Source organism: Lolium perenne, chromosome 4 (assembly GCF_019359855.2).
Source record: "Lolium perenne isolate Kyuss_39 chromosome 4, Kyuss_2.0, whole genome shotgun sequence".
In the NCBI taxonomy this organism is placed as follows: Eukaryota; Viridiplantae; Streptophyta; class Magnoliopsida; order Poales; family Poaceae; genus Lolium; species Lolium perenne.
Genome location: NC_067247.2, coordinates 23127125 through 23199213, shown reverse-complemented (window position 1 = coordinate 23199213; position 72089 = coordinate 23127125). Strand labels below are relative to the sequence as shown.

Below are 72089 nucleotides of genomic sequence, written 5' to 3'. Positions count from 1 at the left end.
TTGATTGAATAACTGAAACTGTTCTTCTAACTCAAGGTTTATCTCGTCTTTCCCCCGGAAGTAATGCTCATCTCTAAGATACACCGTGAGGTAGGCATCACCTCTTCGACAGGCTTTCAGGTACCATTCATGCAACCTTCGCATCTGAGTCCCTAGACGCGCGAGCTCGCCAGGTTTGACGAGATCAGATCCGTATCTATACTTGTTTACCACTTGAGCCATTGGATAGTAATCTTCGTACTCAACTGATGCTCCCTGAGCTCTAGCCGCCCGTTCGATCATCGATGCCGTCTCTGGATCATGATAGGGCTCCACGATGAAGTGGGGTACGGCCTGAATGTCCTGCTGTCCAAGCTGGGCGACTTTTTTTGCTTCTTTGCTCGCTCTAGAGGACTGTCCAAGAGAGCGGTCATAATCAGCTCTCAGCTCAGGTCTCTTCATTCTCGTCTCGGCAAAGTGCTTCACTGTCTGCTGACGAGGAGGAGGAGGCGGCGGAGTATTTTCACGCGGAGGAGACTGGTCATGGATAGGGGAATCATCATCGCGCAGAGGAGAATCATCACGCGGAGGAGACTGCACAGGTGGCGGAGGAGGCGGAGGTGGCCTGCTTGTTGGCTTCTCACCTGGAAACACAATGTTCTCCTTCCGCCATTGCACGGTGGTTCTACGGGCTTCTCCCAGTTCTTTGATTTCCCCATCTTCACCTGCAGGGTGCTCAAGCACCAACCCCTCATAATCTCTCAACACTTCATCCACCATCACAACAGCAAAGTCGTCTTGGACCGGACGGCAATGGTAAGACCTTGTAGGTAAGAGGATGCCGACCGCCGCCTTGAAGGATAGGTTGAAAACTTTAACATGCAGCTCACAAGGACGGCTCTCAGTGAGATCATCCACGGGGGGGTAGCGAGGAGGCTCGACCACCTGGTCATCATCATCATCATTATCCACCTGCTGAGAGGAAGCCACGCTGCTTTTCCGGTGTGGTTGAGATTGCAGCGGGGCGAGGGCATTGAGCAATGCAGGATCTACAGCCTGCCCCTGAGCCATCTGAGATGTAAGTACTTGGGTTACCATGGTTAATTGGGCTTTCATGGTGCTCATACCCTCCTCTAAGTTAGCCAGGCGGTCTGTTTCCCTTGCCTTCCTCCTCTCATGGCTTTTATCAGGAAATCTCTTCCTTTCCGCAGGAAAGCCATACTTCCACGGAACGGAGTCTTCTGTGCCTCGTGTTCGTCCGGCGTGTTCTTTGTTCCCAAGGGCGCGTGTCAGCTCATCGTTCTCTCTTTCGAGCTGGAACAACCCCGCCTCCACGTCCCTATGTGCTCTTTCCAGGGCATCAATGGGAACCTTCAGATGAGCTTTCTTATAGATGCACTTCCCTGTTTCTGGATCCAACGTTCCCCCAATCCCGTAGAACCACTCCTTGCACCGTTCGATCCAACCGTGTGTCCCTAATCTGATCCCTTTACTGGTCAGTTCCGCCTCAGCTGCCTGCCACTTAGGACGGTTAGCCCTGTATCCACCTGGACCCAGAATTTGGTGATATAGCTTCAACGCAGCATTTGCCTTATTTATTTCCGACCTTCTCTTAAATTCTTCTGACTCCGTGCTGTACTTCACGAATTCGTCCCAGTGATTTTTTACCTTCTCACTGTCCGGAGTCTTCTTTACCTTGATAAGGCGGCGCAATCTTTTCTTGTGGTGCTTGAATAGTTCGGCCATCTTCTTCTTGCCAAACTCGCGGAGGGCCTGCTCCATCTTGGCCTTTTCAGCGTCACCCCCCTCTTCGGGTACTATGTTGAAATGTGACATGAGCTTGTTCATAATGCTGTTTTTGGCTACATCATCGATATAAAGACCTTGAGCTTCTTCCTCTGCAGACAGCACTAGTCCCTTCGGCTTGTGCCATTCTCGAACAGTGATCGGGACGTGGTCCCTAACAAGCACTCCGCATTGAGCTATAAATGCCTTTGCACCTTTCTCTGGAGCAATCGGTTTACCAACCTTTTCGATGTGGGTGATGTCGTGCCTAACACCGTCATCCAACTTTTTGGCCGGGCCTCGCTTCCTCGACTTTACAGAAGAAGTGCTCGATCTGGAGGGCTAAAAAAGAAGTAATTCATAGTCAGTACAATTTAATTAGTTAATGCATCTAGTCGATCAATAGCGGCTTAATTAATTTATATACCTCGGTGATAACTACAGTTCGGGAGCCATTATGATGATCTTGTTCCTCACCGGCGCCACTAGGATCTTCTTCCTCAATATTCTCCGCTCCCTCACCGGAGTCATTCAAATAAGTTGCGGTGACATCGTCACCGCCATCATCTGGAATTACGTCGTCGTCGCGATCATCCAGAGTACCGTTTGCTATGAGTTCCTCCATGAAATTTTCTTGAATTTCATCTCTGTCCATGCTTTCTACAATGACCTGCAAGCTATACATAGGAACCATCATATGATCAAATTAAGGATAATGCAGAAAACTGAAAATGGAGTTACATATGTAGTTCTTAACTAAGGATCGATAATATAGTGCTGAAAGCAGATACTGCAGTTACATGCATACATAGATCGGGTTCATGTTTATTTAACCCTAATACATATCAATCACTACTACAACCACTCAACCGCGCAGACCGGGTCCTAGAGGGCGCCGACCGGGTCCTGAGCCGCGCTGGGTGTACCCCCAAAGCCACGGAACAACAACGGGAGCATAGCTAACATGAGATCCCTGCATAACGCTCCATCCGGTCCTATACATGTTGTCTAACGCGTACATGTAACGGCGAACGTGCTGGTCCTCCGCTTCAATGCGCTGAGCTACCTCCTCCGGCGGGGCCGGCTCCCTCTGAAACGACCGTGGCCCATAAGACCTCCACCAAAGAATATCCGGGTCGACAACGGGACCCGGATTCCGCACCAAGGTGCGCGACCCGGAAGCTAAGACCTCCCAGTGCCACCCCGGCGGAGCCCAGTCCCGGACCTCCCCCATCTGCTCCATCTCCTCTAGAAGAGTCAGACCACGGCGCGGCGGCTGTCGCGGCATCGTAGCTACGAAAACAAATCATATATATATGTACCAACATTAACATAAATTAAAAAATAACTTCACTATATGTTAGTCGGCGCCGGCACTACCATTTGGGGGGCGCCGGCACTACATACTCTATTTTGGGGGCGCCGGCAGGGGCGCCGGCACTACCGCGTAAGGTGGCACCGGCACAACATCTTCTATTTGGGGGCGCCGGCAAGAGCGTCGGCACACCACGTAAGGGGGCGCCGGCACAACATCCTCTATTTGGGGGGCGCTGGCAAGAGCGCCGGCACTACCGCGTAAGGGGGCACCGGCGTACATACTCTATTTGGGGGGCGCCGGCAAGAGCGCCGGCACTACCGCGTAAGGGGGCGCCGGCGTACATCCTCTATTTGGGGGGCGCCGGCAAGAGCGCCGGCACTACCGCGTAAGGGGGCACCGGCGTACATCTCTATTTGGGGGGCGCCGGCGTACATCTCTATTTGGGGGGGCGCCGGCGTTTTTGCGCGCTAACTATTTTACACTAACACACTAACTAATTTTCTAACTATTGTTTTAACTAAAGTTCTAACTATTTTTCACTAACACACTAACTAATTTTACTAATTAATTTTCTAACTATTGTTTTAACTAATTTTTCTAACTTAACAAACTAATCTAATTTTTCTAACTTAATAAAATAATCTAAAAAAAAGACTAAAAAAGAAAAAAAAAGGAGAAGGGGCCGTGGGGCGGCGGCTCTTACCGGAGGAGGAGGCGCGCGGCGGCGAGGAGGCGGCGACGGCGGCGAGGAGGCGGCGGTAGCCGGCGGAGAGGAGGTGGCGGAGACGGCGGCGGTTGCGCGCGGCGTGGAGACACGGCGGCGGTTGCCGGCGGAGAGGATCGAGGCGGCGGAGTCGGCGCGCTGGCGGCGGTTGCGCGCGGCGCGCGCGGCTGAGGAGGAGGCGGCGTTGTGCGGCGGCGGTGGCGGCGTCGTGTGGCGGCGGCAGCGACGGCGCGCGAATTCGGCAGCCTGGCGGCGTCGGTTCGTCGTCTCCGCGAGATTGATCTCCGCGCGGAGACGAAGGACCAGTTATATACCCCCCCCCTTTGGTCCCGGTTGGTGGCACCAACCGGGACCAAAGGCCCCCCTTTGGTCCCGGTTTGTAATACTGTTATCACCAGATTTTGGTCAAATCAGGAGGTGGGCCGTTAGAGAGATGGGCTTGGAAGATTACACGTGGAAGATCTCTGAAGCGGCCTTGCACGGAGAATTTGGGCTAGTTTGCCCGTGTATCTTTAATTATAGTAGATTGTATCGTAGATTAAAAGTTAGAGTTTGTCTCGTACACGGTGGGGATATTCCCACGTTAGAAAGTCCCCTGGACTATAAATATGTATCTAGGGTTTATGGAATAAACAACAACTCACGTTCAACCCAAACAAACCAATCTCGGCGCATCGCCAACTCCTTCGTCTCGAGGGTTTCTATCAGGTAAGCGACATGCTGCCTAGATCGCATCTTGCGATCTAGGCAGCACAAGCTCCACGTTGTTCATGCGTTGCTCGTACTGAAGCGTCTTTGATGGTGAGCAATGTAGTTATCATAGATGTGTTAGGGTTAGCATAGTTCTTCGTATAACATGCTTACGTAGTGCAACCCTTGCATATCTAGCCGCCCTCACACCTATCTTAGGTGTGGGGGCGGCACCCCGCTTGATCATTATTTGGTAGATCTGATCCGTTACAATTGCTCCTTGTTCTACAAGGATTAGTTTAATATCTGCAATAGTTAGGCCTTACAAAGGGGGGGAGGATCCAGCGGCGCGTAGGGTGTCGTTCGCAAGTCCTAAACAGGATGTTCCGAGGATCAACTTCATGTTGGTTTTTAGGCCTTGTTTAGGATCGGCTTACGATCACCGTGCGTGGCCGCGAGGCCCAACCTGGAGTAGGATGATCCGATTATGCGGTGAAAACCCTAAATCGTCGTAGATCTCATTAGCTTTATCTTGATCAAGCAGGATCACCATGTATTCGTGCACCCCGTACGAATCATGGGTGGATCGGCTCTTTGAGCCGATTCACAGGATAACCTGAGAGCCGATCGAGGCTCGTATTTAATGTTTACGTGTATGCCATGCAGGAAATTAAGCGAGGCATCCCCATCACCTTCCTGACCAGGTATAGGTCAGGTGGCACGCCCTTGCACTTCGCATCGGACGTGTGACCAGAAGAGCATTGCGGGCCGTCGCTCGGAGGGGTCTCAGCCAGCCGCAGCTCTAGGCTCTTCCCGGCTCTACCGTGTTGACCGTCGCTACCCGCCGGTGGGTTTTGGCAGTCAACACATTCTGGCACGCCCGGTGGGACAATCGTCTACATCAACCACATTGCCATCTACATCTGAGATGGCGGACGGCACGCCAGTCACCTACAAGGAGCTGCCTGACGAGCTCAAGAAGAGATATGACGAGATCAAGGTCGCCCTCGAAGCCGACCTCATCGGCTCTTTTCAGAGAACCCGTTCCCATGGCATCAGATGGAAGGGATTCTCACCGCAAGGTGCACTCGATGGGATAGACCTCTCTGCCCCGTCGGAGGAACGCACCAGGGGTCTGCGGCAGGAGATCAACTACTTGGTGGCTCACTCGCTACACCGCCACTCTGAAAACCTGGTCAACGTGTTGGAGCGTGTCGCTCTGCGCGTGATCCAGGAGATCATGAGCCACCAGTACTCGCCGTCAGGACCAGCTCTCGGGACGCATCAAGGGGAGTTGCCACTCCAGTCCCGTCCACCGCTGCCATATGCGTTGGCAGCACCAGCTGAAGTGCCGGCTACACCGGCATTCGTCGTCTACAAGATCGGTGGTGACCCTAGTGACTACCAGTTCTTGGCTGAGGCGCCTAAGGAGATCCCTCAAGGATACGCGTGCACGTATGTGCCAGATTGTGGCAACTGGGCACTCTCAAACCAGGCCACAACATCAGGGACTCCGGCGAAAACAGGAGGAACGTCAGCGACAGAGCTTGAGAAGCAGACGTGGCTAACTAAGTACGCCACCCCGACGAAACTCCAGAGCCCAGCTCCTGCAGTTGGCTCAGAGCTGGAAAAGCAAACATGGCTGGTTAAGTACGCCACCCCGGCGAATCTTCAGAGTGCAACTCCTGCAGCCAGCACAGCGGATCAGATCAGTACCATACTGAGAGACCAGTTCGGCATGGTGCCGAAAAGAAGGGCAATCGGCTATTCCAAGCCGTACCCCGACGAGTACGAGATGATCCCGCTGCCACCTAAATATCGGCTCCCTGACTTCTCCAAATTCAGTGGATCAGATGGCTCCAGCTCCATCGAGCACGTCGGCCGATATTTGGCGCAACTAGGACCGGCTTCAGTGTCGGATCAGCTACGCGTGAGGCTCTTTTCACAGTCCCTCACGGGATCGGCTTTCGGATGGTACACCTCTTTGCCAGCAAACTCCATCCGGTCTTGGAAGCAATTGGAAGAACAGTTCCATATGCAATACCATTCAGAAGCTTCCGAGTCTAGCATTGCCGATCTAGCACAACTACGTCAGAAGCGCGGAGAAACGGTGACAGAGTATATCCAGCGCTTCAGGAATCTTAGGAACCGATGTTATTCGGTTCGTATAACTGAAAAGGAAACAGTCGAGTTGGCAGTAGCTGGCCTTGCAACACAGCTCAAGGACATGGCCTCCCAAGCAGATTATCCCTCGCTGGCGTACATGGTTCAGAAACTATCAGCATATGAACAGCGCCACCCGGACCTGTACCAAGACAAGTTCAAGCGTGCAGTAGTCCTGGTCGATGCAGAGGAAGACGAAGTTCCTGCGGGAGACCAAGAAGTGGCAGTGGCTGAGTGGACTCGGGGAGGAACCCCCGTGTCCTGCAAATGGGTAAAGCCACCAGGGGCCGCCTGTGGGATTTGATTTTGACGTGACCAAGACTGAACAAATCTTCGACCTCCTGCTCAAGGAGAAACAGTTGACGATTCCCGAAGGTCTCAAGTTCCCCACGGCGCAAGAGCTGAACGGAAAGCCGTGCGCAAATGGCACAACTCGCTCTCCCATGCCACCAACGACTGCAGGGTGTGGCGTCAGCACATCCAAGCGGCGATAGAGAAGGGGCGTCTAATTTTTAACCAGTACGCCATGAAGGTCGACACCCAGCCCTTCCCCGCCGTTAACATGGTAGAAGTCACCTACCCTGAGGGTTGCCAGCCAGGTCCCACGTTCAGCATCAACATGGTAGGACCTGGGAACCACTCTGGCAAAGATGGAGATGAGGGCAGCTGCTCTCATAGCAAGGACACAAAGGAGGCCGCTCCACGCGATCGGCTCCATCATGATGGCAAGCGCTACGTCACAGAGGGAGAAGTGAAGAACATGAGATATCAACGACCTCTCTCTGATCACCTCCTCAACAAATATGTGAGTCAGTATGACCAACGCCGACGGTCCAGCTATGATGATGAAGGAGATCGTCTGGCTAGAGAAGCCAGAAGACATCGTCGGCATGATCGCGATGAGGAGGAGCACGAGCGCCGTGCCACGGACAGGTCAAGGGAGCCAGATGACAACGCCAGACACTGGGACTGCCCTTTCTTCAGACACTGCTGGGATTCAGGAATGAGCCGATTGCCCACAATCGGCAATTGCCCAGAATGCAACAAGAAGAAGAAGGAGGCAGCCAACGTGTCTGTGTTCGAGCGCTTAGGGCCTCTCCCGTCACAGAGCAAACGTGCTGAGTCCCCTCGGTGGGCAGATCTTGAGGATTCCGAAGACGAGGGACCAGAAGAAGAAGACAGGTACTACCGTCCAAGGTGGTGCCCTGACGGACTCAGCCGTTCACAAAAACGCAGGGTTCAGCGGTTGCGCGGCCTGGAGGAAGCCGAAAGGTTATACCTGCATACGCTAAGGAAGGCACGGCCTGATCTGGCTGCAAAGGTTCAGCGAACCCTGGATGAAGAGGGTCGTCCACGGAGAATGGAGTGGCGTCCCAAGCAAAAGAAAGCCGATGATGAAACATCGGCTGGTACAAACATGGTGCTCGTCCTTCCGACGGAGCTTAGTGCTCCACGATTCTACGATGCACTCAAGGTGGACGACAGCAGGCGCATCAAGTCAGAGGTTGGGCTGGTTTTATCCACCAGCCTGGCCGAGTAGCAAGAACAAACCGATGAGCAAACGGGGCGAGGCTGGTCCTTGTGATCGGCCCCAAAAATTATGAAGGAGCATTACAGAACCTTCAGTCAGCGCTCCAATCATTATGGAGGCCGGTCCCAGCAATCGGCCAAAATTATCCTCACCACATGTTCTGCTTGTGTTCAGCATCGATCTACTGGGCAACGGCCACGTCGGCGAATGAAAGTCAGCACGAATCCTTGCGGAGCCGACGTGCAAGTACAGTGCCCTGGCTAACCATAAAAGCCGATATCTGCAGTCATCTGGCAGATTCGGCTCGGGGGGCATATAGTCAGATAAACATGTGCAGATAAACACGTGCAGACATGCGTGCAGTGGAACATTGGGGGCCGATTAAGAAAAATCGGCCAAATAAAAAAAAAATTTAGCCGATGCTCAGCCATCGACTCTAGTACAGTCACACAAGACCAAGACCGGCTGGTTATATGCTCAAAGTTCACATCGGCATCGACGGTCAGTGCAGGAAAGGAGCCGATCTGACCTGCAAGGCGCGAAAAGTAGACTGAAGAAGCTCGGGGGGCAGCTCACCCTGAAGGTTCTCTGCTTTGGGGAGCCGATTTTGTTGAAATCGGCTAACTCTGCATAGGCGGCACATTCGGCTGATCTATTACCGATTCTCGCCTCGACTGAGACTCGGGGGGCAGCTGGCCTGGTGGCTGCTCTGTTTTGGAAAGCCGAGTGGAATCGCATCGACTGGCCCTGCATTGTGACCTCCTCTGAATCGGGATAGGAGGCCATCGGTTTTTTTTTTGTTTTTTACAAGTTTGGACCGTCCTGTCGCTGCAAGAGGAGGAAAGGGACTAGATTCTCAAAATAGCCGATGAGTAGTCATCGGCTAAGGGATTGCGAAAAATTGTGGTCAGATACCAAATCGCAGCCTGAAATTGAGAAGTTCTTGGCCTACGAGCTAATCGACATGAGAATCCGGCTTCATGGGCGTCCAAAAGAAAAGAAATCCGATGCGTTGCTATCGGTCTTGGCATGACAGGCGGAAGGAATGAAATTGGAGTAATTGAAGGATGAATCAAAAGAACAATTTCATTAATTCAGAGGAGCGGCTTTACAAGAAAGAGCCGATGGCTCTCAAAAGAGGGATCTAGTGCCTAGTGCACTGCTACTACTAGTCTTATTCTACTAGTCGTCGCTGTCCTCGTCGTCACCGCCGTCGATGTCGTCGGCACTGCTCCCAGGGAGCTCCTCGTCGCTGCTACCCCAGCCCGTGGCCGGAGCCTCTTCCTCCTCGTCATCATCATCATCCTCGCTGTCCGCCCAGGAGCGGAAGCGCTTGGTTGGCGGGTACCCGGCGGAAGAGGAAGATTCATCTTCCTCCTCCTCTTCTCCTTCTTCATCGTCGTCTTCATCCTCGCTATCCGCCCACATGCGGGAGCGCTTCTTCGGCGGGAGCTTGGCGGAGGGGAAGGCCTTGGCCTTCGCTACTTCTCCTTCTTTCTTCTCATTGTCGGGGGAGAGGGGGTTCACCTTGGAGTGAAGGTTGTCCTCGTTCTTCTTCTTCGGCGAGGATTGGGGGAAGAGGTTTGAGAAGGAGGAGGAAGAGGAAGACATGGCTGAAGGAGAAGGGGGTTTTTTGGGTGCCGATGGCTGGAACAGAGGAAGGGGATGAAGAAAGCTAATCGATCGGCACAGTTAAATAATGAGGAGCCTGGTGGAAATTTAATGTCATTATAGTTTCCAAGGAGATGACGCCAGAGCTATCGAATTTTGCAGAGAAGCTGAGAAGACGGGGCATAATGATAACGGATACTGCAACAGCTCTGCTCATACACGACATGACCCGACGAAGGAAAGCATAATGATTTTGGAAAAGTTATTTCCAAAACCAGGGGGGCATGTGTTATCACCAGATTTCGGTCAAATCAGGAGGTGGGCCGTTAGAGAGATGGGCTTGGAAGATTACACGTGGAAGATCTCTGAAGCGGCCTTGCACGGAGAATTTGGGCTAGTTTGCCCGTGTATCTTTAATTATAGTAGATTGTATCGTAGATTAAAAGTTAGAGTTTGTCTCGTACACGGTGGGGATATTCCCACGTTAGAAAGTCCCCTGGACTATAAATATGTATCTAGGGTTTATGGAATAAACAACAACTCACGTTCAACCCAAACAAACCAATCTCGGCGCATCGCCAACTCCTTCGTCTCGAGGGTTTCTATCAGGTAAGCGACATGCTGCCTAGATCGCATCTTGCGATCTAGGCAGCACAAGCTCCACGTTGTTCATGCGTTGCTCGTACTGAAGCGTCTTTGATGGCGAGCAACGTAGTTATCATAGATGTGTTAGGGTTAGCATAGTTCTTCGTATAACATGCTTACGTAGTGCAACCCTTGCATATCTAGCCGCCCTCACACCTATCTTAGGTGTGGGGGCGGCACCCCGCTTGATCATTATTTGGTAGATCTGATCCGTTACGATTGCTCCTTGTTCTACAAGGATTAGTTTAATATCTGCAATAGTTAGGCCTTACAAAGGGGGGGAGGATCCAGCGGCGCGTAGGGTGTCGTTCGCAAGTCCTAAACAGGATGTTCCGAGGATCAACTTCATGTTGGTTTTTAGGCCTTGTTTAGGATCGGCTTACGATCACCGTGCGTGGCCGCGAGGCCCAACCTGGAGTAGGATGATCCGATTATGCGGTGAAAACCCTAAATCGTCGTAGATCTCATTAGCTTTATCTTGATCAAGCAGGATCACCATGTATTCGTGCACCCCGTACGAATCATGGGTGGATCGGCTCTTTGAGCCGATTCACAGGATAACCTGAGAGCCGATCGAGGCTCGTATTTAATGTTTACGTGTATGCCATGCAGGAAATTAAGCGAGGCATCCCCATCACCTTCCTGACCAGGTATAGGTCAGGTGGCACGCCCTTGCACTTCGCATCGGACGTGTGACCAGAAGAGCATTGCGGGCCGTCGCTCGGAGGGGTCTCAGCCAGCCGCAGCTCTAGGCTCTTCCCGGCTCTACCGTGTTGACCGTCGCTGCCCGCCGGTGGGTTTTGGCAGTCAACAAATACAAACCGGGACTAAAGGCCATTTTTGCTGCGTTTTCGCTACGCGCGCAAAAAAGGCCTTTAGTCCCGGTTTGTAATACAAACCGGGTCCAAAGGCCACTTTTTTAAAAAAGTTTCATTCCCGCCTTATTTCAAATGAAAAAAAAGCCACCGCACTGCCACACGTGTCCACAGCCGCCACCGCCATGCATGTACAGGCCACCGTCGCCACCGCCGTGTACTGGCCACCGTCGCCACCGCCGTGTACTGGCCACCGTCGCCACCGCCACCGCCTGGCCACCACCGTCACCGCCATGTTCGGGCCACCGCCGTGTACTGCCCACCACCGCCACCGCCATGTACAGGCCACCGTCGCCACCGCCACCACCGTCACCGCCATGTACGGGCCACCGCCGTGTACTGCCCACCACCACCACCGCCATGTACAGGCCACCGTCGCCACCGCCACCGCCTGGCCACCACCGTCACCGCCATGTACGGGCCACCGCCGTGTACTGCCCACCACCGCCACCGCCATGTACTGGCCACCACCGCCACCGCCACACGTGTCCCTTCCCCATGCCACGTGTCACCGCCGCTTCCACGTGCCTCGCCCCGCCGCCACCGCCGTGCGACGTGTAGATCCCGCTTCCACGTGCCACACCCCGCCGCTTCCCCGCGCCACCTGTTGCCGCTGCTTCCACGTGCCACGCCCCGCCGCTTCCCCGCGCCACCTGTCGCCAAACTTGTCGCGTCGCTGTGCTATAAAGCGTCGCGTGCGCGTGGAACCACACGTCGCCGTCGCCTCCGTTCATTCGTCGCCGGGATGCCGCCGCGCCGTCGCGGCTCGTCCGGCTTCCGTGGCGTCCGAGCGCGTCCGAACGGTAGGTTCTACGCCGAGATGCGCGCCGGTGGCTTCCGGCTCACCCTCGGCACGTACAACACCCCGGAGCTGGCGGCGCGCGCTTACGACGCGGCCGCATGGCGATTTTGGCGGCCACGGTGCGACATGAACTTCCCAGACGTCGAATCGCTAGAGGAGGCGGAGTTCCTCGCGCCGACGCCGTGCCTCGTCGACGACGAGGACCGTCGCCGCCACCGCCAGGTGCAGCGCCGGATCGCAATCGCCGAGCACGACGAGGAGTTGATGCGCCAGTGGAGGGCGCAGTTCCCCAACGACGTCGACAACACCGCCGCGTTCTTCGCTGACCTCCGGGCACAACGCAGGTCCAACAGGCGCCACCGTCGGGCCGTCGCCGTGTTCGAGCTCGATAACCCGAATACAACTTGGGCCGACAACGACCCTCGGTGGGACGACATTTGGACCGAGACAACCTCCGACGACGAGTAGATCGACTAGACTAGTTGTTTATCTATTTTAACTGTATTTTCAATAAAGTCGTTGTGGCAGACGCTGATGATGAGAAAAGTTTCCCGACAGATTACATGTGGAATTAAAGTACAGAACTCAACTGAAAATTAATTAAGATACATGGCCAGATAGTACTCGTGCCTAGCCCTATAGTACTCGTGCCTAGCTCAACTGAAAATTAATTAAGATACATGGCCAGATTCGACTGTTCGAGTCATTCAGTCATACTCGTGCCTAGCCCTATAGTACTCGCCACTGTAGTCGTCGTAGTCGCCGTCATCATCGTCGGCGCATCGGGGTCGCGGTAGTCAAACCTCGGCGGGAGAGCACGCGTGGGCTGGGACTGAGGGTAGCGCGGGCGGGGGCCACGGTGGGCCATGACGCCCTGGAGAGTCCGGTCGCGCCACCACAGCCGACGGCCGGCCTCGTCGAAGTTCGAAGGAGGCGGGCCGCCCTCCTCGTGCCTGGCGAGCGCCCTCTCACGCTGATTGATGAAGAAGCTTTCCCAAGTCGGGCTGTAGTCGGGATGCCACTGGGGATTCCTCCGCTGCTCTGGCGTGAGCTCGAAGTAGTAGTGGTTCGTGATGGCCATCTCGCGCGCCACACCTAGAGTGACAGGAGGGACCGGTACCCCTCCGACGCTTAGCAACCAGCCGGTAGGGACGCGGTAGCCCGGCGGGCAGGGGTAGTTCGACGCGCAAAGCGCCTCCGCCTCCCGGAGGGTTAGAGATACGATGGAAGCCATGTGACCTGGTGATGAGGTTTGCAGATATGAGTCTAGATGTGATATGTAAATGGAGGCCAAGCCAACATATATATATAGTGAAAAAATGGCGGGAGGACGGAGGCGGGAAGCAGTGGAAAGCGCGGGAAGAAAAATAGGCGGGAACGCAGTGGCGCCAAAAACTGTCGGTGGGATAAGGACGTGTGGGTAACCTTTAGTCCCGGCTGGTGGGTACAACCGGGACTAAAGATCCTTTTTGTGTCATCTAACAAAACTGTCGGTGGGATAAGGATGTGTGGGTAACCTTTAGTCCCGGCTGGTGGGTACAACCGGGACTAAAGATGTCGGCAGGATAAGAACGCATGGGTGGACGCACTGCTCGATGAGATAAAGCATGTAGCGCATGACGCCCTGTCGAAGGAACAAGACAAAGTAGAAGAGGTGCCGTGCCTATAAAAGGAGCATCGATACGCCTTGCCAAGCAGATCAACAAGCCAAGCAGAGTTTCATTCCCATGGATGAAGGGAAGGGTTGGGAAATCTCCCGTGGCGCAGCTTCTCGAAGATGTCGTTGGTGCACACGCCCTACGACATCTTCGGAAGCTGCTCCTCGGAATTTTTCCCTGCAAGCCCCTAAACGACTACATCTCATCTAACAGTGTTGGGGAAAGGGTTGGGAAATCTCCCGTGGCGCATCTCCACTTTTAATATCTTACATACATCTCATCTAAGTCGACATGTGTTCACGTCTAATCCAATCGTTCGACTGCCCCGGGTTCTGGGAGCGTAGAAAGTTCTTGTGCTCACCGATATACGGAGCCACCAAGGTGGAACTTTGTAGAACTGTGTAGTGTGCTTGAGTCAAAGAAATCCCGTCCCTACATATCATTGATTTCCTTCCTAGCGTGCCTTTTCCACTTAGTCTCCCTTCATGCCGCGATTCAGGAACACCAATCAGCTTAAGGTCAGGAATAAAGTCAACACAGAATTCAATGACCTCCTCTGTTCCATAGCCCTTGGAGATGCTTCCTTCTGGCCTAGCACGGTTATGAACATATTTCTTTAAGACTCCCATGAACCTCTCGAAGGGGAACATATTGTGTAGAAACACAGGACCGAGAATGCAAATCTCATCGACCAGGTGAACGAGGAGATGTGTCATAATATTGAAGAAGGATGGTGGGAACACCAGCTCAAAACTAACGAGACATTGGACCACATCATTCTGCAACCTCGGTAGAATTTCTGGATTTATTACCTTCTGAGAAATTGCATTGAGGAATGCACATAGCTTCACAATGGGCAGTCGAACATTTTCCGGTAGAAGCCCTCTCAATGCAATCGGAAGCAACTGTGTCATTATCACGTGACAGTCATGAGACTTCAGGTTCTGGAATGTTTTCTTCTCCATATTTATTATTCCCTTTATATTGGAGGAGAAGCCAGACGGGACCTTGATACTGCTCAGACATTCAAAAAATATTTCCTTCTCTGCTTTTGTAAGAGCGTAGCTGGAGTAATGACGTCCTTTAACTCTCTCATGCAGTTTTTTGGGGTCTTTCCTACGTTGCTGGTCCTCCTGTGCTTCTGGTATATCTTTTGTCTTCCCGTACACGCCCAGAAAGCCTAGCAGGTTCACGCAAAGATTCTTCGTCACGTGCATCACATCGATTGAAGAGCGGACCTCTAAGACTTCCCAATAGGGTAGATCCCAAAATATAGAATTCTTCTTCCACATGGGCGCGTGTCCGGCATCATCATTCGGAACAGACCGTCCGCTAGGACCCTTTCCAAATATTACATCTAGATCCTTGACCATACCAAATATATCAACACCATCACGATGAAGAGGCTTCCTCCGGTGATCAGCCTCACCGTTGTAATGCTTGCCTTTCTTTCTTACGGGATGGGTAAGCCTAAGAAATCGACGATGCCCCAGGTACACGACCTTCTTACATTTTTCCAAATAATCACCTTCGAGCTCATGTAAACAGTGCGTGCATGCATTGTATCCCTTGTTTGACTGTCCTGAAATGTTACCAAGAGCAGGCCAGTCATTGATGGTTACGAAAAGCAGCGCTCTTAGGTCAAATTCCTCCTGCTTGTGCTCGTCCCACACACGTACACCTGCTAGAGACCACAGCTGTAGAAGTTCTTCAACTAATGGCTTCAGGTACACATCAATGTCGTTCCCGGGTTGCTTCGGGCCTTGTATGAGCACTGGCATCATAATGAACTTCCGCTTCATGCACAACCAAGGAGGAAGGTTATATATACAAAGAGTCACAGGCCAGGTGCTATGGCTGCAGCTCTGCTCTCCAAAAGGATTCATGCCATCTGTACTTAGACCAAACCGTAAGTTCCTTGCATCCTGTGCAAAGTTTGAGAACTCTCTATCGATTTTTCTCCATTGGGAGCCATCAGCAGGGTGCCTCAACATCACGTCTTTCTTACGGTCTTCTTTGTGCCATCGCAACAACCTAGCATGCTCTTTATTTCTGAACAAGCGTTTCAGCCGTGGTATTATAGGAGCATACCACATAACCTTGGCAGGAACCCTCTTCCTGGGGCGCTCGCCCTCAACATCACCAGGGTCATCTCGTCTGATCTTATACCGCAATGCAGTGCACACCGGACATGCATCCAAATTCTCGTACTCATCGCGGTAGAGGATGCAGTCATTAATGCATGCATGTATCTTTTGCACATCTAATCCTAGAGGGCAGACAATCTTCTTCGCTTCGTACGCATGCGGCGGGCAATTCGTTACCCCTTGGAAGCTTCCTCTTAATTATTGTCGGCAACTTTCCAAATCCTGAGTCGGTGACACCGTTCTGCGCCTTCCATTGCAACAATTCCGGTGTCTTTGCCTAGCTTTTTATGGCCATCTTCGCAAGTTGGGTATAACAATTTGTTGTGATCTTCTATCATCTTGTCGAAGGCCAACCTTTCCTTTTCAGTTTCACATTCTCTCCTTGCATCAGCAATGGCCCGGCCAAGATCATCATCAGCAGGCTCATCTGGTGCCTCTTGATCTTCTACTTCATTGTCTTCATTGCCTTCTGCGGTATCATCGTATTCGGGAAATTGGGATAACCGTCATCATCCTCTTCCTCTTCGTCATTGTCTTCCATCATAACCCCTCTTTCTCCGTGCTTGGTCCAACAATAGTAACTGGGCATGAAACCGGATCGCAGAAGGTGGCTGTGAATGAGACTCGAGTGAGCGTAATTTACGGTATTCTTGCAGTCCACACATGGACAATACATGAAGCCACCATGTTTGTTTGCCTCCGCCACGGCCATAAAATTATCCAGGCCCGCAGTGAACTCGTCAAACCGTCGGTCAATGTACATCCATTGCCGATTCATCTGCATGATATAATTAAGCTGATCAAAACCATTACAGAACATCACGATGTATATATACACATGCATTTTATCAATTGCAGATGAAAAGGATAAAGTTGTTAACCTCGATGAAGAAGAAAAAAGCAAGTTAAGTGTGGCTTGATTTGTGTAAACTCAAGTGGCAAATCCTCTTAAGCATTTCATCGAACACCTCTTGTGCATGTGAAGAAGAGAGGAGAGCAATACACCCCTCTTGTGAAGATAGTGAAAAAATGGCCAAGTGTGGCTCACACTTGGGCAGGGGCAAGGTTATATAGCCAGAGGCGGGGCCTTTTGACCCGGTTTGTATTACAAACCGGGACTAAAGGGTTCCCCACGACTGACACGGCCTGCGGCGCCCTGCGGTGGACCCTTTAGTCCCGGTTTGTAATACAAACCGGGTCCAAAGGCCACTACAGGACAGGCGCCAGCGGGTGGGGTCGTCCTGGGCAGAAACGAACCGGGACCAATGCCCCCATTGGACCCGGTTTGGTTCAGCACTGGGACATTTGCTTGGGACCAAAGGCCTCTTCTCCACTAGTGCTTCCAGAAAAGATAGTTGTCCGGGGTAAGCCGGGTGGTGATCATCGGAGCAAAATTGAAGGGCCCCGACGATGTAGGCGATGACGAAGACGAACCCGCGCTGAAGTTCAGCGAGGGGTTTGAGAGCCTTGAGGAGCTTGACTTGGACCCAACTGATTCAGCGGAGAGTGCCGGAGAGGACTCCATGGCTGCAGCGGAGAAGGGTAGCGCCGATCGTGGAAGTCGACGGCGTTGTGATCGTGGAGGAGCGACGAAGATCCGATCTAGGTTTGCAAAACCGTCGGCTCTGATACCATAATAAAATACGTGTAGAGTAGATGATTGTAGGGTAGTGCACGGTACCAAACTTGGTCCGGCCTGGCATGTATATATAGGGGTAAGCTTTACATGGTACAAGTACATGAGTCGGTTTATCAAACAGTGTCAAACTACAACTAGTCTATGATTAGTATCTACCATAATATATAGTTTATCATAGAACGGTCTAAGATTAGTCGTATCCCGCAAACCAATTGTGTCTCGTCTAAGGGCATGTACAATGATGATATCTTAGCAGTGCCACCTAGGGTAAAATTTGGGGTGGAGAAAGAGAAAGTTGAAAAAAAAATCTATCTTCTCTTAATTTGAGTTATGATTTCTTAGCAACAATATCTCTAAACACATATTTAGAGATGTCTGGTTTGCGGAGATAATACAAAAAAACTATTATATATTATATTTTAATGTTATATCTAAACCGGATTGCTAACTCTCGGTTAGCCAGGAACTAAGTTAGAGCCCGATCGACTCGGCGACCGTTAGATTTGCATTGTGATTCGTGCATATGAAAATTATACATAGATGTGTAATTGCATATCCTTTAGCCCCAATTTCACGTCAATTACACATGAAAAAGCAGGTCGACACTGGTAGAAAAACAGGCTTCCGTCCAGCCCCATAAGTCGCGAAGCTATAGGAACCGCGACTAATGGGACCTTTAGTCGCGGTTCGGGAGGCGAACCGCGACCAAAGGCCTGGGCCCAGGGCGCTCGGTGGCCAGCTGGTGCACGTGGGGGGCTTTAGTCGCGGTTGGCCTGGCCAACCGCGACTAAAGGTGCCCGAAGGCCTTTAGTCGCGGTTGGCCAGGCCAACCGGGACTAAAGGCCCATCCCTATAAAAGGGCCTCAGCTCACAGCACTTAGCCATTTGGTGCCACTTCTCTTCACAAGCTTCACAAGGGGGTGTAGGTTTGCTTTTGGTTCCTCTTATGCACACAAGGTGTTTGATAAAATGCCCCAAGAGCATGAAACAAACATGATATGAAGTGTTGGAGCCACACTTGAGCTTCCTTATTTATTTTTTCCTCCTCGATCGCGGTTAGCAACTTGAACCTTTCATGTGTCATTGATAAAATATGCATGTGTGTAGTTCATTGTTTAATTTATATTGTTTGTAGCTAGTTAGTTTAACAAATGCATGATGGTTAATTATATATTTTATATTATAATAATGCAGATGAATCGGCAATGGATGTACGGTAACCGACTCTCCGGCGAGTTCACTACGGGTTTGAAAGATTTCCTCGTAGTGGCTAATGCGAACATGCAGGGGGGTTTTGTTATCTGTCCATGTGTTAACTGTAAGAATCAGAAGGGTTACTCTTCCTCAAGAGATGTTCACATGCACCTGCTTCGGCACGGTTTCATGCCAAGCTATAATTGTTGGACCAAGCATGGAGAAAGAGGGGTTATAATGGAAGAAGATGAAGAAGGGGATGATTTCATCGATGAAAGCTATCTTGCTCATTTCGGTGATACTTTCATGGAGGATGCTGAAGGTGAAGGGGAAGGTGAAGGGGAAGGTGAAGAAGAGGCACGTGATGATCCCGTTGATGATCTTGGTCGGACCATTGCTGATGCACGGAGATGCTGCGAAACTGAAAAGGAAAGGGAGAATTTGGATCGCATGTTAGAGGATCACAGAAAGGCACTGTACCCCGGATGCGATGATGGTCTGAAAAAGCTGGGCTGCACACTGGATTTGCTGAAATGGAAGGCACAGGCAGGTGTAGCTGACTCGGCATTTGAAAACTTGCTGAAAATGTTGAAGAATATGTTTCCAAAGAATAACGAGTTGCCCGCCAAGATGCGTACGAAGCAAAGAAGGTTGTCTGCCCTCTAGGTTTAGAGGTTCTGAAGATACATGCATGCATCAACGACTGCATCCTCTACCGCGGTGAATACGAGAATTTGAATGAATGCCCGGTATGCACTGCATTGCGTTATAAGATTAGAGGCGATGACCCTGGTGACGATGTTGAGGGCCGAAACCTGTGAAGAGGGTTCCCGCCAAGGTGATATGGTATGCTCCTATAATACCACGGTTGAAACGTCTGTTCAGGAACAAAGAGCATGCCAAGTTGTTGCGATGGCACAAAGAGGACCGTAAGTCGGACGGGGAGTTGAGACACCCCGCAGATGGAACGCAATGGAGAAAGATCGACAGAGAGTTCAAAGATTTTGCAGCTGACGCAAGGAACATAAGATTTGGTCTAAGTACAGATGGCATGAATCCTTTTGGCGAGCAGAGCTCCAGCCATAGCACCTGGCCTGTGACTCTATGCATCTACAACCTTCCTCCTTGGTTGTGCATGAAGCGGAAGTTTATTATGATGCCAGTGCTCATCCAAGGTCCGAAGCAACCCGGCAACAACATCGATGTGTACCTAAGGCCATTAGTTGATGAACTTTTACAGCTGTGGGGCAGACCTGGTGTCCGTGTGTGGGATGAGCACAAAGAAGAGGAATTTGACCTACGAGCGTTGCTTTTCGTAACCATCAACGATTGGCCTGCTCTTAGTAACCTTTCCGGACTGTCAAATAAGGGATACAATGCATGCACGCACTGCTTACATGAGACTGAAAGTGTACATTTGCCAAATTGTAAGAAGAACGTGTACCTTGGGCATCGTCGATTTCTTCCGAAAATTCATCCAGTAAGAAAGAAAGGCAAGCATTACAACGGCAAGGCAGATCACCGGCCGAAGCCTGCGGAACACACTGGTGCTGAGGTATTTGATATGGTCAAGGATTTGAAAGTCATCTTTGGAAAGGGTCCTAGCGGACAATCAGTTCCGAAGGGAGCTGACGGGCACGCAGCCATGTGGAATAAGAAATCTATATTCTGGGAGCTAGAATATTGGAAAGTCCTAGAAGTCCGCTCTGCAATCGACGTGATGCACGTTACGAAGAATATTTGCATGAACCTCCTAAGCTTCTTGGGCGTGTATGGGAAGTCAAATGATACAAAGGAAGCACGGCAGGACCAGCAACGTTTGAAAGACCCTGATGACCAGCATCCGGAACAGTTTCAAGGTCGTGCCAGCTACGCTCTGACCAAAGAAGAGAAGGTCATCTTTTTTGAATGCCTGAGCAGTATGAAGGTCCCGTCTGGATTCTCGTCCAATATAAAGGGAATAATAAACATGGCGGAGAAAAAGTTCCAAAACCTGAAGTCTCACGACTGCCAAGTGATTATGACGCAATTGCTTCCGATTGCTTTGAGGGGGCTCCTGCCGGAAAATGTTCGAGTAGCCATTGTGAAGCTATGTGCATTCCTCAATGCAATCTCTCAGAAGGTAATCAATCCAGAAGTTCTACCACGGTTACAGAACGATGTGATCCAATGTCTTGTCAGTTTTGAGTTGGTGTTCCCGCCATCCTTCTTCAATATTATGACGCACCTCCTGGTTCACCTAGTCGATGAGATTTCCATTCTCGGTCCTGTATTTCTACACAATATGTTCCCCTTCGAGAGGTTCATGGGAATATTAAAGAAATATGTTTGTAACCGTGCTAGGCCAGAAGGAAGCATCGCCAAGGGCTATGGAAATGAGGAGGTAATTGAGTTTTGTGTTGACTTTGTTCCTGACCTTAAGCCGATTGGTCTTCCTCGATCGCGGCACGAGGGGAGACTAAGTGGAAAAGGCACGATCGGAAGGAAATCAACGATATGTATGGACGGCCATTCTCTGACTGAAGCACACCACACAGTTCTGACCAATTCCAGCTTGGTGGCTCCGTACTTTGAGAAACACAAGAATATTTTACGCTCGGACAACCCTGGGAAGCCTGAATCCTGGATTAGGAAGGCCCACATGGAGACTTTCGGCAGTTGGTTGAGAAAACATTTAATGAATGACGATCATGTTGTAGATCAGCTGTACATGTTGGCCAAGACACCATCTTCGACTATAACGACTTTCCAAGGATACGAGATAAATGGGAATAGATTTTACACGATCGCCCAAGATAAAAAGAGCACCAACCAAAACAGTGGTGTCCGCTTTGATGCAGCAACCGAGAATGGGCAAAAGGTCACATATTATGGTTACATAGAGGAGATATGGGAACTTGACTATGGACCCTCCTTTAGGGTCCCTTTGTTCCGGTGCAAATGGTTCAAGCTAACAGGAGGTGGGGTAAAGGTGGACCAGCAATACGGAAAGACAATGGTGGATTTCAACAATCTTGGTTACCTTGATGAACCATTCGTCCTAGCGAAAGATGTCGCTCAGGTTTTCTATGTGAAGGACATGAGTAGCAAACCGAGGAAACGGAAAGATAAGAAAATGATCAGTACATCATGTGATGATCCAGAGCGCCACATTGTTCTTTCAGGGAAAAGAAACATCGTGGGAGTGGAGGACAAGACAGACATGTCAGAAGATTATAATATGTTTGCTGAAATGCCGCCCTTCAAAGTGAACACCGACCCAAGCATTAAGTTAAATGATGAGGATGCTCCATGGATACGGCAGAATCGTAAGCAAGCAGGGACACAAGGGAAGAAATGATGTGTAATAATTTATTGTACCAAACTTTGTTGAATGGATCATGTGAATTATATTACCCGTGATGTGTTTGGTGTTCATTTTCGAATGATTCAATTGACTCGAGATAGCACTGATGATACATGAAATTTGGAGTGATTCAGTCATACTCCTGCCTAGGCGTATAATATGCATACTCGTAGTCTTCATAGCCGCCGCCGTTGTACTGGTAGTCGTCGCCTTCTAAGTTGTCGCCGTCGTCGTCGCTGCTGTCGTCGCTGTCGTCGGGCGGCGCTCGTGGCTCGAACTGAGGGTAGCGTAGGCGAGGGATATCGCCGGCCGTGATGTAGTCCATGACGCTCTGCAGAGTCCGGCCGTACCACCATAGCCGACGGCCGGCCTCGTGGAAGTTCCCAGGAGGCAGACCGTCCTCCTCATACCTGGCGAGCGCCCTCTCACGCCGATTGATGAAGAAGGCGTCCCAAGTATGCTGGTTATCGGGATGCCAGCGGGGATTCATCTGCTGCACCGGCGTGAGGTCGAGGTAGTAGTGGTTCGTGATGGCCGCCCGGCGCGCAGTACCCTGAGGGACGGGAGGGACCGGCACGCCGCCGGCGCTTAGGCTCCAGCCGGCGGGGACGCGGTAGCCCGGTGGGCAAGGGTAGTTCGAGGCGCAAAGCTCCTCCACCTGCTGGTAGATTAGAGTGGGTGCGGTGGAAGCCATGAGAGAGTGATGAGAGATTGTAGAGATGTGATAATGCTGGCCAAGCCGGGCTACATATATGTAGTGAGAAATGGCAGGAAAAATGGGAGCGGGAAGACAGGAGGCGGGAAGAAAGTGGCGGGAAGAAAGAAGCGGGAAGAAATTGGCGGGAAGAAATTGGCGGGAAGAAAAAGAGGCGGGAAGAAAGTGGCGGGAAGAAAGAGGCGGGAAGAAAGAGGCGGGAAGACAGGGAAGAAATCTTCGGAAGACAGAGGCGGCCGGGAAGAACTGGTGGGAAGAACTGGTGGGAAGAGGAACGCGGAAAGATTTTGAAATGAATTAGTTTTATTTTTCTGAATTTTTTGATATATTATTTGTATTTTTAAGATTTTTAAATGAATTAGTTTTATTTTTCTGAATTTTTTGATATATTATTTGTATTTTTAACATTTTGAATTGAATTAGTTTTATTTTTCTGAATTTTTTGATATATTATTTGTATTTTTAACATTTTGAATTGAATTAGTTTTATTTTTCTGAATTTTTTGAAATATTATTTGTATTTTTAACATTTTGAATTGAATTAGTTTTATTTTTCTGTATTTATTGATATATTATATGTATTTTATGATTTTCAAAAAATAAAAGTATTTTCAAAAAATACCTGGCCAACCGCGACTAAAGGTCCTTGCGCGCGGGAAATTAAAAACCCGGCGAAAAACCCTTTAGTCGCGGTTGGCGTGGCCAACCGCGACTAAAGGTACCCCTTTAGTCGCGGTTGGCGACCCCAACCGCGACTACAGGGGGGGTCCCTATATATTCCCGCGGCGCGAACCGCCGCGCACAGTTTCTTCTTCCTCCGCCCGAACTGCTGATCTCTGAGACGCCGTCGCCGTCGTCATCGTCTCCGCGCCGCCCTCGTCGTCTCCACGAACCGTCGCCGTCGCCCGTGGTGCCGCGCCGTGTCGCGAACCGTCGCCGCGAACCGTCGCCGTCGCCGTAGCCCGTAAGGATCCAATCCAAACCGCCGCCGCCGCCCGTGCCGCGCCGCGCCGTGTCGCCGCAGCCGCGCGACGTACCCCGGCGCGCCGCCGCAGAGAGAGGCGCCGCGGCCACAGATCTGAGCGCCGCGCGCGCCACCGGCCAGAGAGAGGCGCGCCGCCGGCCAGAGAGAGGCGCCGGCCACAGTACAGGGGCGGCGCGCGCGCGGCGCATGTACCCCCGGCCAATTTTTTTTTCTTTTTTTTTTAGTTTTAGTTCTTGTTAATTTCGAAATTAAAATTAACTAAAAATTGAGACTTAAAAAACTAAAAGAAGACTTAAAATTTGAGACTTAAAATTTGAGACTTAAAAATTTGAGACTTAAAAATTTGAGACTTAAAATTTGAGACTTAAAATTTGAGACTTAAAATTTGAGACTTAAAATTAACTAAATAATTGAGACTTAAAAAACTAAAAGAAGACTTAAAATTTGAGATTTAAAATTTGAGACTTAAAAATTTGAGACTTAAAATTTGAGACTTAAAATTAACTAAATAATTTGAGACTACAATTTGACTTAAAAAACAAATAATTGAGACTTAAAATTTTGTGTCAAAAAGAACTACAAAATTTCCCCGTACCGTCGTCCTTCCCCACCGGCGCCGCCGCGCGCGCGCCACACAGACAGGGGGAGAGGGAGGCCGGCGGCCGGCCGGGGCGCGCGCCACACATGCAATAGCTAGGGCGGCGCCCGCCGGCGCCCCGGCCCCTCCAATCTCTCCCGGCGCACACACGCGCTCTTCCGCGACACCCTCTCCCACCCCTTCCAGCTCGCCGGCCCCCTCCTTTTGGCACCGCCCTTTCGCCACCGCCACCGCCCCCCTTCTTCACTTAATTAATTTGTTTTGACTACATGTTTTCAGGACTGACATATGGCGGACGATAGAGCTGACCCGATTATGGAGAACTATGATCCGGACGCTGAAGACTATATTTTCGGCATCATAAACGGCGATATTCTATATGTGCCGACCGGACAAGAAGAAGATGATATCTCTTCTTATCTGAACCTTGAGGGTGAAGATGAAGGGCGCCGTCAGCAAGATGATGCCGAAGAAACGTCGATAAACGACGATCTTCAATTGGAAGTAGCAACCACCTCCGGCGCCGAGGTATATATATACATTGAGCCTCTGGTGATACAAACTAACTGATTTGAATAAATATGTGTGTACTAACGCGCGCGACTCTCTTTCTTATTTTAGCCCTCGGCCGGATCGTCGAAACAATCGAGTACGTCGTCAAAGCGTGGCGCAACCAAGACGATGAAACCAGGAGAAACATGCACCATCGAGGTTGTCGAGGAAGCAACCGGCAGGCCGCTGGAGCCCCGCAAGAACGCCACCAAGTTTATCAGCCAATGCGGAGCCGTTGTTAGAGACAACGTCTCGATCACCGTCCAGGAGTGGAATCAGCCAAAGAAGGCACGTCTTGGTTTCACTTTTGTCGATAAGAGAACAAAAAAAGATTGCTTCAACAAGCTTATGGAACATTTCGTTCTACCTCCGGAATACCACAAATACGATGAGGAGGGTAACAAGATTGAGGAAAACAAGGAGAGGAGGAGGCTAATCAAACAGTTCGCTCTTCATAAGATGTCCGACGCATTCCGGAAATACAAGCAAAATCTAGCCCATGACTTTGTCAAGCAGAACAAGACTCCGGATTTCAAAGTACAATATGAGAAACTGCAACATGATTGGCTAGAATTTGTGAAGCAAAAGAAATCGGAGCAGTTCCTTCAAATATCGAAAAAAAATAAGGAAAATGCGGCTAAGAAGGAGTACAATCATATTATGGGGCCAGGAGGGTATCGCCTTTGGGTGCCTAGGTGGGAGAAGATGGAGAACGAGCTGAGGGCGCGAGGAATCCGTCCAGGTACGGAGGGATGGGACCCAAGGGCCAAAAGCTGGTGGTACGGGCATGGGGGATCGCTGAACCCGGAGACAGGGGAGTGTGTTTACCAGGGCAAAATAATTAAACCCACCCAAAAGCTTATTGAGGCAATGAGGGATGCTCAAGAGGGGAGGATCAAGTTCAACAGAGAGAACGACGCCCTGACAAAAGCCCTCGGGAATCCTGAACACGGAGGACGTGTACGAGGCATGGGGCACATTCCGTGGAAAGTAGGGTTCCCCCAGAACGATGACCCGTACGGTTACAGAAGCCGTAAGAGAAAGATGGATCGGGAAGCAGATGTTGTGGCGCGGTTGGCATCGGAAATGGATGTGATGAAGAAAACCGTGAGTGTACTAGTAGCCGAAAGAGATGCAGCTCGGGCGCAGCATGAAGATCATCCATTGGATCTCGGAAGCCAGCAGCGGAGAAGCAGCGTGGCTTCCACGGAGGCCCCACCGGCTGGTGCACCGACGATCGAAATTACTGCACCGGAGCCTCTGGTGGTCGAAATTACTGCACCGGAGCCTCCTCGCTACCCCGTGGACGATATAAAGGAGATGAAAGCATGTCATCTGTATTATCCTATCGAGAACATGTCCATGAAGGTAGCCATCGGCAGTGCTTTACCACCTGGAGCACTCCACCACAACAACCCCATTCAAGATGGCTATGCTCGTGTCACGGTGGAGGACATAGTCCAAGGGTTTGAGGACCTAGACATTGACATTGCTACACCTGAAGGGGCGACAAGACTTGGAGATGTCAAGCGCCAGTTCATTCTATGGCAAAAGAAGTTTATCAAGTTTCCAGGCGAGGCGCCAACTAGTCCACCCCCCTACGGTGGTGGTGGTGGCGGCGGTGGCGGTGGTGGTGGTGGTGCTTCACCTACACCTCCTTCACGTCAGCCGACGCCGCCCCCCAATTCACCTCCGGCGGGTAAGCAGCCGCCGCCCTAGTCCGCCCGGGCGGCGGTGCGACGCCGCCCCCCAATCCACCTCCGGCGAAGAAGCAGAAGCAGCAGTCCTGGATTATTAACCCGGACCCTTATGTACCTAAGATAACAAAGGTACCGGAGCCATCACTGAAGCCTCTCCCCACGAGGCCTTGGGAACGTAGTGCCGAGGAAGTCGAGGCGGCCGCGACTGCTGAATATGAGAAATGGAAGGTGGACTGCAAGAAGAAAAGAGAGCCCGAGCCCAAGCCAGTATTTTCTGATGAGCAAAAGAAGTGGGCTAAGTCATTTTTGAACACACCGTCCCAAGCCGCGAAGAATCTGCCTGACGACTATGCACGTGAACTTCGTAATCAGGCACACATGTTCAAGGAGAAGAAAGAGGAGGCCGAGAAAACGGAATTACAAAGTGCACAAAGCGGGAAACGAGTTGCCCAGCTCGGGGAACAAAGTAAACAATCGATTGCCCCACTTATAGTGACAGCCGCCGGTCCGGATGCCCCCGATATCATAGAAGCTGCGGCAGCACATGGATTGACTGTAACGAGTGCCAGAGAACAAGCGGCCAACTTAGGTATTACTCTTCGTGAACTGTTAGGCCTTGATGAGGCGCCAGTGAAGGAGGTAGTACTTACATATGTGAAGAATGGGCCTCTCGTCGAGCCTGCGCAGGAAGAGGATCTACCTCCACAAATGAAAGGTCTGCTGAAATGGTACAAGGGTTACATAGAAAATAAAAACGCCAAAGATTATATTTATGCGGAAGTTGGATATGAGCATCACTTCAAACATTACTCTGTACAAATTCATCTGAGTGAATTGTTCCAGCTTTTCAATCTGCGCGAGCTCGACAAATCTATCATCAGTTGCTACGTTCTGTAAGTGATTTATTTCTACCCCATCTCGTTCATATTGCCTGCACTATATATATATATATATGTCCTAACTATATTGTTGTGTCCGCTATTATACATGCAGAATGAAGATTAAGGAATGCAGAGTAAGGAACATCCATGATGTTGGGTTCATTGACCCACACATCGTTAATGGATATACGTTACAGCATCACCCCGCCGACGTGGAGGAAGACCTGTGGCGGTTTCTTGATAAGCAGGAACTCAAAAGTGATATTCTATTTCCTTACCATTTTGGGTGAGTGTTTATGTCTTGAGCACATTCTCTTTTGTTTACTCCATGCATGGTATGTGGCCGGCTAATCGATGAGTTATGCATGACGTACTGTGCATGTATCGTGTCCGCAGGTTCCACTAAATTCTGCTAGTAATTAAAGTTGACAAATCAGAATATCTCGTCCACGACTCTCTGAATATGGATAAGGCGCGTTGGGCCGACATGATACAAATGATTCAAAAGTAATTGTTTTCATTCATTTGCGCTCTATATCGATCGGTCTATTTCGTTCATTTCCTAATTAAGCTTCAAGTAATTAACTAATAACTCTCTTGTTCATTTAATTTTCTTTGCCTCGTAGGGTTTGGAGACGGTTCTCAGATACAAAGGTCGGTGAATTCAAAAAAGAGCTACATTTCATGCGGTCAAAGGCTAAGAATGGTGGCGATATTCAGCCACCGGGAACCAATCTGTGTGGATACTATGTCTGTGAGATGATCCGGAGATACACCTCTGAGCGCGTTCCGAGTGATCTCAATGCTCAGAGGAATAACCTCCGGATGATGCTTAGTCCAGAAGCTCGCTTCCGACCACTTCAAGAGGAACTAGCTGGATGGTTCACGAGGGAAGTCCTCGATCCTAAAGGAGAACACCATTGCGAGGACGTAGAACTATACATGCATTAAATTATGTATGGAAACTTGTTCAAACTTGTATATGGTCATCCGATGATATTGAATATATATTGTATATTCCTCTTGAATTCTTTTTGGTTCTAATTTCAAATTTGTTTGGAATTGTACATTCATATGCATGTATATATGTAGTACCGTAGAATATGTGAAACTCCTTCAAAATTACAATAAAGCACAAAAGAAATAAAACAATACAAATTAAACAGAAAACAGGTTTAAGGGGGGGGGGGGGCAGGTTTAGGGGGGGGGCCTAAAACCCTAAACCTGCGGCGGCCTTTAGTCGCGGTTGGCCAGAAGAACCGCGACTAAAGGTCCTCCGCCCCGACGGTCGCCTGGCGCCCACGTGGACGGGCCTTTAGTCGCGGTTCGTAAGCAACCGCGACTAAAGGGGGGCCTTTAGTCGTGCTTAATTGGTCGCGGTTGCGCAACCGCGACTAATGGCAGTTGCGAACCGCGACCAAAGGCCCTTTTTCCACCAGTGCGACCAGCAATTAGCCACGTCCATATCTAAATTGCATTTTTCATTCCCATTTTCTGAAACAAGAGGAGTACGTCAATCTTGCCGATCTTGTCTCATTTTTCATAAGTAAACTTTGATCCGGAGCAGAGCAGTTCCGTGGGTGGTTCCACGTCAAATTATAGTTATCTCCGGCCTCTCGGCTTCATTCCATTTCCATGAGAGAAAAAACGTGTTCTTTTCGGTTCTTCCTAACCCGCGGCCCGGCCACGTTGTCTTCATGGATTGGAGCCTTTGGAGGAAGAGCTCCAGCCGTACCCGGCCACGTTGAATGACGAGGGGATGTACGCGCATATGAAGGCGGTGGCGGAAGGGATGCTGGGCTTGCTGGTCCTGCAGAAAATCGATCGGGACTTTCATGTATATATATCGTGTCCGATTACAAGTCTACATGTCTTGCGCTGCACGCTGATATATGTACGTGTTTGAGTGTTTCCGTTAGTTTTAGCCTGCCCAACGTACGTGCCCAAGATCGATCGATCGAACCAAGAACACAGATCTGCAGGGACGAAAATAACCGATCGATTTTACTGTCAGCCGGCCGCGCGGTGATCTTTACTCCTCTCAACGGCGGCGCGCGCGCGCGCGGAGGCAGGAGCTGCTCCCAAAAATACATATACATACTGACGTGACATACATGGACGACGCCATGCCGGAAGCCACCGCCGTATCCTTACCGAACGACGTCATCTTCGACATCCTCTCCAGGACGCCAATGAAGCCAGTCTGCCGGTTCCGATGCGTGTCCAAAGGGTGGCATGGCCTTATCTCCGACCAATCCTTCCTCGCGCCGCGTATAAGCTCCGCCACACCGACCCGTTCCTCGTCGACACCGGCTTCTTTCGAGGTAACAAGAAGCCTGACTTGCGGCTCATGGATATGGACGGCAACGTCGTTAGAGTGTTTGAAGGCATCGGCGGCTCCGGGATGTTTCCCACGACGAGCCTCGATAACCTCATCTCTGTCTGGGACGGTTCCTGCGAAGATGTCCATCACGAACACGAGTCCTGCAAAACCATCCATGTTGTCGATCCTGCCACCGGAGAGGTGCTCTTTACCAGCCCAGGGCATGAGGTGATTGAGGATGCTTTCACCGAGTACTATAAAATCTTCAGCATCGGCCGTGCCACCCCCTCCGGCGTATACAAGGTGGTCCGCCTCGTCGGAGGCAACATTTGTGATGTCATCACGTTAGGTGACGACACGGGATGGAGGAGGAAGACATGGCCACGGCCGGTCCCAAAGTATCGCCTTGATCGTGGATGTTCTCCCGTCACTATTAACCGACGTATATGTTGGTTATGTTGTTGTAACAATATAGGATCTTATCTGTAGTTGTTAACAGTTAGTTAGTTGCATATTTGTATCTATCTGTAACTTGGCTTGATGTCTATATAAAGTGCTACGCCGGCCAGGTTGAGCTGTGCGACCCAAATCTCTATTCTTTGTTTCTGTTATGGTATCAGAGCTCTGAAGATCCAATCTACGCTTCATCCTCTCCATGCTCACCCTGACCGGCGCTGCTCGTGAGATCGAGATCGCCATGGCGTCGTCCTCAACATCAACCGGGCCGATCACCCTCACCAATCAGATCACGGTTAAGCTCACCGAAGACAATTATTTGTTTTGGCGTGCGCAGGTTCTTCCCCTTCTCCGGAGCAATGGACTCATGAAGTTCATCAGCAAGGAGTTCGCCGCTCCCTCATCGGAGATCACCAATCCCCAGGCGGGTGAAGCCGGCGCGCCGGCCAAGATCATCAACCCTGCCTGGGTAGCCTGGTACCAGCAGGACCAGGCTATCCTCACGGCCTTCCTCGCGTCCTTGACGCCTGAGGTGTTTGGCATCGTCATCCTCGCCAACACGTCCGAAGAGGCATGGTCCACCCTGGCGGGAAGCTTCGCCAGTCAATCAACGGCGAGGAGCATGCAGCTCCGGTACCAGCTCTCCATCACCAAGAAGCTGGACGCATCTGCATCGACCTACTTCAACCGGATCAAGGCGCTCTCCGACACCCTGACGTCGATCGGGATGCCGCTGCGCGCCGAGGAGTTCACCTCCTATCTGCTGGCCGGCCTCGACGCCGACTATGATGCGTTCGTCGATCGCGTCTCGGCCAGCACCATCCCGATGCCGGTTCGCGATGTCTACGCCCAGCTCCTCAACACGGAGCAGCGCGTGGAGGCACGCAAGGCCGAGCTTCGCGGCGAGGGCCTTCACGCCGCCAACTTCAACTCACGCGGTGGCGGTGCGCGCCCATACCGCCCCGACATGCGCGATCGATCAAGCTACACCAACCCGATCTCGCCGTCTCCCGCAGCACTTCCAATGCCCAACTTCGTCCGTGATGGAGGATCCTCCTCACAAGGCCAAGATCGCCCACGTCCTTTGTGCCAACTCTGCGGCAAGGTGGGCCATGTTGCCTCGAAGTGCTTCAAGCGTTTCAAGCGCGAGTTTCTTGGCCTCGGGAACGATGGACGAGACGGGCGCAACAACGATCGCCAGGCTGCTGTGGTCACTCATGGTGGCAATGGTGGCCACGGTGGCGGCAATGGTCACCACAACAACAACACGGGTGGCTACACTCCCTCCTACAACATCGACTCCGGCTGGTATGTGGATTCTGGCGCGACTGACCACCTCACCGCCGAGCTTGACAAGCTCTCCGTGAAGGAACGCTATGGTGGCAATGACAAGGTCCACACCGCAAATGGAGCAGGTATGCATATCCATCATGTTGGTCATTCCTCAATTCCTAGTGCATCTAGATCACTTCAGCTCCGCGATGTTCTTCATGTCCCTAAAGTCACCAGAAATCTCCTTTCTGTTCCTAAATTCACTAGAGATAACAATGTTTTCTTTGAACTTCATCCTTGGTATTTTCTTGTTAAGGATCGAGTCACGAGGGAAACAATACTTAGAGGAGGAGTTCATGGTGGTCTCTATCGCATTGATGATCCGACTGTCAAGCATGTCTTCAGCGGTCTCAAGGTGTCACGGGAGAAGTGGCATGCGCGCTTAGGCCATCCGTCTACACAAATAGTTCAGCATATTCTTCATAGGAATAAACTTCCATCAGATTCGTTACACAATAATGTAATTTGTGATGCATGCCAACAAGGCAAAAGTCATCAATTACCTTTTTCCCTTTCAAATCGTGTAATCTCGAAACCTCTTGAATTCATTTATTCAGATGTGTGGGGCCCTGCCCAAACCTCCACAAGTGGTCATAGCTATTATGTGAGTTTTATTGATGGCTATAGTCGGTTTACCTGGATGTACCTCCTTAAGCATAAGTCGGATGTCTTTGAGATTTTTCTTGCTTTCCAGAAACATGTTGAGCGTCTCCTAGGCCACAAAATTGTTCATGTCCAATCCGACTGGGGTGGTGAATATCTTAAGCTAAACAAGTTTTTTGCTGACATTGGCATTTCTCATCGTGTGTCATGTCCTCACACACATCAACAAAACGGGTTGGCAGAACGCAAACACCGTCATCTTGTAGAAACTGGACTTACTCTACTTGCTCACTCTTCTGTTCCTTTTAGGTTCTGGAGTGATGCCTTCACCACCGCATGCTTCTTGCTAAACCGTGTTCCTAGCCGAGTCATCCATATGCAAACACCTCTTGAGAGGCTTTTGGGAGAGAAACCTGATTACACCTTCATGAAAGTTTTTGGGTGTGCCTGTTGGCCACATCTCCGACCCTACAATAATAGGAAACTTGAGTTCCGTTCCAAGAAGTGTGTTTTCCTTGGTTATAGTCCACTTCATAAGGGATATAAATGTCTACATGTGCCAACGAATCGAGTTTACATATCTCGAGACGTCATCTTTGATGAGAATGTCTTTCCATTCTCTAGTCTCCCTACATCATCCCCCGACTCACCTTTGCATCGCGCTACTCCCACTTCCGACCAACTTGATGATATTGCATATACACCTGTTTTGCTTCCTAACCACGGTGCAGGGATCGGGAGAGGAGCACGGCTTGCAGAAATTCCTCCTGAAACGGATGATCACGGCAGGAATCAACATGGCGACGTCGATCACGATCGCCATGCAGCCTCGGGAGATGAGCACGTCGATCACCATGCAAGCCCAGTGCGGTCGAGTCCCGCACGGGCGGCTGCATCGTCGCCTGGGCTGGATGTGTCTCTGTCTGCTGGGCCGTCCCTATCGGCCCATGACTCCACGGCGCCTCCTTCACCATCTGCCTCGACATCACAGTCTCCTGCTGCCCCGCCTCCGCCTGTACAACGCGGCGTCACCACGCGCCTTCAGCGAGGCATTCGGAAGCCTCGTCAGCGTACTGATGGAACAGTCACGTGGATGGCTACATGCCTGGCTCATGCAGCAGATGCTGCTGTACAGGAACCTCCAGATTTTCGTCATGCAATGACGAGTCCTCCGTGGCGAGAAGCTATGCAGCAGGAGTATGATGCACTCCAGAGGAATGGCACATGGCGTCTAGTCCCTCGACAGCCAGGTATCAATGTGATTCACTCCAAGTGGGTCTTTAAAGTAAAACAACATGCTGATGGATCAGTTGAGCGATATAAGGCGCGATTAGTAGCAAAGGGCTTTAAGCAGCGATATGGACTAGACTATGCTGATACATTTAGTCCTGTGGTTAAACCGACAACAATTCGATTATTGTTGTCTCTTGCAGTTTCTCAGCGATGGCACCTCCGTCAGTTGGATATCCAAAATGCTTTTCTTAATGGCATACTGGAAGAGGAGGTGTATATGCGTCAGCCACCTGGGTTTGAAGATCCAGCGCATCCACAACACTTATGTCGCCTTGTGAAAGCAATTTATGGACTTAAACAAGCGCCGAGAGCATGGCATGCCAGGTTAAGTTCAGTTCTTGGTAAACTTGGGTTTAAAGCATCAGCTGCTGACACTTCGCTGTTTATCTGTCAACGCTCCGATGTCACAGTTTACCTTCTTGTATATGTTGATGACATAATTGTTGTGAGTTCATCACCTACTGCTAGCACTCAACTGGTTTCAGCACTTCGAGATGATTTTGCAGTCAAGGATCTTGGGCCGCTGCATTTCTTTCTTGGGATTGAGGTGCTTCGACAGTCTTCTGGTGGTCTGGTTCTTACTCAGAGAAAATATGCACTTGAACTTCTTCGTCGCGCAGGAATGCTCAAGTGTCAACCAGCCACGACTCCCATGACTGTTACTGATCCGCTAAGTATTTCTGCTGGAGTACCCCTTCTTTCTGATGATGCTACTAGATATCGTAGTGTGGTTGGAGGGCTACAGTATCTTACGGTTACTCGTCCAGATTTGTCATATGCTGTGAATAGAGTATGTCAGTTCCTTCATGAGCCACGTGATATTCATTGGGCTGCTGTGAAGCGAATACTTCGATATTTGAAGTTCACTGGTGATCATGGACTTCGTGTTAGTCCTTCTTCCTCTGTTCTGCTTTCTGCTTTTTCGGATGCTGACTGGGCGGGAGATTCTGATGATCGGCGATCAACCGGGGGTCATGCCATCTTCTTTGGAGGAAATTTGATCGCCTGGAGTGCGAGGAAACAGTCCACAGTTTCTCGCTCAAGTACTGAGTCTGAGTACAAAGCGCTTGCCAATGCTACCGCCGAACTGATTTGGGTTCAGTCAGTTCTTCAGGAGCTAGGAGTTAAACAGAATCGATCTCCGGTTTTGTGGTGTGACAATCTTGGAGCAACCTATCTATCATCCAATCCAGTGTTTCATGCTCGGACTAAACACATTGAGGTTGATTTTCATTTTGTTCGAGAAAGGGTTGCCCAGAAGAAGCTTCACATTCAGTTCATTTCCTCAAAGGATCAAGTTGCAGATATATTCACCAAACCACTTCCGTTGCCAGCATTTCAGTCATGTAGGCGCAATCTCAACCTTTCCGAAGTAGGCTGAGATTGAGGGAGGGTATTAACCGACGTATATGTTGGTTATGTTGTTGTAACAATATAGGATCTTATCTGTAGTTGTTAACAGTTAGTTAGTTGCATATTTGTATCTATCTGTAACTTGGCTTGATGTCTATATAAAGTGCTACGCCGGCCAGGTTGAGCTGTGCGACCCAAATCTCTATTCTTTGTTTCTGTTAGTCACCATCGACGGCGTCATGTACTTCTTGATAAAAGGGACAGCCGATGTCACCTTGGTATGCTTCGATCTCGAGAGCGAGCGGTGGAAGGACGATACCATTGAAGGTCCACAAACCATCGGCGGCGCAGAGACGTGGAGTAGGAGTGAAATATCGGTCTACATAATCGAGCTCAACGGTTCCCTTTGCATGGTTCAAGAGGAATGCATTGACGGGCATTTGGTTCACTTTCAACATCCGCAAGCTGCATGCAGCAACGTATGGATCTTGGACGATTTTGAGAAAAGTAACTGGACCAAGTTGTGCACGATCCCAATAGGCCCATTCGGGCGTAGTTGTATGCCATTGAGGATGATGCAAGATGGCGAAAAGTTGCTCGTGCAATGTGGTACTACATACAAGCGTTCATCATTGGCCCTACAAGTCTATGATCTGCGCACGGAGAAATTTTCGAACATTACCGGGAAGCCAGGCTATCTTCCATGCAACATTGCTCTCTGTAACTTACACTTGGAACAGCTTGTGTTGGCCAGGAATTAATTCACACTATTGTCTAGCCTCTCTATGTTTCGAAGTACTTTTGTTTTCGATGGTCTATCAATGAGACACGTTATTTTGGATAAACTCTCGTACCAACAGAACACATGGCCGTGAAAAAATTTGAGCAACATTTTTGTCTTTTTGGGCAACAAGAATCTAAGCTAGATAAAACATACCATACACATATAGCATAATTTGTCTTTTTGGGCAACAAGAGTCTAAGCTAAATAACACATACCATACACATATAGCATAATTTGTCTTTTTGGATAAATTGTGTTTTTGACTTGAATCGTATATGCTCTCATCTCATGGAGAGAAAACCCAGCGGGCCTAGCCCAAAGAAGATAAATCTCAGATTTTGCTCTCTCTCCGCAAAAGCAAAACGAAGATCTGGTATGGGCCCTATAGCTAGTTCCCCTAACGCAGCAGTACCGTACCCGCACACGACGAAGCTCACCCGGCACCGCCGCCACCGATCGCCGGCGCGCCAAACCCAGAGATGTCTTCAGTCTGGCGCCGTCTCCTCGGCGCTCTCGCGCTTGAACCGGACCCGGACTCAGATCCGGTGCGCAGATGCGCGGCGGAGCTAACGCTGCTCTTCGTCGTCTCGTCGTTTACCCGTCTGCACCGATGGGACGCCAGCAAGCACAGGACGTTCTATTGGGCCGCCGCCACCGCCTCTTCCCGCGTGAACACCTTCACCTTGCTGATAGTGGCGACCATCCCGTATTTCGTGGTGTCCCACCGTACCTTGCATGGTTGGGTGAGCAACGCCACCGGTACCTTGCATGGTTGGGTCATCAACGCCACCGGCCTACTCAGAGGAGGCCGTCGGCGTCCTGATGTTGAGTAGTTCGCTTGTTTGTTTTTTAGCTAGAACAATAGATCTAGTGAAGATCGAGATTGCAGCTTCAACTAGAGTAGCATGTTGATTGATGTCTACTCGTAGTAGTACCCCATCCATCTAAAAATAGGTGTCTCACTTTTGTGTAGACACGGATGTATCTCAGACGGAGGAAGTAACACGAGTATTATTTCTGGTGATCGTTCAAGCACATCTAGTGGAGTATATATATTCATAGCAGATGCATCTACTAAACTGATCCAGTTGGTCAGCTGGTAGGATATACAATCTCAGATATCCGGAGCCACACTTGGTTTTCCGCACCGAGATTACAGCTAAAATAGTACTACAGGCTGCTGTCTAAAACTATGTTAGCCTCTCTACATGGTATTGGTATGTGACAAAATGCACACATCCGTCTATGCAGGCTTTGACAAAACGCACCACCTGAAACGCAAGTGAAACCAAGCCTGTCATAGACATGTCCGTCTTCTACTCTTCTCAACTTACTACCGCTGCCCTTTTATGAGCTCCCAGTAGAACATATCGATGAAATCTTCATTCTGACCACGATACAAATGTAAGGTGTGAGTGCTTCACAGTGAACATAAGCGTCAGGAGAGAAACAATGATTAGATGGAACGAACTAAAAATTTACACCATCAAGTACCGGACATTCTATTCGCCCGGCTCCGACTGTCATGGGTGGGTGAGCAACGCCACCGGCCTCCTCACAAGAGGCCGTCGGCGTCGTGATGTTGATTAGTTTGCTTGTTTGCTAGCTAGAACAATATATCAAGTGAAGATCAAGATTGCAGCTTCAACTAGAGTAGCATGTTGATTGATCAGATGTCTACTCTTGTTTTTGTAGTCTGTAGCATGTTGATTTTAGTGATCGTTCAAGCACTTCTACTGTAGTACATATATTCATAGCAGATGCATCTACGTACTAAACTGATCCAGTTGGTCAGCGGGTAGGATATACAATCTCAGATATCCGGAGCCACACTTCGTTTTCCGCACCAAGATTACAGCTAAAAAAGAGTACTCGACGCTGCTGTCTAAAACTATGTTAGCCTCTACAAGGTACACATCAATCTGTGCAGGCTTTGACAAAACGCGCCACCTGAAACGCAAGTGAAACCAAGCCTGTCATAGACATGTCCGTCTTCTCAACTTCAAGGCTACCGCTTCCCTTTTATAAGCTCCCAGTAGAACATATCGATGAAATCTTCGTTCTGACCACGAAACAAATGTAAGGTGTCAGTGCTTCACAGTGAGCATGAGCGTCAGGAGAGAAACAATGATTAGATGGACGTTTCTGTTGAAACCAACTGAAAATTTACACATGTCCGACAAGACTACGTTGTTAGCAAGTTTTGACCGGTACTGCTACCTCATTTAGATGCTTAAGCACAATAAACTTAGACATGAATCAACCTTAGTATGGATTGCATGACAATCAAATAGACAGCCAACAGATACCAGAACAAATACCTGCACAAGGTTCAGCAACGCATCCCTGACTCTGTCTCTTGAAAGTATTGGGCCATGCGACGCTGTCGGGGCAAGCAGCGGGGAAGGATTAGGCGGTGGCAATGGCTGAAGTAACAGTGCGCCATATGGTGGAGGGGGAACACTGCATTGTGGAAAGGGCTGGAGCAAGGGATCGCTCTGCTGGTGCTGAGGATGAAGTGGAGGGGGGGCAGTGGGTTGTGCAAAGTGCTGGAGCAAGGGAGCGCTCTGCTGGCGCTGAGGTCGAAGTGGAGGAGCAGAGGATAGTGCAAAGGGCTGGGCCAAGGGACCAGTCTGCCCGTGCTGAGGTCGAAGTGGAGGAGCAGAGGATAGTGCAAAGGGCTGGGCCAAGGGTGTATGCCGGTGCTGAGGATGAAGTGGAGGGGGGGCAGGGGATTGTCGAAAGGGCTGTATCAAGGGATCACTTTGCCGGTGCTGAGGATGAAGTGGAGGGGGGGCAGGGGATTGTCGAAAGGGCTGTAGCAAGGGATCACTTTGCTGGTGCTGATGATGAAGTGGAGCGGGGACAGTGGATTGTGGAAAGAGCTGGAGCAAGCGAGCACTCTGCTGGTGCTGAGGATGAAGTGGAGGAGCAGAGGATAATGGAAGGGGCTGGTGCAAAGGAGTACTCTGCCGGTGCTGAATGCCAAAAGGAGGATGAAGTGGAGGCGGAGCAGAGGATGCAAAAGCAGCATCGGCTGTTGTTGGTTGCGAAAATGGGATGGGAATCTGAGGAAAGAGTAATTGTTCTGTAAGATTAGAAGGTTGAGTAGTACGAGCACTGGTGGATACATGAGCATCTGGGGGCACCACGGTAGCCGATGATGTTCGTGAAGGAAGCAGATCATGCAGGGCAGGAGACTGTGATGAAACAGGACTATGCTGCCTAGAATAAGTAACCGCCCTGATAGCTTGATTTGACTGTACTGGATCTGTTGCACCCGTGGGTGCACCAACGCATGCAGCTGCCTGGATGAGATTCAAAAACTTTATCTCATGAGAATTACATAATGATACTATATTGCAAAGCAACCATAATAAACACAAACGTTCTGTGTTTCAAAACAGAATGGCACGACGGAATGAAGGTAAATTTTTACCTTTAACAAAGCTGACAATATATTATGTCCAGCATCATTGGGTACCATGCTAGATGATGTTGGCTGCTCTTGCGTATCTTCAGACGAAGAAACAGAAGATGCAACTTCCACCTCTTCAAAATCACTGAAACTGGGGCAAAATAAGATGATTTCACAATAATGCCACATCCTCACAAATTCTGGTTTTACTGTTCTGATCCATGAGCCAAAGCACTACGATGAACTTGTATTATTTCCCGTTTGGTTTCCTGCAGTTCATTCGTTTGACTCAATATTCATCATTCTCTTGTCTAAACTATCCATTAGCAACCTTTTAACCTGGTGTTGTATAAAGGCCATCATGTTAAAATAAAAATATTAGCTAGAGACCAGCTTTCTGTTTCTCCCCTGCCACTATTGTATCATAACACTTCGATTCCTCAAAGCATTATGTTTGATAGTTATATTGGCACGAGTAAACGACTTAAACAGGTAGAGATACAAATTTGATCAATGAGCAATTACACGATGAAATGACTAAAACGGATGCAGAATATCTAACCTTAAGTTAGAAACAATTAGCAGACAGCAAATGGAATAACTACAAGCTGTATTGTGTTACAAGGTAAACAGGAAAGCATTAAGATTTCAAATACCTTTTAGATGCAGAAACTATTTCCTTTGGGGATGCCCTGGAAAATGCATTATGTGTCCTGTACATTTCGTAAGCAATGCTGAGGTTAGCAAGTATAGGGTAAAAAATGTGAAAAAAATTGAAGAAAATCTCTTGCCGTTCCTTGTAGCTTTGTAAACTCAAATCAGTGTACATTAGCAATCAATGAATCAAATATAATCAATGGACTAAGGTTACATACAGATAGGTTGCTGACACGGGCTAATCTAAGGATTAACTTAACCCATGAAGCTATAATTCAACTAATGGAATGTTTGCTCAAATAAAAAACAAGACCCGCTACAGGCATTGGTAAGCATCTGGTTTGTGTAATTTATCTGGCTTGGTATATTCGGTATTTCAGAGACCGCATTTCAATACCACACCTACTAAGCTGAACGTTATCGATGCGGTTTGTTAGTGTGCGCGTACATAGAACTGGAGAAGCTGGCAAGTACAGTTCATAAATGTCAGCATATGTTCTACTCCTGTTTACTCCCTCCGTTCCATAATAAGAGTCGCAACTTCATCTAGATATGGATACGCCTAGATACACCCGAATCTAGACAAAACTGCGACACTTGATTTTGGAAGGTAGTAACTTCTAAGACACTACATCAAAGAATATACAAAAAAAAAAGTCAAAAACAACTACAACAATTTCACAATAACACCAGTATGCCACATCCTCAAAACTTCAGGTTTTACTGTTATGATCCATGAGCCAAAGCAATTAACTCGACTAGACACTACAATGAACTTGCATTATTTCCCCTCTGGTTTCCTGCAGTGCATTGTGTGACTCTATATTCCTCATTCTGTTGTCTAAACTATCCATTAGCAACCTTTTTAACCTGGTGTTCTATGAAGGCCATCATATAAAAATTAAAATATTAGCCAGAGACCACCTTTGTATTACTCCCCTGCCACTCTTGTATCATAACACTTCGATTCCTCAAAACATTATGTTTGATTGTTTGATAGTTCACGAGTAAACGACATAAACAGGAAGTGATACAACTTTGATCAATGAACATTTACACGATGAAATGACTAAGGCCTTATTTGGTAATAGGCTATTTGTGGGGATTATCCCCAGCAAACCCCAAAACCCACTTTATTCTTAAAAACATGTTTGTTTCTAGTGTATTGAGCTAATTTTATCCCACTTTTCTCCAAATCTTAGTGTATTTTCTCCAATCCCCAATACACTACCCCTACCTTGTGGATAGGGGATAGGGAGGGCTTTGAAACCAAATACGTTACCCACAACATATTCTGCTTTTTCCCGGGTACTCGGGTATGAGGATTGGAAGGGATTGGGTGAAGGTAGGGGATTCACCCAATCCCTTTGAGAATTATCCCCACTAATCCCCATATAAACTCTAGTAACAAACAAGGCCTAAAACGGGTGCAGACCATCTAACCTTAAGTTAGAAACCATTAGCAGAGAGCAAATGGAATAACTACACCCTGTATTGTATTACAAGGTAAACAGGAAAGCATTAAGGTTTCAAATACCTTTTAGTTGCAGAAACTATTTCCTTTGGGGACGCCCTGGAAAATGCATTATGTATCCTGTACATTTCGTAAGCAATGTTGGGGTCAGCAAGTATAGGGTAAAATGTGTAAAAAAGTTGAGGAAAATGTCTTGCCATCCCTTGTAGCTTTGCAAACCCAAAAGTTGAGGAAAATGTCTTGCCAAATGCCTGCTCTGCGACCAAGAGGCAGAGACCATTCACCACCTCTTCATCGGTTGCCCTTTTTCGCGGCAGATTTGGCACGAAACTCTATCTTGGCTGCGCATGTCCTGCAGGCCGCCACAGGACGATGCATCCCTAAACGATTGGTGGATCGTGGCAAGGCAGCACACCCCCAAACCAATGCGCAAAGGACTTGCAACCATAACCCTGATGGTGCCCTGGATGATTTGGAAACACCGCAACAGCTGCGTTTTCGATGGACAGCAGCCCTCCATCCGCAGCCTATGTGCTACCATCAAAGACGAAGCGGCGGCCTGGGCTACAGCTGGTGCCAAGGGACTGAGAGACGTGCTGCCAATGACCTGGGATGTGCACTAATTTCCTAGCTGTAATAAACCCCTGTAACACCTCCTAGGAGGCTTGTAAACTTCTATCTCTTCAATGAAATGAAACGCAAAGAGTCCTTTGCGTTTTCTCGAAAAAAAAAAATATAGTCAATGGACTAAGGTTACATACAGATAGGTTGCTGATACAGGCTAATATGAGGAACTTAACCCGTGAAGCTATAATTCAACTAATGGAATGTTTGCTCAAATAAAAAACAAGACACGCTACATGCATTGATAAGCATCTGGTTTGTGTAATTTATCTGGCTTGGTATATTCAGTATTTCGCAGACTGGATTTCAATACCACACCTACTAAGCTGACCATTATCGACGTGGTTTGTTAGCATGCGCTTACAGAGAACTGGAGAAGCTGACAAGTACCGTTCATATCTCAGCAGTTCTAACTTCTAAGACACTATGGCTTATATGTTGGGTTGAAAGCCTTGATAATTTTTAGTGTGCTTTGCAGTCAATGCTTACAGGTCCAAGTATCAGTTTACACCATGTCATTATTTAGCACATAAGTTTTTGACAAATGAAAACCACACCAAACACGAAACACAGAATACAGATAGTCTAACACAATCATTTTTCACGTTTCAGTTTCAAACTTCTACTCATGTGCTCTGCAGTCACATGAAAAGATATATCAAGAAAGTCTTGTGCATGATATTTAACGTGGTAAGAAGAAAAAATTTACCTACTGAAAAGTTGTGCCACTTCTTCACATTCCTCAGGATCATAGAACCAAATTCCAGTAACTTCGTCTGCAGCATTTCTGTATATTATGTAAGGATTTTGCACCTGGTATTCAAAACTGCTCAAGAGATCTTCAACCAGGTTTTCTGCTTATGAGAGGAGCGCAACACAAAGTTAGGACATATGTGGTTGCCATGCTGGCATATAAGTAATCAGAGATAAACAACACAATCACTTAAACATGTCATGCAAGCTAATGATTCAAGACAGTATTTAATATCAACCAGCGACAAATTTTCTTGGACCAAAATTACGATTCAGTAAGGTTTGGAAATAAGTGAGCTACTTTTGTGTGGAATTTCTTGTACAACTCATATATAAACAGAACAGGAACCAGTTCACTGCAATACATACTACTTAGGATGCCTAAGAGCTCACTATTTCAATGGAGGGTGCATAAGAATTTCCTGATATGAAGATTATTTACAGCACAAAAGAGATGCCTTAATTTATCCCGAGAGGCTGAAAGCAAAATTTTCAATCATCTGACATTTGTATACTTATATAACAGTTATAAATATAAACAATCATTATTGCTTTCCATTTTATTCCATAGCTAGTGCATACAGTGATTCAAGGAAAAAAAATCGTTCCTACGATGTACGATGTGTCTCCATATGTTTAATTGCTAGGCATGATATTAGGGATCCCATTTCCAAAACAGGAATGCAAAACATACCTATATTTCGACGATTCATGATGACAAATTGGAATCTGGGTTGGGTGTTCCTGCACGATTATAAGATCTTATCATCTGAAGAGCTTATAGATCCAACAAAAATTGCATGTCAGGAAAACACAAGAGGGCATCTCACTGGTCAGAAGAACTAAAAGTAGAAGGTAGTGTTTAAGAGTAGGCACTCTCACTGTAATGTTTCAGAAGCGTAGGATCAGCAACAAACAATTCAGCGCAGGTGTTCAGAGATGGAATGCAAAATATTAGCATCATACACAATAACTGATAACTTTTGACAGAGATAAACCACCCACAAATATCATTGAACAGCACTGAAAGTTCAACACCGATATGCGTTTATTAACATTTCGCTATCCAACGGAATGACACTGCAAGCATTTCAGGAACAGCAGGAAAGTAATATCTAGCAATGCTACCCCTGGCAACAAAAATCCCAGTAACCTTTCGCTATACACGGAATTTCTGAACCAAACTACAGAAAAAGTAATACGCGGTGTAGACACCGAATCACCAACACATCATTATTCTCAATTCTTCTAGAAACCCACTTCAATGTTCTAAAATCTAAAATTCCACGACATCCGAGCCCTGGGCATTCCACAAGCATCCACGAAACATCACGAAAATAGCAGTAACAGCTAGCGGCCCTTTCCCTAGGAACCAAATCCGTTCCCTTCTCAATGAGCCAGACCCATTCCCTTTCCTTCGCAACCAAATTACTAACAATTATGTAGGAATTGCTGAACCCCAATACAATGCAGCTCTCCGATCTAGAAATCCACAGCATCGGCACTCAAATAAAAGCCCAAATGACGGGAAATTCCACAATCATCCATAAAACAGCAGCAATACGCAACAATCGACCGAACCCAATGCTGCAATCCATGGTCCATGAGGTAGGGTCGTCACAGCACAAACCTCTTGACGACGAAGAGCGACCCCTCCACGCCCTTCCGGCTCTGCGCAAACGCACAAATCGAACCGTCAGGAACCGCGGCAGACACGAACACGAAACAGGGCACCGAGAGGCAGGGGAGGGGTTCGGGGGAGGCGGAGGGGCAGCAGCGGCATACGTACCCATTGGGTGTTGGTCGTGTCGAAGGTGTAGGCGGTGACGTGCGCGGCGGTGATGAGGATGTCGGCGACGGCGGGGTCGAGGCGGCGCAGCACGGTGAGGTTGAGCAGCCGCGTGCCCTCCCGGTCCGCCGCCAGGTTCGGCGTCACCTTGCGCCTCCCGTACCCGCCCCGCGCCATGGGCGGCGGCGGGGGAGGATGGACGCCGGCGCCGGAAACCCTAGCGGCGGCCCCGCGGCTTCGGGTCGGGGGTTTTGGTCGGAGCCGCATGGAGAGGAGGCAGGTGATCTCGCTGGCCTGGCGAGGGAAATGGGTTGGAAAAGCGGTGCTGCTCTCTCTATCCTTTGTCAGCAGTCCGCGTGCCACTTGTCAGTCACCGAATCAGGCGGTTCTACCTGTTGTTTTGATGTTTGGGCTCGATCGTTAAGGTTAATCTTGAGGGCCCTGTTTGGGTGAGCAAGCCCAGCCCAGCGGGAAGTTCCGGCCCAGTGGACTCTTCTGATGAGCCTATGTGACATGCAGATTTGTAATGGCCAGCCCTATACACCGACTAGGTCGGTGCTGATGCCGCACACCATGGTCGGGTATCGAGCCTAGCCCATTTAGCGTTTTTTCGATTTCGCTTTCGCTTTTGTTTTCTCTTTTTTTTCTTATTTTGTTTTTCCGTTTTCTGTTTTATTTTATTTTCTTTCTGTTTATTTTTCTTTTGTTCAAATTTAAAAAGTCTATATTCGAAAAACATTCAAATTTGAGAATTACTAAAATTCGAAAATTGTTTAAATATGAAAACTGTTCAAATTTAAAAATTGTTCAAATTTGAAAATCGTTCATATTCGAAATTTGTTCAAATATGAAATTTGTTTAAATTCGAAAATTGTTCTAATATGAAAATCATTCAGATTCGGAAATTGTTCAAATATAAAATTTATTCAAATTTGGAAATTATTCATAGAAAAAATACATTTTTGTTCAACTTAAAAATGTTCAAATCAGAAAAATGTTCAGATTTTTAAAAAGTGATCTATTTCTAATTTGAAAAATATTTAAATTTGACAAATGTTCAGAATATTCCCTAGTGTGTTTATTAGTTCATCTGTAACGCGTGCGAGAGACGCTTGAGCCGGAAACGATGACTACGTACGCGCTGCAACATATACGCCTTCATCAATTTGTTCGATTTTTTTCTTAATGCTTTCTAGCCATCTCATAACAAACAAACGTGTTCGGAAAATAATAGTGATCAAAATTCATTGCGATTCATAGCTTAACTTGTACATGGATGTTGATTTGTATGTTGCCTTTTTTTGTTGAAGTCTTAATTTGTACATGGGTGTTAATTTTGTATGTTGCCCATTCACAAAGACAAAGGTTTAGTTAATTGTTTATTTTGGATCTCGAAGTTAGCGGTGGCGCATGTCTCTGTTGGTCTTGACATGTGTCCATATGATCTATCCATACTAAATGCACACTCTGCGAGTTTCTTATAAGATATTTGTAAGACAATACATTTCAAAGAGCTCCATGCTAAGATTTTAACAATACTCCCTCCGATTCATATTAATTGACTTCAATATGGATGTATCTACACACATTTTAGTTCTAGATACATCCATATTAGAGTCTGAATGGGCTAGAAACACACATATACTCTATGTTTTATCTATATAGGTACCCATTTTCCTTTTGTCATATCTTTGTGAGCTCATTTATGAAAGACGGTATGTTAAAATCAAATTAACAAAGTAATTTTATGTTGCTAAGTGACATCTAAACTTATTGGAAATATATTTTCAACATAAAAAGCTGAAAATGTATACCAAATAATATTGTATTCAATATCAAGATACTATGTTTTAAGTGTAATAAAGAACTATATTTGTTAAGACCATATGTTGAAAGATAACCTGATACGGGGTGGCCTTTGGACACCTCCTCCTCAAGACCGACAAGCCCTCCACGTGGCCCAATGACACGAGCTCGGGCCAAAGCCATACACCAAGAGGTGAATTCGCTCCTTTCCACATATACATTGAACACCTCATTGGATGAAATGCTACCTCATGCAAGTGGTAGTTGAGACATTTTTTATAAATATGTAACATCAAAGTGCAGTTGAACCTTCTAATGTCCCTGAATGACTTGTATTTGTGTGTTTTTTTATCTTTGTGTGCAACTCAATGTTTTTTAATCGTATCTCTTTTTTTTATAGTGCCAACTTCCTAGATGGGGAGACCTTTTTTATACTTTTTATTCTTAATTTCTCTCTGCACATATTTGTAATGTTGTAAATATTTATAACAAATAAATTTTGCAGCGAGAAACTCTCTCACTGTTTCTCCCTAAAAAACTTTTTGATGGTGCCGATCATTCTTAGTGTGACCTTGCATTTCATTTAAATGGTGAATTACTGAATGTTGTACGATTTGGATGCTATCCCTTTTGGTTTGTGTACATAGGATATTTTCGTTGAAATTACAATGAATAGGGTAATATGTGCCCCAAAAAACTGGAATTAGTCTTAATTCTAACCTTAGTTTTGTTAGCATGTGAAGGGAACGTGCATCCATGTTTTAATTCTTGGTATTTTTTGAGGGGAATTCTTGGTAGAAACATAAGAGTTTTGAATTCAGTATGGCATTTTTTTATGTAAGAATTCAGTATGGGGCGAGCACGGCAATTCCTATACACCGACCAGGTCGGCCATTACCACGCGCCGCGCACCACCGCGTGCGTTATGGGCCGTCCTGGTCGGCCCAGTTCGCTGTTTATTTTCTGTTTTCTGTTTCTTTTTTTCGTTTTTTATTTTTTTCATTTTTATTTTATGTTTCTTTCTTATTTTGTTTTTCTTTCTCTTCTTTTTGTTCACATATGAAAACTGTTCAAATCTGAAAATTGTTTAAATTTTAAAAAAATTCAAAGTCAAAAAGTCTGCAAATTTGAAATTTGTTCAAATTCAAAAATTGTTCAATTTTAAGATTTTGTCAAATTTGAAAAATCGTTCAATTTAGAAATTTGTAGGGGCCGATGCGGTTGCCGCACACCCTGGTCGGGTATTGGGCTTGGCCCATTTAGCGTTTTTTTGATTTCGCTTTCGCTTTTGTTTTCTCTTTTTTTCTTATTTTGTTTTCCCGTTTTCTGTTTTATTTTCTATCCTTTCTGTTTATTTTTTCTTTCGTTCAAATTTAAAAAGTCTATATTCGAAAAATGTTCAAATTTGAGAATTACTAAAATTCGAAAATTGCTCAAATATGAAAACTATTCAAATTCAAAAATTGTTCAAATTTGAAAATCGTTCATATTCGAAATTTGTTCAAATATGAAATATGTTCAAATTCGGAAATTGTTCTAATATGAAAGTCGTCCAGATTCGAAATTTTTTCAAATATAAAATTTATTCAAATTCAGAAATTGTTCATAGAAAAAATACATTTTTGTTCAAATTTAAAAATATTCAAATCTGAAAAATATTCAGATTTTTTAGAAGTGATTTCTTTCTAATTTGAAAAATATTTAAATTTGACAAATGTTCAGATTTAAAAAAAGATTTCTTTTAAAAAAGAAAACAAACAACTGAAAACAAAAAGAAATGAAAAAGAAAAAATGGCTTACGTGATGTTGGGTTGCGGCCCAGTTAGTAACCCGGGGGCGCGTAGGGTGTGCGGCAACTCCATCGGCACCAACCAGCTCGGTGTATAGCACCACCCGAATGGCCTGTTTTGGTTTTTTTGGTCCAAGTAGCCAAACCAACACTTTTAGGTCATCTCCAGCGGCGCGACGCAAACGGACGCTGAGCGACCGTTTGCATCCGCCGTGACCGGAAATGCGTGTGGCCCTCCTCCAGCGGGGCGACGCAAAGTGACTGGGCCGTCCGCGGAGACGCAAACCTGACCCAAATATGCGCCAGGTTAGCGTCTCCGCGGACACTCCGCGGTCGCGCCGAGTGTCCGCCGAAGAAGACGTAGGACCCGCGCGTCAGTGGTAGGGAGGCCGATATTATTCCCGCAAGTGGCCATTCCCCGTGCGAAATATCAAAGTAGACCGGCGCGAGCAATCCAGAAGCGATGGAAGTCCTCGCCGCCGCAGCCACCGTCATGGATGCGGAGCAAACCCTCGCACCCGCCGCCGCCCCACACTCCCCCGTCGCCACGACCATAGCCACAATGGAGGGTGCAGCTCCGGCGGAAGCAAAGCGGACCGCCACCGGCGGTGGCCGGGAGGCAAAGCCGAAGGCGGCAAAGAAGGTGCTCTCCAAGGAGGAGAAAATCATCGAGGTCGCGAAGCATCGTGGTCGGCGCAAGAACCAGAAGAACAAGACTATCGCGGCCGCCAACCAGTAGGCCTGGCAGATGCAGATCAAAGTCGGTGTCGCGCAAGTAGCCCTCCATCCGAGATTAGCGGAGGGCTACATGCTCGTCAAGAGAGAGGGGATTGCCGGCGTTGCTCCTCCGGCCTCGTCGGTGAGCTCGGTAAGTTCTCAGCTGCGTCCTGGAACTCCCGCTCCCTTGTAGGTCCACCCGGCGTCGCGGTTCGCCTCCGGCGTGCCGCCGGAGCAGTTCAACGGGGCAGCGGTTCCCAACCTCAACCGGACGCCTAGAAGTGGTAACTCCTGCCCGGGCGCGACACGCAAGACACGCCAGGTGCCGGAGAGAGCATGCCGGTGTCCCGCATCCTGTTCGACGAAATGGTGCCGCCTGCCCCGACGATGGACGACCTGGTACGTGAGGTCTCTCAATGTGTGCGACTGCCGTGTATCATGCGTCTGACGTCCGATCATTCCTAGGCCTATTGGAAGGACCGCCATGAGATAGACATACAGGCCATGATCTTCGGCGGCGGCTTCGTTGGCGATGATCGGGCCGGGACAGGCCCGCATGATGACTGGGCACCAACGCAAGATGCGGAGGACATCGAAACCGCACGGTTGTTCGCCACCCAGCAGACGCAGCCAACACCCGTGTGCGTCGACGACTTCGATGACGTGCCAACACAGCCTGTCCCCACGGACATTACTACCAAGAAGAAGGGGGGAGCCGCAAGACACAAGGCTTCATCGACGACGAGAACAAGTGTTTGTGCGAGCGTGGCTGGCAACGAGCCATGACTGTATTAATGGCGCGCAGCAAAAGAGCAAGGTCTATTGGGCCAAGGTCATGCAGCAGTACAACGAGACCAAGATGCACCCTCCCTAGTCCCTACCATATCCCAAGCTCTCGGACGGAAGAGTCCCTCCAAAAAATATGGAACTACATCAAACAAGAGAGAAGTAAGTTCTGCTCGGCGGTCGAACATGCTAAGAACAACCCCGTAAGCGGTGCTGGCGTTATTTCAGTGGTAAACACGATACAACCATCATCATTCTACACTATTTGCATCATTCTATGTACATCATTGGTGGCTATGATTGCAGGTATCCCGCGCCTTGTAAAAGTTCAGGGCGACGCATAAGAAGGACTTCCATACGGTCCATTGCTGGGACGTGCTCAAGGACGCGCAGAAGTGGAGGACAAGCTTTGCGTCCTACAACGAAGCTGTGAGGAATGGGACAGTGGTCAACCTCGACAGCGAAGACGGGTGATCAAGGCCGTCCAGCCCTTCCACCTCGTCTCTGAGGCCATAAGGCTACCAAGGCCGATCTAGCCCGGGAGGCGCAGGCCACTGCGTTCACCCAAAGCATGGAGAAGATAATGGCCGGGAATCTTGCCGCCTTGGCTGCTAGGGACGAGAAGAGGCGTCTGGAAAAGGAGGCCGTAGCTGCCATCTACCACAACCTCGCGAAGGAGGTCATTGAGGTCCAAAGGATGGGCGTCGATGCCAAAAAGGCAGACGCCGAGGCGAGGAGGATGGACGCCGAGGCCAAGACACGTGCAGAAGACACAAGGATCATGCTTGCCGACTTGAGCGGCGTCGACGACGACACCAGGGCATGGTTCATGAAGAGGCGCCCCAAAATCCGCGCGCGAGACGCCTGATCGCCATAGCCATGCGCCCAGCACCTTGGCCTCCTTTTGGACTTTTTTTTATTGTTGTTCAGGCCTTGTTGTGCCCCTTTTGCTCCAGTTTGCGCCGTACCTTGTGCAAAGTGTGGTGAACATATTGCAGACCTCAACTTGCGGCTGTAATTTCGTGCAAATTTTAGGCTACAATCTCTTTTTTAAAATCTGGCATGCGCCGAAAATGCGTCGCCCCGCTAGAGCCAGCTCCAGACGCAAACGGACGCGCGACCATTTGCACGTCCGCCAGGCGACGGAAACGAACGCCCGTGGATATTTTAGGTGTCCGAAATGTGTCGCCGCAGTTGTAAATGCCCTTAATTCTTCTTAAATTCCCGGAAAAAAAAACTACATGGAGAGAGCCATGTGATCACCAATGAGGGAAATTGGGAAGAGTGCCCTTCTCTCTCCATCGCCGCGCAGGCCGTGGTGGCAAGTGTCGGAACCTTAGTGTGACAACTCCACTTGTTACTCGACGGATATGGTGGTTACCGGGCCACTAGTCTTTTTTTTAAATAATAATACTTATATTAAGCAATCAAGCCGCCTCATTAAAAACCTTCCAGTCCCCTTCGGTACCCTGGTAAGGAAAAAAGTGCGTCTAAAACTTGCTGCTCTGAGTTCAAATATTCGGTACAATTTCTAGAATAGTTACATCACAAATAACATCAGCTCTAATAAACTCAGGAGGCCTATCTTCCCATAATAAACTAGTACTAGTTTCATATCCATGTTTTGCTAGATTATGAGCCACCATATTTGCTTACCGGGCCACTAGTCACTCACACGGCACGACGGTTCTAGGCACAGTTGTGCCGAGAAGTTTTTCACTTTCCTCGTGACATGGATCATTAAGGTTGTGTTCTACGGAGTACCTGTCAATTTGACGATTGGGCATTTGGGCTCATCCGGTTGGTTAATCTTGCGTTAACGGCACTAGTAGCCCGGCCTAGTGATGAGTTTTGGTCCAATGGGCTCTTTTATTGGACCAACAAGGAAGATGCATAATGTGCAAGAGCCTGTTCGGTTTTTTATCCAATTAGCTAAACAAAACAAAAATGGATCTGTCAAAAAATAAATTTTGCTATTATTACCAAAATTTATTAAAAGTGCAAATGCTTCTACACAATCAAGAAAACCATAAAAATACCAAGACTTTGACAAAATAGAGGAGCACAACTTCAAATACATAGTAATTGTAAAATAACAATACTTAGTGTACCTCATGGGGCCTCGAAACCAAACCAGGCCAAGCTTCAAAAAAGGAAAAATTCATTCGCCTTTGTATACTCACATTGCAGTTCATGAACCTATTTTAAAATTGTTGTAAAATATAATTAATTGAGAAATAATGAAAAGAGTAAGAAAACAAGTTAAGTGGACTAAAGGATGATTGTGCTAAAACAAATATTATGTAAATGACCATAGTGGCTAATACAACCCTGTCTTGCTCACTTCTAAAATGTTGTTAACTAGATTAAATCATTGCTTGTCAGAATTCCTCAATTAAAGAAAAATAGTGAATTAACCGCAAAAAAAAGAAAAATAGTGAATTGCAACTATTACTCCCTAAGATTCACTTGTGACACTAAGTACTATGCTTGACTAAGTTTGTTCAGTTCTATCCTTATAAAAAGCTTTTGGCTCTCTCTATCATGTGGGGTCCACTATCAAGTTGATATACCCAGGTAAATCTGTTGCTAGGTTGGCGTCTCCGATGCGGCAAATGGTGCAAGGGGCCTAGATAAGCAAGATCATGTCCATCGACTAGGACCGACTTTCTCATCATACTTGTTATGTTGTACGGGAGTTTAAGGATTAGAGGCGGAGGTGCTCAGTGCACTTCATAGAACATGTCAATCAAATACTTAAAATGAGGTTAACCAAGTAAGAAATTTAACGTAAATTGTTCACTTGTTTGTACTCAATAAGGCGAGTAATGTCACAAAGTATCATATTTCTTAATAGGTTTTTTTTATTTGGTCAAAATTTACATCGTTTGATTTCTGAAAAAAAAATATGGCTTATATTACGCATTCGGATGAAAATGTGGTTGCTCTCAAAAAAAATAGGGCAGCGCAATGTCGTGAAGTAGATCTAAAGGAGTGAAAGGTGGACTCAATTCTTTAAAAATGAACTTTTGGCTAGTGAACCTGCAGGGAATGTGCATGGTCGTGAGGTGGAAGCACCCTGTACTGAACTGTTGCGCTTCCTGTGTGGGCCAAAGCAGAAGGCAAAGGGAACAAAAAGAAGCAACGTGGGAGGAATGCTACCAGGGCATTACTTTATTTTCAGCTCTTGGGCAGGCTTCCATGGGTTTCCAGCGAGGGCCAAACTAGCAGCACGAGGATCATCAATCATTCAAGGAATCGTTGAAAGGGCAGCTAGCTAAACGTGCGTGCAACGGTGCAAGGGGACATGGAGCGAGGCCGCACAGCTGGGCCATATATGGATGCAAATTTTCTAGCGTCGGCAACCTTGACTTGGCGCGAGATTAGATCTAGGTCACTGCCAGTTGCCACTGCTAGTATAGTGTAACAGCTCGATCGGTGTCAAATGAACGGTCATGTGATTCACGCAGGCGGTTTGGGCGCCAGTTCCATTGGCCCTGGGACTTGATCCTAGCGTTTGGCCCATAGTTTGGTTGTCCGTGCACTGAACATAGGGGCCTCGGGGTGGCACCATCGTTGTCGCTCATGGCGGAGGGCCATTGGCGGCTCCAATATACACTTGATCCGACACCTTACAGTGCGTTGTTTACGGCTATTAGCCACGATTATCATTGGTGGGCATGTTAAGGTGGGTCGATGGCTATAGGGTCTCCATGCTCATGATGAGTGAGACCGCTGTTGAAATATTGGGCCCACTTTAAGTGGCCCATACTAGATTTCAGATTTCCCTATAAATCTCAAAGCCCACATAGTGGTAGCCTTGTGAGTTTGAGCCCAAGTTGGTGGCAGCTCACTAGGGAGTGGCAAGAGGTGGAAAGTTTAGTTCCACATGGAAAGTTGGGAGGAAGTTAGACCGGTTGTTCCACCACTAGTAAGTGAGTGAGAATAGGAGTGCTACACGCGCGCGGTCCTCCTCCTCCTCGCTCGTCTCGACTCGACTCGACTCGACACGTCACGACACGACACGACGCGCTCGCCGCGCTCGTGGTGAGTGGATTGAGCCTCGAGCCGAGACTTTCCTTACTTTTTGCAGCTCAGGAAAACGAACAGAGTCCTAGACGGACGCGTCGCAGTTAGTCTTTCGGGTCGCTCCCGGATCGTGGGCTATCTGTAACCGACTCAAAACGTTCGTGCGACGTGGGCGTGGCCCACGTTGCCTAGGGTTTCCCGAGCCTATATAATCTCCTGCCCGGCTACCGCAGAAATACATCTAATACACGAGTTAGGGTTTCTACCTCTCTCTGCTTGCGCCGCCATCATAGCCTACTCCATCCCGCGCGCCGACGTGCATCGGCGAATGGGAGAGCAGGTCTCCGGAACCGCTCGTCCTTGCGATCCTGTACGGGAGAGGGTGAATTAGGTTTTTGGGAAGCGCTCTGCGCGACTGCTCAAGCTCTTCATCACGGGTCGCCTTCCGTCCAAGTCGGGCGGTGCTGCCTACCGTCGCCTTCAACGCCATCTACTTCGACCCGTCGTCCCCGTCATCAACAACGTTGTCATCAACAACGTTACTGCTGCGACATCGTCTGCTACACCTTCACCGCCACCTCCACCAGATCGGTACGTGCGACATATCTCGATCTGTTTAGCGATGGATGTTGTCTTGTTTGCTCTGCTCTTGTTCATGTAGATCACAGCCTCTAGTATGGTCGAGTTTCACATGTTAGTAGTGACTGTCGTCAGGTGTAAGATGCTGGCATTAATCATGGAAATTGTGCCTAATTATCCAACAATCCACAAACCTAATTGTAGGCAATTTCTGAGTTAACAATGGCTGGTTTTTTGATGCACCGAGGCCGGATAAGTTTACCGGTGTGCACTTTAAGAGGTGGCGATAAGGCCATGCTCTGGCTTACTCATCTGAAAGTGTTCGAAGTTACTGATGGTTTACCTGAAGGAACTATATCTGACCAAGATCAGAACAAGTTCAAGGAAAACAATAATCTCTTCGTCGGATGCGTTCTGAGTATTCTTGCTGATCGTCTGTGTGATGTGTACATGCACATAACAGATGGTAAAGAGCTCTGGGATGCACTGAATGCTAAGTTCGGTGCAACCGATGCAGGCAGTGAACTGTACATCATGGAGAGCTTTGATGGCGTGTATTTCACACGTTCGTTGGGCAACCCCAAGAGGAAGGTATGATGCGCACAGCAGCAAGTTTTCCCTCAGAAAGAAACCAAGGTTTATCGAACCAGGAGGAGCCAAGAAGCACGTTGAAGGTTGATGGCGGCGGGATGTAGTGCGGCGCAACACCAGGGATTCCGGCGCCAACGTGGAACCTGCACAACACAACCAAAGTACTTTGCCCCAACGAAACAGTGAGGTTGTCAATCTCACCGGCTTGCTGTAACAAAGGATTAACCGTATTGTGTGGAAGATGATTGTTTGCGAAAAACAAGAGAACGATGTTGCAGTAGATTGTATTTCAGTAAAGAGAATTGGACCGGGGTCCACAGTTCACTAGAGGTGTCTCTCCCATAAGACGAACAGCATGTTGGGTGAACAAATTACAGTTGGGCAATTGACAAATAAAGAGAGCATGACCATGCACATACATATTATGATGAGTATAGTGAGATTTAATTGGGCATTACGACAAAGTACATAGACCGTCATCCAACTGCATCTATGCCTAAAAAGTCCACCTTCAGGTTATCATCCGAACCCCCTCCAGTATTAAGTTGCAAACAACAGACAATTGCATTAAGTATGGTGCGTAATGTAACTAGTGACTACATCCTTGAACATAGCACTAATGTTTTATCCCTAGTGGCAACAGCACAACACAACCTTAGAACTTTCATCACTTTGTCCTGTGTCAATGCGAGGCATGAACCCACTATCGAGCATAAGTACTCCCTCTTGGAGTTACAAGCATCTACTTGGCCAGAGCATCTACTAGTAACGGAGAGCATGCAAGATCATAAACAACACATAGCATAACTTTGATAATCAACATAACAAGTATTCTCTATTCATCGGATCCCAACAAACGCAACATATAGAATTACAGATAGATGATCTTGATCATGTTAGGCAGCTCACAAGATCCGACAATGAAGCACAATGGGGAGAAGACAACCATCTAGCTACTGCTATGGACCCATAGTCCAGGGGTAGACTACTCACACATCACACCGGAGACGACCATGGCGGCGTAGAGTCCTCCGGGAGATGATTCCCCTCTCCGGCAGGGTGCCGGAGGCGATCTCTGGATCCCCGAGATGGGATCGGTGGCGGCGGCGTCTCCGGGAAGGTTTTCCGTATCGTGGCTCTCGATGCGGGGGTTTCGTCACGGAGACTTTTATAGGCGGAAGGGCAGGTCAAGAGGCGGCACGGGGGCGCCACTCCACAGGGCCGCGCGGCCAGGGGGGGGGGCCGCGCCGCCCTAGGGTGTGGCCCCTCCGTGGCCCCTCGTCGGCTCTCATTCGGACTTCGGAAGCTTCGTGAGAAAATAGGCCCCCGGGCTTTGATTTCGTCCAATTCCGAGAATATTTCCTTACTAGGATTTCTGAAACCAAAAACAGCAGAAACAAAGAATCGGCACTTCGGCATCTTGTTAATAGGTTAGTTCCATAAAATGCACGAATATGACATAAAGTGTGCATAAAACATGTAGATAACATCAATAATGTGGCATGGAACATAAGAAATTATCGATACGTCGGAGACGTATCAGCATCCCCAAGCTTAGTTCTGCTCGTCCCGAGCAGGTAAAACGATAACACAGATAATTTCTGGAGTGACATGCCATCATAATCTTGATCATACTATTTGTAAAGCATATGTAGTGAATGCAGCGATCAAAACATTGTATATGACATGAGTAAACAAGTGAATCATAAAGCAAAGACTTTTCATGAATAGCACTTCAAGACAAGCATCAATAAGTCTTGCATAAGAGTTAACTCATAAAGCAATAATTCAAAGTAAAGATATTGAAGCAACACAAAAGAAGATTAAGTTTCAGCGGTTGCTTTCAACTTGTAACATGTATATCTCATGGATATTGTCAACATAGAGTAATATAATAAATGCAATAAGCAAGTATGTAGGAATCAATGCACAGTTCACACAAGTGTTTGCTTCTTGAGGTGGAGAGAAATAGGTGAACTGACTCAACATTGAAAGTAAAAGAATGGTCCTCCATAGAGGAAAAGCATCGATTGCTATATTTGTGCTAGAGCTTTGATTTTGAAAACATGAAACAATTTTGTCAACGGTAGTAATAAAGCATATGCATCATGTAAATTATATCTTATAAGTTGCAAGCCTCATGCATAGTGTACTAATAGTGCCCGCACCTTGTCCTAATTAGCTTGGACTACCGGATCATCACAATGCACTGTTTTTACCAAGTGTCACAAAGGGGTACCTCTATGCCGCCTGTACAAAGGTCTAAGGAGAAAGCTCGCATTGGATTTCTCGCTATTGATTATTCTTCAACTTAGACATCCATACCGGGACAACATAGACAACAGATAATGGACTCCTCTTTTATGCATAAGCATGTAACAACAATTAATAATTTTCTCATTTGAGATTGAGGATATATGTCCAAAACTGAAACTTCCACCATGGATCATGGCTTTAGTTAGCGGCCCAATGTTCTTCTCTAACATATGCATGCTTAACCATATGGTGGTAGATCTCTCTTACTTCAGACAAGACGGACATGCATAGCAACTCACATGAAATTCAACAATGAATAGTTGATGGCGTCCCCAGTGAACATGGTTATCGCACAACAAGCAACTTAATAAGAGATAAAGTGCATAATTACATATTCAATACCACAATAGTTTTTAAGCTATTTGTCCCATGAGCTATATATTGCAAAGGTGAATGATGGAATTTTAAAGGTAGCACTCAAGCAATTTACTTTGGAATGGCGGAAAAATACCATGTAGTATAGGTAGGTATGGTGGACACAAATGGCAGAGTGGTTGGCTCAAGTATTTTGGATGCATGAGAAGTATTCCCTCTCGATACAAGGTTTAGGCTAGCAAGGCTTATTTGAAACAAACACAAGGATGAACCGGTGCAGCAAAACTCACATAAAAGACATATTGAAAACATTATAAGACTCTACACCGTCTTCCTTGTTGTTCAAACTCAATACTAGAAATTATCTAGACCTTAGAGAAACCAAATATGCAAACCAAATTTTAGCATGCTCTATGTATTTCTTCATTAATGGGTGCAAAGCATATGATGCAAGAGCTTAATCATGAGCACAACAATTGCCAAGTATCACATTACCCAAGACATTTATAGCAATTACTACATGTATCATTTTCCAATTCCAACCATATAACAATTTAACGAAGGAGAAACTTCGCCATGAATACTATGAGTAGAAACCAAGGACATACTTGTCCATATGCTACAGCGGAGCGTGTCTCTCTCCCATAAAGTGAATGCTAGGATCCATTTTATTCAAACAAAACAAAAAACAAAAACAAACCGACGCTCCAAGAAAAAGCACATAAGATGTGATGGAATAAAAATATAGTTTCAGGGGAGGAACCTGATAATGTTGTCGATGAACAAGGGGATGCCGTGGGCATCCCCAAGCTTAGACAGCTTGAGTCTTCTTGATATATGCAGGGGTGAACCACCGGGTGCATCCCCAAGCTTAGAGCTTTCACTCTCCTTGATCATGTTGCATCATACTCCTCTCTTGATCCTTGAAAACTTCCTCCACACCAAACTCGAAACAACTCATTAGAGGGTTAGTGCACAATATAAATTGACATATTCAGAGGTGACACAATTATTCTTAACACTTCTGGACATTGCATAATGCTACTGGACATTAGTGGATCAAAGAAATTCATCCAACATAGCGAAAGAGGCAATGCGAAATAAAAGGCAGAATCTGTCAAAACAGAACAGTTCGTATTGACGAATTTTAAAATGGCACCAGACTTGCTCAAATGAAAATGCTCAAATTGGATGAAAGTTGCGTACGTATCTGAGGATCATGCACGTAAATTGGCTTAATTTTCTGAGCTACCTACAGGGAGGTGGACTCAGATTCGTGACAGCAAAGAAATCTGGAACTGTGCAGTAATCCAAATCTAGTACTTACTTTTCTATCAACGGCTTAACTTGGCACAACAAAACACAAAACTAAGATAAGGAGAGGTTGCTACAGTAGTAAACAACTTCCAAGACACAAAATAAAAACAAAGTACTGTAGGTAAAAACATGGGTTGTCTCCCATAAGCGCTTTTCTTTAACGCCTTTCAGCTAGGCGCAGAAAGTGTGTATCAAGTATTATCAAGAGATGGTGCATTCTCAGCGGGGTGTGGAGTTTTCTCAACTAGGCATAGTATATTGGATACATAAGTTTCAGCATCTCCCTTTTCATTAGTCTTAGGCGTGCTACTCTCATCAAACAAATTTTCAGGAACTAGCCAAGCATAGTTATTTTCTAATGCATCATTCATAGCTAAGAGCTTACATGGTATTGGTGCTTTGATCTCCCCTCCATCATCAATATTATTAGTGTATCTTATTCTATCCATATCCATCCTTTCAAGGAGACTAACAAAATTAGTAGGAGAACCAAGCATATTAAATTTAGCAAACACCTTTCTAGCTTCTCTTGCTAGACCACCAAATTCTCTAAGAAGGGTTTCTAATACAAAATCTTTCTTTTCCCCCTCTTCCATATCACCAAGTGTGAAAAACATGTGTTGGATTATAGGATTAAGATTAACAAATTTAGTTTCCAACAGGCGAACTAAATGCGCAGAAGCAATTTCATAAGTAGGCGCAAGGTCTACCAAGTGTCTATCTTCAAAATTTTCAATAGTACTAACATGATTGAAAAATTCTTCTATATTATTTCTCCCAACTATAGACCCACGTCCTACCGGTATGTTTTTTGTGGTAAAATTAAAAGGAAACATGATGAATAAAGTAAATGCAAGTAAACTAATTTTTTTGTGTTTTTGATATAGCAAACAAGATAGCAAATAAAGTAAAACTAGCAACTAATTTTTTTGTATTTTGATTTAGTGCAGCAAACAAAGTAGTAAATAAAACTAAGCAAGACAAAAACAAAGTAAAGAGATTGAGAAGTGGAGACTCCCCTTGCAGCGTGTCTTGATCTCCCCAGCAACGGCGCCAGAAAAAGAGCTTGATGGCGTGTATTTCACACGTTCGTTGGGCAACCCCAAGAGGAAGGTATGATGCGCACAGCAGCAAGTTTTCCCTCAGAAAGAAACCAAGGTTTATCGAACCAGGAGGAGCCAAGAAGCACGTTGAAGGTTGATGGCGGCGGGATGTAGTGCGGCGCAACACCAGGGATTCCGGCGCCAACGTGGAACCTGCACAACACAACCAAAGTACTTTGCCCCAACGAAACAGTGAGGTTGTCAATCTCACCGGCTTGCTGTAACAAAGGATTAACCGTATTGTGTGGAAGATGATTGTTTGCGAAAAACAAGAGAACAAGATTGCGGTAGATTGTATTTCAAGAAAGAGAATTGGACCGGGGTCCACAGTTCACTAGAGGTGTCTCTCCCATAAGACGAAACGACATGTTGGGTGAACAAATTACAGTTGGGCAATTGACAAATAAAGAGAGCATGACCATGCACATACATATTATGATGAGTATAGTGAGATTTAATTGGGCATTACGACAAAGTACATAGACCGTCATCCAACTGCATCTATGCCTAAAAAGTCCACCTTCAGGTTATCATCCGAACCCCCTCCAGTATTAAGTTGCAAACAACAGACAATTGCATTAAGTATGGTGCGTAATGTAACTAGTGACTACATCCTTGAACATAGCACTAATGTTTTATCCCTAGTGGCAACAGCACAACACAACCTTAGAACTTTCTCACACTTGTCCCGGTGTCAATGCGAGCATGAACCCACTATCGAGCATAAGTACTCCCTCTTGGAGTTACAAGCATCTACTTGGCCAGAGCATCTACTAGTAACGGAGAGCATGCAAGATCATAAACAACACATAGCATAACTTTGATAATCAACATAACAAGTATTCTCTATTCATCGGATCCCAACAAACGCAACATATAGAATTACAGATAGATGATCTTGATCATGTTAGGCAGCTCACAAGATCCGACAATGAAGCACAATGGGGAGAAGACAACCATCTAGCTACTGCTATGGACCCATAGTCCAGGGGTAGACTACTCACACATCACACCGGAGGCGACCATGGCGGCGTAGAGTCCTCCGGGAGATGATTCCCCTCTCCGGCAGGGTGCCGGAGGCGATCTCCTGGATCCCCCGAGATGGGATCGGCGGCGGCGGCGGCGGCGTCTCTGGAAGGTTTTCCGTATCGTGGCTCTCGGTACTGGGGGTTTCGTCACGGAGACTTTTTATAGGCGGAAGGGCAGGTCAAGAGGCGACACGGGGGCCCCACACCACAGGGCCGCGCGGCCAAGGGGGGGGCCGCGCCGCCCTAGGGTGTGGCCCCTCCGTGGCCCCTCTTCGTCTCTCCTTCGGACTTCTGGAAGCTTCGTGAGAAAATAGGCCCCTGGGCTTTGATTTCGTCCAATTCCGAGAATATTTCCTTACTAGGATTTCTGAAACCAAAAGCAGAAAACAAAGAATCGGCACTTCGGCATCTTGTTAATAGGTTAGTTCCAGAAAATGCACGAATATGACATAAAGTGTGCATAAAACATGTAGATAACATCAATAATGTGGCATGGAACATAAGAAATTATCGATACGTCGGAGACGTATCAAGCTTCCATGACATCAGGATGGTTAACAACCGTTCTGTAGTCGAACAGGCTCATGAGATACAGTGCATTGCGAAAGAGCTTGAACTCCTTAAGTGTGCCTTACCTGACAAGTTTGTGGCTGGATGCATCATCGCTAAGTTGCCCCCTTCATGGAGGAACTTTGCCACAACACTCAAACATAAGAGACAGGAGATATCTGTTGAAAATCTGATAGCATCTCTTGATGTTGAGGAGAAAGCTCGGGCTAAGGATACTACAGAGAGAGGAGAGGGTCAGTCTAGCGCCAACATGGTGCATAAGAAACCCTACAACAAGAATAAAGGGAATAACAAGCCCTCCTTCAATAAGCCTATGAAGACTACAACCTTCAAGAAGAAGATGATGATAAACAAAGCAGATCTGAGCTGCTTTACCTGTGGAGAGACTGGCCACTTTTCTAAGGACTGTCCAGAGAGGGCAGACCGCAAGAAAAAGGCGAGGCAAGTCAACACGGTGACCGCTAGCAATGCTGATGGGTACGGTAATCTCTTTAATGTTCTTTCGGTATTTCAATCTCCATGTTGGTGGATTGATACAGGTGCTAATGTTCATGTGTGTGCTGACATATCCATGTTCACTTCTTACCAGGTCGCCCGGGATTCTTCCGTCTTGATGGGGAATGGGTCACATGCTTCTGTTCGTGGTGTTGGCACGGTAGATCTGAAGTTCACTTCGGGGAAGATCGTGCAGCTGAGGAACGTGCAGCATGTCCCTACTATGAACAAGAATCTCGTTAGCGGCTCCCTTCTATGCAGAGATGGGTTTAAGGTTATTTTAGAGTCGAATAAAGTAGTTGTTTCCAAGTTTGGACAATTTATTGGTAAAGGCTATGAGTGCGGAGGCTTGTTCCGCTTTTCGCTTTCCGATTTCAGTAATAAGTCTGTGAACCATATCTGTGACAATGTTAGTGATGATACCAGTGTTTGGCATTCTCGTTTATGTCACATTAATTTTGGTTTAATGTCTCGGCTATCCAGTTTAAGTTTAATTCCGAATTTCACCATTGCCAAAGGTTCTAAGTGCCATAGTTGTGTGCAATCGAAGCAACCTCGGAAGCCTCACAAGGCGGCCGAGGAGAGAAACTTGGCACCTCTAGAACTCATACATTCTGATCTATGCGAGATGAATGGCGTGTTGACAAAAGGTGGAAAGAGATATTTCATGACATTGATTGATGATGCGACTAGATTTTGCTATGTTTATTTGTTGCGAACTAAAGATGAAACTTTAGACTACTTTAAAATTTATAAGGCTGAAGTTGAAAATCAACTAGAGAGAAAGATCAAGCGTCTTAGGTCGGATCGTGGTGGCGAATATTTTCCTAAAATCTTTGATGAATTCTGTGAGGAACATGGCATTATTCATGAGATGACGCCTCCCTATTCACCCCAATCAAACGGGGTTGCCGAGAGGAAAAACCGCACGCTGACTGACTTGGTGAATTCCATGTTAGCCACTGCTGGTTTATCAAAGGCATGGTGGGGGGAGGCTTTGTTGACTTCATGTCATGTCCTGAATAGAGTTCCTAACAAGAATAAAGATAAAACCCCTTACGAGGAGTGGGCTGGGAGAAAAAACCATCACTTTCGTACTTGCGCACATGGGGATGTTTGGCGAAAGTCAATATTCCAATTACTAAGAAGCGCAAACTTGGACCAAAGACAGTGGATTGTATCTTTCTAGGTTATGCTCCTCGGAGTGTAGGATATAGATTTTTAGTAGTTCAATCCGAGGTACCTGATATGCATGTTGATACTATTATGGAATCTCGTGATGCAACATTTTTTGAGAATATGTTTCCTATGAAAGATATGCATAGCACTGCTAGAATTTCTACTGAGATAATCCCTGAGTCCAGTACATCTAATGAGTATTTTGAACAATCACATGAGAATGTTACTGAGAAGGATGACAATGAAGCTCCTAAACGGAGCAAGAGACGAAGGATTGAAAAATCCTTTGGTGATGATTTCATTGTGTACCTTGTGGATGATACTCCCACGTCCATTGCAGAGGCATATGCATCTCCAGATGCAGATGACTGGAAAGAAGCTGTCCATAACGAGATGGACTCGATTCTTTCTAATGGAACTTGGGAGCTATCAGAACGACCCCATGGATGCAAGCCTGTGGGCTGCAAATGGGTGTTCAAGAAGAAGCTAAGACCTGATGGTACTATTGAAAAGTACAAGGCGCGGCTTGTAGCGAAAGGCTACACACAGAGAGAAGGTGAAGATTACTTCGACACCTATTCACCTGTCGCTAGACTTACCACCATTCGAGTACTACTATCCATGGCTGCCTCCTATGGTCTTATCGTTCATCAAATGGACGTAAAGACAGCTTTTCTTAATGGAGAGTTGGAAGAGGAAATCTATATGGATCAGCCTGATGGGTTTGTAGTAAAAGGTGAAGAAAGAAAGGTGTGCAAGTTGCTGAAATCTTTATATGGCCTGAAACAAGCTCCTAAGCAATGGCATGAGAAGTTTGACAGAACTTTAACTTCTGTAGGCTTTGTTGTCAATGAGGCTGACAAGTGTGTTTACTATCGCTATGGTGGGGGCGAAGGTGTTATACTATATTTGTATGTGGATGATATTCTGATCTTTGGTACAAACATGAGAGTAATACACGAGGTCAAGTCTTTCTTGTCAAAGAGTTTTGATATGAAAGATCTGGGAGAAGCTGATGTGATTCTAAACATCAAGCTGATTAAGAACGAGAGTGGGATTACTCTAACGCAATCCCATTATGTTGAGAAGATCTTGAGCCGGTTCGGCTATATTGATAGCAAGTCTTCTCCAACACCTTATGATCCCAGTGTGACACTACGCAAGAACCGGAGGATTGCCATAGATCAATTGAGATATTCTCGGATCGTTGGCTCACTCATGTACTTAGCGAGCGCGACTAGACCCGACATCTCTTTTGCTGTTAGGAAGTTGAGTAGGTTCATGTCAAACCCGGGTACTGATCATTGGCATGCACTTGATAGGGTCATGCGCTACCTATGTGGTACAATGAGTTATGGGATTCACTATTCAGGGCACCCAGCTGTGCTTGAAGGATATAGTGATTCAAATTGGATCTCTGATGTAGCTGATCTCTACGCCACTAGCGGGTATGTATTTACCTTTGGAGGTGGCGCAGTATCATGGAGATCTTGCAAGCAAACCATATTAACGAGGTCAACTATGGAAGCAGAACTTACTGCTTTAGACACAACCACTGTTGAATCAGAATGGTTGCGTGAGCTCTTGATGGACTTGCCTGTGGTTGAAAAACCTGTTCTCGCAATCCTTTTCAATTGTGACAATCAAACTGTAATTGTCAAAGTGAACAATTCTAAGGATAACGCGAAGTCATCAAGACACGTCAAGAGACGTTAAAAGTCTGTCAGGAAATTGCGAAACTCCGGAGTAATAACTGTTACATATATTCAAACAGACAAAAACCTGGCAGATCCCTTTACAAAGGGACTATCACGTAATGTGATAGAAAGTGCATCGAGGGAGATGGGTTTGAGACCCATTGATGTTACACCATAGTGGCAACCCAACCTTTGTGATCGGAGATCCCGTGAATTAGGACCTGGGAAGAACAAACTAGTGGTTTAATTGAGGAGAGTATTATGTAACCCTCTCTATGTGAAGATGCACGACTCTCAATTGCTGTAAGGCAGGTTGGAAACAAGCCTTAATGTGTTTATGTTGGCTATTATAGCAAAGATGCTGTCCTACAGAGCATTCTTGAAATAACACACCTATATGAGTCTGATTGTTAAACGTCGCAATCTATGAGATTTGGGTGATCTCTAGTAAACTCATGAAGAGACCACGAAGTATGACGCATATGCTTCACCCGCGGGGTAGGCTACTGGCAGCCATGTACTAGTCATGACTTTGAGTGAAACCATGTTCACGCAAAACTTGCAATTCAAGGCTTAGTCCATTGTTCAAGTGTGAATGGATGTAGCTTAAGGTTCTAGGCGGAAGTTCAACTTAACAGTCTCCGCTGAAACACTGGTATATAAACAAGCAGTGAGTATTGGTAAATCTCTAAATGGGATTTGAGATCTGGTGGGGGATTGTTGAAATATTGGGCCCACTTTAAGTGGCCCATACTAGATTTCAGATTTCCCTATAAATCTCAAAGCCCACATAGTGGTAGCCTTGTGAGTTTGAGCCCAAGTTGGTGGCAGCTCACTAGGGAGTGGCAAGAGGTGGGAAGTTTAGTCCCACATGGAAAGTTGGGAGGAAGTTAGACCACCTTATAAGGTGGGTTGTTCCACCACTAGTAAGTGAGTGAGAATAGGAGTGCTACACGCGCGCGCTCCTCCTCCTCCTCGTTCGCTCGTCTCGACTCGACTCGACACGTCACGACGCGCGCGCCGCGCTCGTGGTGAGTGGATTGAGCCTCGAGCCGAGACTTTCCTTACTTTTTGCAGCTCAGGAAAACGAACAGAGTCCTAGACGGACGCGTCGCAGTTAGTCGGTTCGGGTCGCTCCCGGATCGTGGGCTATCTGTAACCGACTCAAAACGTTCGTGCGACGTGGGCGTGGCCCACGTTGCCTAGGGTTTCCCGAGCCTATATAATCTCCTGCCCGGCTACCGCAGGAATACATCTAATACACGAGTTAGGGTTTCTACCTCTCTCTGCTTGCGCCGCCATCATAGCCTACTCCATCCCGCGCGCCGACGTGCATCGGCGAACGGGAGAGCAGGTCTCCGGAACCGCTCGTCCTTGCGATCCTGTACGGGAGAGGGCGAATTAGGTTTTTGGGAAGCGCTCTGCGCGACTGCTCAAGCTCTTCATCACGGGTCGCCTTCCGTCCAAGTCGGGCGGTGCTGCCTACCGTCGCCTTCAACGCCATCTACTTTGACCCGTCGTCCCCGTCATCAACAACGTTGTCATCAACAACGTTACTGCTGCGACATCGTCTGCTACACCTTCACCGCCACCTCCACCAGATCGGTACGTGCGACATATCTCGATCTGTTTAGCGATGGCTGTTGTACTGTTTGCTCTGCTACTGTTCATGTTGATCACTGCATCTAGTATGTTCGAGTTTCACATGTTAGTAGTTACTATCGTCATGTTTAATATTCTGGAATTAATCATGGAAATTGTGCCTAATTATCCAACAACCGCTAGGCGCTGGTGGTGACAAGGATCAAGAAGGATGGGGTGAAGGCGTATGTGCGACTAGCAACCAACACTTTGCAGCATTTGCAGTTGTTCATTCCATGTGGTGGTGACAAGCATACTATACTCTTGGCGGTCCTCTTGGAGTTTCATGTCTTAGTGTGCGGGGTAAAAACCCTAGGTCTGACCTTTGATGTTTACGGGTTTTTTTTTTCTCAGCCGGAAATTTCAAAAATCTCGCTGAAAACCGGAATTATTGTTCCGCTAGCTCCAGGATTGCCCCAACGCTATTAGGGTTGCCGGTAAAGATATGGTGATACTCAACTTTTTGTAGTATGCCAAGCTAAAATGCGGGCTCTCGCTCATGGTTGTGGGGGTAGTAGGAGATGAGATAAGAGATTCACATGCGCAGGCTTTCCCCGGAAGCAAATGACGCTCCGTGGTACGTGCTGTATCCTGCATGGCTTGAGGTAGAAAAGACGGCATGATGATACATTCATGCCACGCAATCGAATATCGATCGGCTGGTGTAGAGTAAAGTATTAGCACGAGCCTTCTCTCTCACACTAGCTACTCACTGTAGTGCCGCCAACTACTGCCACTACCAGCAGGCTCGGTTACTTTAGTGATCAAGGGCAGGATCATCATCCCTTAATCGTGGAGTTTGTACTTTTCCATATCGTGGCGATGATTGAGAGCGAGGGACCGAGCGGTCAGGTATTTGGGTGTCGGTGGAGCCGGTAGCCACCAACGGGAATCCAGAGGCGCAAAAAGGAGGGGCCGGTAAAGCATAGTACTCCTTCCTCCGTTTTCATTTACTTCGCGATTCTATGATTAGTCAAAGTTAAATTACAAAAAGTTTGACTATAAATGTAATAAATAATTGCAATATTCATGATAGCAACTACATATAATGTGAAAGTATAACTGTAATACAATATATTTTATATAAAGTTTGCACCAAACTTGGAACATGAAGTAATTGTAAAGGAAGGGAGTACAATATTACATTTAGAGCCATCGCAATAGCTACACCATCGAACCACATGGTTCACGGAGTTCCGTCGACACTCAGAGCTAGCCTTTTACTAGTACCTTCATTCCAAGATAAATTTTAACTGAAAAAATTGAGCAAAAACTCTTGATTCATACTGAAAAACACTTTCTAACAATGCTAATTTTATACCAACATATATTTATATAATTGGAGTAATTTCGGTCAAAGAAAACAACACGAAAAATAATGACCCCTTTTGTTATTGGAATGGAGATGTAATAAGGCTTTTTTTCTAATACAAAGTCAAATTACATAGAGTTTGACCGAGTTTTTAGAAGAAAAAAAAATTATACTTACAATCTAAAATCAACAATGTTATATACAACATTAAACATATTTTCAAATGATATCCATATAGTATCCTGGTTCTTGACGTTTTTGTAAAATTTTGGTCAGACTTAATTAGCTTAACTTTTCATTAAAAATAGGTCATACTCATTGAACAGAGTACCCTGCGAGCATGACCATCTGATCCACGTTGCATCGACACCATCGAACGGCGCACGATAAACTTCAGTACACATCCATCTGAAGATCAACGAGAGTGAGAGGAGTTAAGACGAGACAGAGTGCATTGCAGGTGGCAGAAGTGATTACGGGCGACGCTAAGCTAGCTAGCACAACTAATCCAGTTGTTGTTGCTGGCAGCCTGGCACGAATAGGCCCCCTCGGACAGTGACGCTGACACCGGCGTGCTGCCGGTCCTAATCACATCACGCTATTGCCGCTGCTACTAATCCGGCCCGATTCGTTTTAAAACCTCCCAGTCCCAGTGCTTAGCTAAGAGTCGTCAACTAATATATTAACAGAAAAACTAATTAGTTTGTTGTTGTGATGTCTCCGTCAGGACAGTGATAAGAGGAACGAGAGAGGGAAAAAAATGTCACAGGTCAGCAGAGTTTGTGTGCGGTGGGACAACTCGCCAGTTAGCGGACGGGGTGGTACAATCCTATGGGCCTGCCATGGGCCTCTGAGGGAGATGCTTGGTGAAAGGGCCTCTTTGGGTTTTAGTACAAGTAGCCCGACCCAAACTTTTGCAATGCTTCTCAAATTTCCTTTTCTAAAAAGAGAAAAACACCGAAAACCAAATATGGTGCATTAAAAAAAAACATTGCAACCCTCAAGGTAGAGAAAACATGCTCCCAAGTCCCAAGCAGAGGCGGACCTTACTGGAGGCCAAAGTGGACCCCCCAGCCCATGAAGAGGAGCCTCAAGCTCAGTTTTCAGCCCCCAGCCCATTTTGCCCAACCCCCCCCCCCCCCCCCCCCCCGGTATTTTGGCCCAAGGTCCGCACCTGCTCCCAAGGCAAATAGGACTAAAAAAATCTGTTAAAACATATCAAATCGCTTATCCCGTTTTGAACAGCTCGGCGCAACCAGCAGAGCTGTGAAAACAGATCGTGATTTAGACATGTCAATCTTCATGCACTAGCGAGCGCAACTAAAATTCTTAAATAATAGAAAGGGCTAGTGCAATCCAGTTATACATTTCACAACAACCCCCATCACGTGTCACGGAAGAAGAGAAATTAAACTTATGGATAGGCGAAGAAGACAAAGAGGGGCAACGACAATATTTTAGGATAAATTGCGAAAATCGGGACTAAAACTCGAGACCCTAGGCTTTGATAACATGTTAAACTTCATGCACTAGCCAACGCAAACAATAGTCCAAACTCATGGAAATGGCTGGTGCAATTCACTTAGACATTTCACAACGGGACAGTTGGTTGAAAAGCTTTTTTTTTTCAAAATCTACAGAAAAGAAAAGAAAACACTTGTGCCCCTCCTACAAGGGGACTCTTCCTGGCGTGTGCGAGTCACCCATGGGTGAGGACCTTCCCGCGACGCACCAATTCTCGCACGCCGAGAGGCTAAAAGTTCACCCTCATGAGGAAGGCACCCTTTTTAACCATTTTTGTACTCCCTCGGATCCATAATAATTGTCGGGGTTTTACTTCAATTTTGAACAAAGTTGAAGTAAAAAAAAACTCTCACACTTAATTACGGTTCCAGGGGGCGGGGTAAAATTTTTTGGTTGGGCGAGGGGGTGGTAGGATGGCACTATGCATAAAGAATGAAAATGTGCCATGTTTGGATCGTTATTGTACTTTACGATATGCTTAGCTTATTTTTTTCGAGAATGAAAGAAAAATCGAGAATTCATGCTTAGCTTATGATTTCATAGTTTTTCTTTTGTATACCTTGGTGTGAGGACTAGCCACTGAAGCAGGAGTTGGAGTGCATGAATCCTGTTGGAGCAAATGGGAATACCGTAATTCACCACGATAAACGTATCTGTTCTGAACTGTTGCCTTGCCCGCCTAGGCCAAAGCAGGACGCAAAGGAAACAAAAAGAAGTAACGTGGTAGCAATAATATACTCCCACGGCACACCGCACACTACTTTATTCCAATTCGATGGGTGGCCACCATCGTTCGGTTTCCGGCAATGGCGGCCAAAGTAGCACGAGGAGTCGAGAGGAGGGATATCGTGAATGAACCAAGGAATCGTTGAAAGAGCAAGGACCTTAATTCGGTGGAGCTAGGTACTAGCGCGCCCACACAGCTGGAGCGATATATCAAGCTGGGTGAATTCTACCGCTAGTTGGGCATCGATCTGTTGACTTGGCTCGAGATCCGATCAAGCTCGCAAGCAGCTCAGCTGCCAATGGACCGGATGATCATGTAGTATTTCGCTTATTTAACTGTCCGTCTTGTTTGCACGATGGAACTGTCAGTCAATTCGTATAAAAAAGGTCTGTGAATGCACATATGTGCATCTGTCTCCGGAAGGCGGAAATGAAAACGATGCTAGTGATATTCGACTGTACTGTCGGCCTGTACGTACTGGCAGAAGATCGATGCATGGTGAAACTCAACCTTTTTAGAGCAGAGATCGGATCAGGTATTCATTCATTCCCCCGATCACACATGCGCAGCCTTTCCCAGGATCGAAGCAAATGACGCCCGCCCGCTGGCTCCGTGGTACTACTACGTGCTGCATGGTAGAAAAGACGAGGCATGATTGATGATGTCCACGCAATCGAGGCCGATCTCACCGACTCACTCGGCTGAATCTCACCGACGAAACGAAATGAACACCGTCGGTTGGAGTAGATTAATTATTTCGAGCCTTCTCTCACACACTCTCACTCAGTGGTCACTGTCTACTACCAACCGCTTAACCAGCGAGTTTAATGTGCTAACCATAGTTTAGTGGATCGTGGGCTTGATCGCGCCGATTATTCTTTTTCCAAGTTGCGATGATTGAGGGTGAGAGCGAGAGGGGCCAGGTATTCAGGTGTCGGTAGCCCACGGGAGTCGCAGAAGAAGGTGGCCCTGGAAAGCGTGTGATCGTGCACGAGAGAGAGGTTCTTCAGACACTCGAACAGAGCTAGTGCTGCCACTACTGATTGCCTGCGATAACCACAGTCCGAAGCGCATATAAACGTGATATACGTGAAATTCGTGGAATTTGTTAGAGCAGGAGTAAGGTTTCTTTTTTCGGACGCCAAAGAATACCAACGGGCACCGGTAGTACCGGTTCCGGTTCTACTGCCGGTATATTTATAAAAGAAAATACTTAGACTTAAGTAAATTATATTACTATCGTTATATTTCGTCGGTATAAAGTTTCTCGGTGGTAACCGGATTAACATGTTTTTCGCAAGGTTTCGGAAATCTCGATCAAGGGGAAAAAAAAACTCAGAGCAGGAGGACCCAAACCTCCCCATCTACCCATTTTGTCTGGGAGGATACAAGAGTTCTCGGGGCATACATAATAAGGAGATGTTAGCTTTCCCTTTAGAGTGGCCACTTAATTTTTTTGCTTAGCTAGAAGAGAGAGGATGAAGAAAGAAAAGGTTGACTTCATTAGCTAAGGTATAATTTCTTAGAAAATAAATAAGAGATGACTATTTTCTTAACTATACAACATGTCTTTCCTTAGCAATATAATTTCATACCGTGAAGATGACAACAAGAGTATTATAGAGCTCATATCTATTGACTTCTCTAGATGTGGTGGAGGACTAAGAAAGACATGTTTTTTCTACCATTGTACATGTCCTAAATCAATCTCTCAACACTGGCCTCCAAACCTAGCTGTCGCCCGCGAGGAGCCAACTTTCCCCCAAATTATCCTCAAACAAGGAAGGCGGTTTGGGTCGAGTGGACACTGTTCGCGGTCCTCTTGTCTATGCGTCGTGCCCAACGGTTAGCCACTACAAGCCCTCCCCACTCCAACCATTTCACCTCTCCCAACGAAAATCCTCGAGCCGTCGCTGCTACCCTAGCCGACATAGATGTTGTCCCACCTCCACTCTTGGCCCACCCCTCACCCCCACCATCGCCGCCGAAGCCTTGCCCTTATCGAGAAAGGTGCCCTTACTTCAGAGCAAGAAGCAGCATGTGGGGCGCAAATGGGAGAAGGAGAAGAAGAAGGCCGCGACCTCCGTTGCTGCCACTGCTCATGTTCTCCAGGACCAAAACAATGGCTAGTCCTTCAACTTATTTCATTGTTGGCTCAAGCTCATAGAGCT

The 72089-nt window shown here is 47.3% G+C and overlaps 2 protein-coding genes across 4 annotated transcripts; one reads left to right on the top strand and one right to left on the bottom strand.

The window, feature by feature from the left end:
• The first annotated feature begins 29753 nt into the window (after positions 1 to 29753).
• Positions 29754 to 34926, top strand: LOC139838865 (uncharacterized). Its single transcript, XM_071828883.1, has 3 exons — positions 29754 to 30205; positions 30492 to 31732; positions 32984 to 34926. The coding sequence occupies exons 1-3, from the start codon at positions 29754 to 29756 to the stop codon at positions 34924 to 34926; spliced, it is 3636 nt and encodes a 1211-aa protein (XP_071684984.1).
• Positions 34927 to 36754: 1828 nt separating this feature from the next.
• On the bottom strand, positions 36755 to 44724 carry LOC127291899 (uncharacterized). Of its 3 annotated transcripts, none has more exons than XM_051321214.2 (9): positions 44398 to 44724; positions 44239 to 44279; positions 43303 to 43352; positions 42565 to 42709; positions 41295 to 41351; positions 39757 to 39813; positions 39122 to 39251; positions 38004 to 38990; positions 36755 to 37069 (listed from the first exon to the last, which is right to left on the bottom strand). In XM_051321214.2, exons 1-9 carry the CDS (start codon positions 44662 to 44664, stop codon positions 37016 to 37018), a joined length of 1788 nt encoding a protein of 595 aa, XP_051177174.1. In that variant the 5' UTR covers positions 44665 to 44724; the 3' UTR covers positions 36755 to 37015. The 3 variants fall into 3 exon arrangements, with proteins under 3 accessions (XP_051177174.1, XP_051177173.1, XP_051177175.1); XM_051321213.2 differs by lacking the exon at positions 36755 to 37069 and adding an exon at positions 37319 to 37744 and having other exon boundaries at positions 44398 to 44723; XM_051321215.2 differs by lacking the exon at positions 36755 to 37069 and adding an exon at positions 37319 to 37744 and having other exon boundaries at positions 39122 to 39245; positions 44398 to 44723.
• Between the last annotated feature and the right edge of the window lie 27365 nt (positions 44725 to 72089).

Coding starts and splice junctions, on each gene's coding strand:
- LOC139838865 (XM_071828883.1), top strand. CDS start 29,754: ATGCGTGTCCAAAGGGTGGCATGGCCTTATCTCCGACCAATCCTTCCT. Junction 30,206..30,491: donor AACATTTGTGATGTCATCAC/GTTAGGTGACGA, acceptor AGAGCTCTGAAG/ATCCAATCTACGCTTCATCC. Junction 31,733..32,983: donor CCACACCGCAAATGGAGCAG/GTATGCATATCC, acceptor ACCACGGTGCAG/GGATCGGGAGAGGAGCACGG.
- LOC127291899 (XM_051321214.2), bottom strand. CDS start 44,664: ATGCGGCTCCGACCAAAACCCCCGACCCGAAGCCGCGGGGCCGCCGCT. Junction 39,814..41,294: donor ATAGTTTCTGCAACTAAAAG/GTATTTGAAACC, acceptor CGAAATGTACAG/GACACATAATGCATTTTCCA. Junction 37,070..38,003: donor CGTTGCTGAACCTTGTGCAG/GTATTTGTTCTG, acceptor TATCGTGGTCAG/AATGAAGATTTCATCGATAT.